General features: G+C 40.2%; 6 protein-coding genes across 6 annotated transcripts; 5 read left to right on the top strand and 1 right to left on the bottom strand.

The window, feature by feature from the left end:
* The first annotated feature begins 3182 nt into the window (after positions 1–3182).
* LOC118912170 (olfactory receptor 51I2-like) lies at positions 3183–31857 on the top strand. The gene is made up of 2 exons (XM_036884965.2): positions 3183–3270; positions 26637–31857. Exons 1-2 carry the CDS (start codon positions 3262–3264, stop codon positions 27642–27644), a joined length of 1017 nt encoding a protein of 338 aa, XP_036740860.2. The 5' UTR covers positions 3183–3261; the 3' UTR covers positions 27645–31857.
* Positions 7210–8572, top strand: LOC118912172 (olfactory receptor 51F2-like). Its single transcript, XM_036884967.2, has one exon. The coding sequence runs from the start codon at positions 7287–7289 to the stop codon at positions 8229–8231; it is 945 nt and encodes a 314-aa protein (XP_036740862.2). The 5' UTR covers positions 7210–7286; the 3' UTR covers positions 8232–8572.
* Positions 15044–16680, top strand: LOC118912171 (olfactory receptor 51E2). The gene has a single exon (XM_057507274.1). The coding sequence runs from the start codon at positions 15095–15097 to the stop codon at positions 16055–16057; it is 963 nt and encodes a 320-aa protein (XP_057363257.1). The 5' UTR covers positions 15044–15094; the 3' UTR covers positions 16058–16680.
* Positions 31858–38481: 6624 nt separating the features above from the next.
* On the top strand, positions 38482–40211 carry LOC118912139 (olfactory receptor 51I2-like). The gene has a single exon (XM_036884940.2). The coding sequence runs from the start codon at positions 38501–38503 to the stop codon at positions 39461–39463; it is 963 nt and encodes a 320-aa protein (XP_036740835.2). The 5' UTR covers positions 38482–38500; the 3' UTR covers positions 39464–40211.
* A 10188-nt stretch (positions 40212–50399) lies between these two features.
* LOC118912150 (olfactory receptor 51I2-like) lies at positions 50400–51397 on the top strand. The gene has a single exon (XM_036884948.2). It carries the CDS (start codon positions 50435–50437, stop codon positions 51395–51397), a length of 963 nt encoding a protein of 320 aa, XP_036740843.1. The 5' UTR covers positions 50400–50434.
* A 5672-nt stretch (positions 51398–57069) lies between these two features.
* On the bottom strand, positions 57070–58102 carry LOC118912168 (olfactory receptor 51E1). Its single transcript, XM_036884963.2, has one exon. It carries the CDS (start codon positions 58100–58102, stop codon positions 57149–57151), a length of 954 nt encoding a protein of 317 aa, XP_036740858.2. The 3' UTR covers positions 57070–57148.
* Between the last annotated feature and the right edge of the window lie 13987 nt (positions 58103–72089).

Raw genomic sequence — 72089 nt, 5'->3', positions numbered from 1 at the left:
TTTCTGTGGTCTAGTATATGATCTATTCTTGAAAATGTTCCATGTGCACTTGAGAATAATGTGTATTCTGCTGCTTTTGGGTGGAGCGTTCAGTAGATGTCAGTTAGGGCCAACTGTCCTAATGTGTTGTTCACTACCTTTGTCTCCTTACTTATTTTCTGTCTGGTTGATCTGTCTTTTGGAGTGAATGGTGTGTTGAAGTCTACTGGAATGAAAGCATTGCATTCTATTTCCCCCTTTAAATATGTTAATAATTGTTTCAATCAGTAGGTGCTCCTGTATTGGGGGCATAGATATTGATAAATGTTATATCCTTTCGTTGAACTGATCCCTTTATCATTATGTAATGTCCTTCTTTGTCTCTTGTGACATTCTTTGTTTTGAAGTCTATTTTGTCTGATACAAGTACTGCAATGCCTGTTTTTTTTTCCCTATTAGTTGCATGAAATATCTTTTTCCATCCCTTCACTTTTAGTCTGTGTATGTCTTTGGATTTGAAGTGAGTCTCTTGTAGGCAGCATATAGCAGGGTCTTATATTTTTATCCATTCAGTGACTCTATGTCTTTTGACTGGTGCATTCAGACCATTTACATTTATGGTGGTAATCAATAGGTATGTACTTATTGCCATTGCAGGCTTTGAATTCGTGGTAAGCAAAGGTTCAAGGGTAACTTCCTTACTAACAGTCTAATTTAACTCACTTACTATGCTATTACAAACACAACCTAAAGGTTCTTTTTTTTCTAACTCCTTTCTTTCTCCTCCATTCTTTATATATTAGCTATCATATTTTGTACTCTTTGTTTATCCGTTGACTAACTTTGTGGGTAGTTGATTTGATTTTGCATCTGCTTAGTAATTAATTGTTCTACTTTCTTTACTTTGGTTTTATTTCCTCTGGTGACAGCTAATTAGTCTTAGGAACACTTCTATCTATAGCAGTACCTCAAAAATATACTGTAGAGGTGGTTTGTGGGAGGTAAATTCTCTCAGCTTTTGCTTATCTGGAAATTGTTTAATCCCTCCTTCAAATTTAAATGATAATCTTGCCAAGTAGAGGATTCTTGGTTTGAGGCCCTTCTGTTTCATTGCATTAAATATATCATGCCACTCCCTTATGGCCTGTAAGGTTTCTGTTGAGAAGTCTGTTGATAGCCTGATGGGTTTTCCTTTGTATGTGATCTTTTTTCTCTCTCTGGATGCTTTTAATATTCTGTCCTTATCCTTGGTCTTTGCCATTTTAATTATTATATGTCTTGGTATTGTCTTCCTTGGTTCCCTTGTGTTGGGAGACCTGTGCACCTCCATGGCCTGAGAGACTATCTCCTTCCCCAGAGTAGGGAAATTGTCAGCAATTACCTCCTCAAAAACATTTTCTATCCCTTTTTCTCTCTTCTTCTTCTTCTGGTACCCCTATAAAGCGAATATTGTTCCATTTGGTTTGGCCACACAGTTCTCTCAATATTCTTTCATTCTTAGAAATCCTTTTATCTCTCTCTGCCTCAGCTTCTTTGTACTCCTCTTCTCTAATTTCTATTCCATTTACCATCTCTTCTACTACATCTAATCTGCTTTTAAATCCCTCTGTTGTATGATTCAGTTCAGATATTGCACTCCTTACTGATTGAATCTCAGTCCTGAATTCAACCCTGAGTTTTTGAATATTTTTTGTACCTCCATGCTGATGCCTTGGGTAAGAAAGAGCTGTTTCATGCTTCCTGGCTGCTTTGCCTGTCTCCACTGCATAACTAGTGGTCCGAGGGCACAGGTGTAAGCCTCTGTGCTTTGATTTTGTAGCTGCCCTAGGTAGGGCCTCCCTCTGGCTGGCCTCATGCCAAGGCAGGGACTGCCAGTTTGCGAGCCAGTGCCGGAAGGCCTGAAGGAAGGCATGGCAGGCTTCATATCATGGTGGGGGGCCTCAGAGCTGCATAGCCAGCCAGGGTGATGGAGTACCTGAACCTTCTAAAAGTTCCCAACCTGCTGGGCAGAGTGCACCCAGACTATTTTGTCCACCTGCCCTTTCTCCTGAGCAACAAGGTCTGTGTAATCCTTGCCCCTTTAGCAGCCCTCTCACTGTTAGGAAGTATCTAAGACTGTCTGCCTTTCTTTTGTCCCAGAGCAGCCAGATGTGGATCCCCGTTTTCCACAAGTGGCTGGAATCTCAGTCTCTCCAAGTATTCCACCTGTCTTAGCTTTCCAAACCCACTATTCTCCAGAGCACCATGCAATGTATGTTCGTGCTCCCAGAGCAGATCTCCAGGACTGGGTGCTCAGCAGTCCTAGGCTTCCACCCTCTCCCTGCTCTGCTTCTCTTCCTCTCACCTGTGGGATGGGGGAAGGGCTTGGGTCCCACCAAATAATGGCTTTGGTAGTTACCCTGTTCCATGAGGTCTGTTCTTTTCTCCAGGTGTATGCAGTTTGGTGCAGCTTCTTTCCTGTTGCTGTTTTAGGATTAGTTGTATTAACTATATTTTCATATTATGTGTGGTTTTAGGAGGAGGCCTCTTTCTCACCTCTCATGCCGCCATCTTTAATAGGTCCTGATTCTGGAATATAGGACATTCTTATGAAATATTTAGTGGGTATATGTATGAATGAATAAACTATATGTTTTCCTAGTTGTAAGATAGAGGTTGCTAAGATGCACAGGACTATTGACACAGGACTGTTGTGAATAATAATAGATGCTAAAGAATTATTGGGCACAGTATGATTTCCAATCCCCAAAGGATATTGCTTTTAATAATATGGCACAATTTTTTTTTTTAATCTTCTTCAGAGTAACTGCTCATGGTGTAGAGTTTCATTTTGGGGTGATGTAAATTTTCTAAAATTAGACTGTGATGATGATTTTTGCCCAACTCTGTGAATGTACTAAAAACTATTGAATTGTACACTTTAAATGAGTGAATTTTATAGTATGTTAGTTATATCTCAGAACTGTTTTTACAAAAGCCCTTCAATAAAAGGACACAAAAACAAAAAATAATTATATTATCCTGTAAAGCACACAGACACAATAAGTAATTGCATAATAGAACAGATGTAAAAAGACTACATATGACTGAAAAAGTCTTCTGGGAACCAATGTACCCTGGAGACACAGCGAGTGAGTGACACCACAACCAGAACTGGCCTTTCAGCTCTGTGCTGTCTCCAACCAGGCTATAATAAGTTTCCTCCTAAGCTCAGTCCTCCTCTGGAATCTAAAGCCTCCTAAGCATTCAGAATCAGCCTGAGAGGGACAAGTAGACCGCTGTATGGGCTCTGTAAGTAAAATTGTTTTTGTGAAAATGGTCAACTCTAGAAAAACTGAGCTTTCTTATCCATGGGGAAGAATTTCCTTGAAACGTGCAGAGCTAGGTTAGTTAATGGGATGGTGTGCTGTGGTGAGTGGTAGAATTTCTAGAATTATTTATTCTCAGGAATCCTATAGGGAATGGGCATTTTTGTTCTGCCTGGTGTGAGTTGAAGAGCCTGTGGTTTGTCAATCAAATGGCTTAATCACTGTGCTAATATATTGATATATTAATAATAATATAGTTAGTGGTTTGCTGCTTAAGAAAACCAAACAGATTGCCAGGGAATTAAAACTCCACTTCTAAGCCCAATTATTATTACTAAAAATGAAAAAAACTGTCTATTGTGAACACTTACTTGATGCTAGGTACTGTAAGAGGCATGTGCATACTCTACCTTTCAGATGAGGAAACCAGATGAAAGTTTACATTACTTATAGGTAAAATACTTAAGAACATTAGCACTAGAACTAGAAAGAACCGTGTTCAGAAACCCAGGTCTGATATTCAATAGTTATGTGTGATTCTGAATACGTTTCATAACCTCCCTGATACTCAGTTTATCAGAAAAAGGGAATCTAAAGTAACTTTAATATTTGACAAATGGTGTTGTAGTAAGAAAAAATAGAATGTTTCCAAAGTTCTTAGCACAGTAATCTTCACAAAACAAATTCCAATAAATGATAGCTGTTATTAGGAGTAATATTTTTTTATTATTGTTGCTGTACAAAATCTCAAAACTAGTTAGTGTTTGAGCAAGGATCTGAACCTAGATCAGTCACAATTAGCCATGCCATTGGCAATGGTCTAAACAATACTAATATTGCTAAATGTTGTATTTCAGCAGTTAAAGACATAACTATGAGCTATAGCTTCTAACAGTGCAGTGGAAGAAGAGCATCACTATGATTATGGGACAGGAAAACAAGTTAAAAATGATAGTTTATATCTCACAAAAAAATGAAGGCACATGGATTGGAGTGGATGGACTGAACAGAGTCCAGGGTGATGGCAGCAAAACAGAGTAACTTGGAGGAGTTTGACTATCTTCCCCTAATAATATCCATTAGTTCCCTCTATTTTTTGATATTAACAATTTTTCAATTCAGGAAACTACAATGAAATACAACTTCAAGTACCCACTACAAACCAGATTGCTATTACTTAGCCTTCATACCCAGACCTCCTGTCACTCCAGTTTTCAGTATTTTAGAAGTGAAATCAATAAACATTTAATGAATATTTGTATGGATGGATGAGAGAGAGGGAGACAAGTGTGTGTACTGTGTGTACATGGGGGTGGTAATTCTAATAAGATGATTTGGGGGAGTTTGATGTCATTGACTGATAAATGAAGTATAGGAGAGAGAGCCAGGTCTGGAATTGGGGAAGGAATAAGTTCTGTTTAGCTCCTACTGAGGTTGGGGTGTCTAAGGGGTTATAGGTGGGGATGTCCCTCTGAGTAGATAAAATACCTTATTCACCTTTTATTCATTGACAATAAGCAGAGAGCTTTTATTTGTTCTCCAAACTGTTGCCAGTTATTTTTCTAAATTGCCTGTTTGACGGCCTCACTCTAATTACCCTGATACATTATTGCCTTCAAGTTTAATCCCAGAAACCTTGCCACAGCTTTAAAAATCCTGTTAACATTTGAAACATAGAACTCTAGAGAGTCCATAATTAGATTTCAGATTTGCAAGTCATCTGAACATAAATGCTATTTAAAGCTGTGGGAAAAACCAAGATATCCCAAGGAGAGTGTATGGAGATCAAGAAAAGAAGAGGGGCTTCTCAGAAGAAAAAGACTTCCAAAGAACACAGTTGAAAAGACAAAACAAAAACACTGACAAACAGATAACAATAGCACAGAATAACTATCATTGAAGTTAATGAAGGAGAAAGTTTCAAAGAGAAAGTGGTCAACATTGAGAAGATTTGAAATGGAGAGAAAAACAAATCTGAAAATAAACTTTTGGATTTGGTATTAGGAAGTCATTGGTGACATCAGTTGGAGAATTTTCTGAGAGCTATTAGAGAAAGAATCAAGATTGTCACTGAGGTAAAGGAATAATAAACACAAGCAGACTGCCCTTGAAAGGACTTTTTTGTCAGTATAAAAGATATGACAGGAAATTTAAGGAGAAACGGAGTTTATGTCTTATTTCCCCCACTAGGTAAATACAGTGGTCAGTTATGATATCATTTTCCTCAATTTCCTTCCATATCTTTTATAATTACTATATATATATATGTGAATTGAATGTGTTGAAAATATATTAAAAGTGTGAGAAACTTTCATCAGTGGGTTGGAATAAAACTTGAGCATTGTAGACTGCAAAAAGAGAGCCAATGGTACTAAATAAGATACTAAAGAAGGAAAGGAATTTTGTTGGAGTTAAATGAGAAGAATGATTTGTTTACTTATTCATAAAATATTTGGAAATGACTAGCTCTTAATGCTCTGTATCTAAAATCTAAGCTCCTCACTCTTTCTATGGAATGTTAGACAGTCGTGTGCTGGCCCCCACTGATAACTCTAGCTTCACCTCCCAGAGCACCCAGCCTTATATTTAAGTCTCCAGCATACCAATTTTCTTGTAGTTATGCAACAAACTGTCTTGTGTCATTATTTCATTCACTCTCTGCTCATGTTGTTATCTATGTCAAGAATACCCTTTTCCTGCTTTTAAAGCTTGTGAACTCATACCTACCCACCAAAACTTTACAGTTATTATTCATCTACTCTGTTAAGACTTCTTAGATCTAATTCCTCCTGACACACACACAGACACATTCATGTACATTATACATACACTCAGAGTCTGTCATTTATTGGGCCACTTAATGTAACTTCACAATTTTTTCTCTAGTTTTCCATTAATTTCAATTAAAATTTCTCAATATTTCAAACTTGCCTAATCCCAAAGATTTCTTTAGGGAATCCTTGAGGTAGCACTTTATCTAGGTGAACTCACATGGTCTGGAAACACTTCACTTCCTCCGAGGGGCAGTTAACATTGGCAACTTCCTACTGACTGACCCCTCTCCAGCGATAGCCCTAATCTCTGTCTTCACCAGAACCCCCCTCTTTCATCTCTCATATATCCATCTGGCAAGCCTTCAATTCTCTACTCAGTGAAAATAGAAATGTGATTTTTTTACAATAAAGTTGTATCTTTCCTCCAAAGCAAACTGTAGCAGTAACATTCTACTAGGTATCTCCTGAGAAGTATGTGTTAAGAAAATGGAGAAAATCTATCCTGGAGAACCGCTAGTCTTCAGGTAGACTGAAGACAGAAATATATTTCAGAATGGCACCATGTTACAGTATGTGAGGGCAAGGGCCTCTGTCCCTAACTCTCTCAAATGTGAAGCCACCTGATGCGTTGTAGCTATCACTTTAAAGGTTAGATTCCATAGACACCTGAACATGACTACACTGGTGCCTAAACCATTTATTATAACTTCACTCATGTTAATTGTATATCTCTTTGTTGACATTTTCCAGCTTTCCAGATTGTCTGTAAACTTCTCTGCTTTCTACACTTACAATGATATAATATTGCTTCTCCACAGTCTCAATTTATTTTTCTCTAATGCCAAGTACACAGAAAAACTAATTTCTACTTTTTTATCATAATTTAAAAATGCATAAAGGATGAAATATGACTGGCCAACCTTGAGTAAAGTGACTTTACTTAAAAGTCACCTTTGGTTATAGAAGTAGGAGGAAAGATCACATAATATAAACATAGCTACCAGCAAAGGGCCCTAGTATGTACTATAGCAGGTGAAATCTTACAACTCTTTCATCAATTTAAATGAACCATTCATATTTACATAGTATACATAATTACATAGATATTCATTGTTGGTTAGTTTTCAGTTGAATAAAGTTATTTGTAATTGGATTAATACAAAAAATATAGTTTTGTTATTCTTGTTCCAGAGTTTCATTTTGAACTCTGTTCTTTTAATCCAGCATGTCACAATTCCAGAACATCACAACTTCTTCCATTATTTTCCTGCTAACTGGTGTTCCTGGGCTGGAAGACTTCCACACCTGGATCTCCATCCCCTTCTGCCTTCTCTACATAACTGCTCTCTCAGGAAACAGCATGATTCTCTTTGCCATTGTCACTCGGCCCAGCCTCCACAAACCCATGTATTATTTTCTCTCCATGCTGTCCACCACTGACCTTGGCCTGTCCATATCCACCCTGATCACCATGTTGGGTGTATTCTGGTTCAATGCCAGGGAGATCAGCTTTAACGCCTGCTCATCACAGATGTTTTTCATTCAACTCTTCACTGTCATGGAATCCTCAGTGCTGTTGGCCATGGCCTTCGATCGTTTTGTGGCCATCTCTAATCCTCTTCGGTATGCCTCCATTTTAACTGACCTTAAAATAGCACAGATTGGAGTAGCGATCATCACCAGGGGGACACTAATACTGACTCCTATGGTGGCACTTCTGAAACGACTGTCCTACTGCCGCAGCCACGTGCTCCACCACTCCTACTGCTTCCACCCTGATGTGATGAAGCTGTCGTGCACAGACACCAGGGTCAATAGTGCAATTGGGTTGACTGCCCTGATCACAACTGCTGGGGTGGACTTGATCTTCATTGTCCTTTCTTATCTTTTGATCATTAAGACTGTCCTCAGCATTGCATCCCCAGAAGAGAGGAAGAAAGCCTTCAGCACATGTATCTCCCATATTGGGGCTGTTGCTGTATTCTATATTCCATTGATCAGTCTGTCCTTTGTTCACAGATTTGGGAAACGAGCCCCAGCCTACATACATACTATGATTGCTAACACCTACCTCCTGATCCCTCCTGTAATGAATCCTATCATCTACAGTGTGAAGACCAAACAGATACGTAGAGCCGTAATAAAAATTCTCCATTCCAAAATCACATAGAATAATAGAATTCTAGAGATAGTCTATGTTAGGTCATGTTATCAATTTAAAAACAAAACTGGTGATCATTGAAACTAGGTGTACAAAAATTTTAAATTAAAGCTGGAATATATTTAGAATATCAGCTAGTTTGACACCTTTATTTTGCAGATACGAAGACAGACACATAAGAATGGGAAAGATGAACAGCCAAATACCCTAAGCCTAGAATTTCTCCTGTCCATTGGTGTTTGTTCTAAACAATTGTTTATCCTGCCAACAGCTTTTCTCTTATTTGTCCGCTTTATAGAATTTAGAATGATACACTATGAAAATGTCACCTTTATAAGAAATAGGTTGTATTTTCTAGTTATAATAATAATTATAACAAGCATTTATTATTTCCTTCAACCAGTTATCGTTTTTAGTGTTTTTTTATATATAAATACATTATATATCCTAAACAACATGATAAGGCAGTTACTTCTATTATTAGTAAGCAAATTGAGGCACAAAAATGTTATGTCACTTGCTTAAACAGCTAGTAAATAATAAAGCTATATTTTACATCCATGTAAACAAACCTCAGCATGCCCCATACTCTTAACTTTAATGCTGTATCACTGCCTATAATACACACACACACACACACACACACACACACATGTAATTTGTACTGGGAGACATAAAGAAGCAAAACTAAAAACACAACTCTGTCTTCTAGAAATTTTCAACCAAATTATAGAGAAAAAGCCCAAAATAAAATTTTCAAAATTTATAAGTGTATTTCTACCTGATGTTCTTTCCAAATCAAGCATATTCCAAAATTCCTGCCTGCCTTCTTTCATCTTTCTGCCCAGGACCAACTGAAAAGTGACCAAAGATGGCAAATGAATATCAATTTGTGCCATTCACTTAGAAATGTTTAATTTGTGGTGTATGTTTCACATAACAGCTTAATTTGGGAAGTTAATTTTTTCCAACCTCAGTATATCCATTAATTCTCAAATTTTTAAAGCACATATTTCAATGACACATTAGTATCAATCAGTAAAGGTGAGCCCTGCAACTGGAATCAGATCCAACAAGGAATTAGTAGTCATTCATATCTATAGGGAATTTACGAAGTGATTATAGTTCTATTTAATAATAAAGATGATGTAAAATCCTCAGCCACTTTGCCACTAATATTTCCAGTCTCAGTTATTGTTAGTCTTCATCAGCCTGAAGTATGTATGTTGGAATGTCCTAGAACTTTGTTCTCAGACCTGATTTTTTCTTTGTTATATTCCCATTTTTGGTCATGTCATCTAGTATCAAGGCTTTAGATACCATCTATATATGACAAATCCCAAACAATATTTATAGTCCAAGTTCATATGTTATGTATCAATACCCCTACTTGAATTTCTAATAATCATCTTAGACTCATCATGTCCCAAACCATATCCTAATATTTCCATCAAGGGAAAAATATGCTCAACCAAGTTTTCCCTAACTCAGAAATTCTAGCTTTCAAGTTGAGATGGAACTCTTGGATTTATGGTTGACACCTGTCTGTCTCTCTCATTCCATGTCCAAGCAAGTGCTGATGGCTCTTTCTTCAGATATTCCAGATGTTGATATCTGGAATCCAACGACTTCTCACCAGTTCTGCTTCTACCACCACGTTAGAAGCCATCATCGTCTAGGACTGAAATATAATAATGTCTTGGTGGATCTTCGTTTATCCACTTTTGCTTTACAGTCCGTTTTCCCCATAGTAGTTAGAGTGATTATTTTACTACACAAAACAGATCGTATCACTTCCTCTGTTCAGCATGTCCCAGTGGCCTTCTGTCTTACCCAGGGAAAATTCAGCATCATTATATCTCATAAGGATCTATACAGTCTGACTCCCCTCCAGAGACTCAACTTCATCTCCCACTACTCTCCCCTTTATTTGCTCTATTACAACCACACTAGGCTTCAAATATTTCCTTATATTCACCACGCATGTTTCAACATCAAACTTCACACTTGCTGTCCTCCCTTATTGTAATGTTCTCCCAGATACTCACACAGCTTACTGCCTCACTTCATGCAGGTCTGTGCTTAAGTGTTTTTATTACAGGGCCCTTGACATATTTTTTTAATTTTAATAATAACAATAGTAATAATAATAATAACAACACCTCTTCCTCAGTTCCTGTCTGCATTCACTCTCTTCCTTACCTACTTTGTTTTTAATTCCTATCACTACCTGCCCCACACAAAATAGTACATAACTGTTTTTTTCTTTTCTAGTTTCCCCATTACAAGGTAAGCACTTAGACAGTAAGGACTTTGTTTCATTCATGCTGTCTTCCAGACCCCAAAACAGAGCCTGACACATAGTAGAAATAACAGAACCTCTAAAAGACCTGGCTCTATGTACCTCTCAAGCCTCATTGCTTCTCCTCCATGTGGTGCTCCAAGCACAGTAGATGAACACATTTCCTTAGCCCTGATTGCTCTATGTCTCTTCCAAGCCTCTGTACAAGCTGTTACCTCTACCCTTACTACAGCACCCTCACCAGCTCCCTCCTCCTGACTTAGAATACAAGAGACTTTCTTTCAGAGACTCCTTCCTAACTTCTCACATCTGTCCAGTGTCCTTTTCAAGAGCTTCTGCAGCACCCTGTGCTTCTTTCTCTGGACATCCCTTACAGGCTCTACTGTGACCACTCTCCCCACAAGACCCAGGACTGTGTCTTATTCACTGCTGGAAATAAGTGGAAAAGTTCAGATGATGTGGACTTACAGACTGGATTATTTGTTTGCCTATTTGTTTCCACATGTTACGTAAGATGGAAAATGGAGAGAAAAGAATGAGAAAAGTGACTTAGAGAAGAAGGATGGGGACACTCAGGGTCCTATAAGTGGGAAGAAGGAACTTCAGTCTCCAGACCCAGACAGTCCAGATGTTCATGCTACTTCTACAGTTGTTTCTGTCCTACCTCACACCCCCACACATATGCGCACTAACCCATGGACAGCCCCACTGTCCAATATTCCTGGAAACTTGTAAGCTCCCATCCCTAGGGAGCGGGTAACTCAGACACTGTGGGAACAGGTGGTCCACAGAGCAAATGTCCTCTCTGACCAAGGCAGACAAAGGACTGGAGACTTTCCTGGAAGGCAGATCAGAAGTAGACACTTGGCTGCTGTTGCAGCTACTTGTATTGAGAATCCAATGGAAAACCTTTAAATGTCCTATAAAAAGTCCTATGAGGTGCTATATGATCCAATTTCCTATTATCTTTCTGATTCTCCCTAGTATTCTCTCCTTTGTTTTCACTTCTGAGGCACACTAGCCTCCTTATTCTAAGCCACCAGATAAATTCCCTTCTCAAGAACTCTATCTGCAATTTCTGCTCCTTCATCCTTGAATGGTCTTTCCATTGATACAGTTCTCATTCCTTTCAGGCTTCTCCTCAAATGTCTCCACTATGTGAGGCCTCCCCCTGGCAACTTCATTTAAAATCTCAACAGCTCCCCGCCCTGATAATTATCTGTTCTCTTCTTTCCTTTGTTTTTCCTCCTTATGACTCCTTAACATCCTATTTCATTTTTCATATCTATTCTATTTACTGTCTGTCTCCCTCACCAGAATTTATACTCCATGAGGGTGAATTTTTTTAAATATCTTATTACATCATAAGACCTTGATAAATATTATTGAATGTGAATAAATAAGGAGTCAGAACACCAGTTCTCCAATATTATTGCTAATTAACTGTGTGACCTAAGGCAAAGAGCCCCTATCACATCTGTTCTTTATCTGTAACAAAGGTGCAATAAATAAAGAGTGGCTTCCCTACCACAAGGTCTGTTTCATCAACTGACAGAAAAGCTGGGAATGGTGAAACTGAAGAAATGTATGCTCTTTATTTTGAATTGCGGGAGTTTTTGGTTTTGTGTACCCATCTTGGTTTTTAAACAAGATGTATACCCCTAGAGTCAAAGGATACAGCTATACACCCATTACACCCATGTTGCCTGTTGTGTCTAGCAACATGGCTAATGAGGAAAAGCAGTAAGTGCTGTAGCTAACTGAGGGGGGTTTGAGCTCTTTGGAAGAGTGAGGAAGGACTGTTGAGACGCCTATGTGTGCAAGTGTGGGAGTGATGGCAGAGACAGCGGACACTTAACAATTGTCTCCACACATACACACCAGACACAAACAGTGGAAAGTTTGTGGAAGTGACCCACAAATGGACACGGAGATATTTTTCCCCTCTGCCAAGCTCCTGGTACCTCAGTCCACGTTCCCACAGCCGGTTCCCATGGCCCTCCTGGGCAGCATTATAAATAGGCCTATGCCTGAAGGGGGAGCCAGCTCCAGCTGCTCTCTCTCAGTTGGACTGCACCCTTTTCCACGTGAGTACATCCTCACCTGGGGCCGGGCACCCTAAACTCCTGCCATCCTAAGGAACCTTGAAGACCTCACAACTGCCTCTTGGCAGGGCAGGAAGAAGCCCTTATGTCTTACCCACATCTTCATGGGCTGAGAAGAAATGTCCCAGAGCACTAGCTGACAGTCCAGAAAGGCAAGTAAGAATGAATGCAACAGCCACATTCAGACCCAAAGAGAGGGTGAAATTGGGTCTACCTAGGGGTCCCTTTAGGAAGGCCATACAGCATGGGAGGGGGACAAGAGGTCTTCTGGGATAGGGTAACTGGCCCAAAGTCTTAGGCTGCTACTAGCAAAACCGAAAAGATTTTCTGCAGAAAGAGGAGTCAGGAAAGTATCCAATTCTCTGGACAACAGAGACCCTGACATCTGTCAGTACTGCATGCAGCACCATGAGCAAGAGGCCTTGAAAAAGGGGAAACACATCACTCTCTCCCCTCACTGCCCCTCCTGCCTGCCCTTATCTTCACTGTGGACCCTATTTCTCTTAGACACAGGGGTCTAATGATCTGGCCTCCCTCCTGGGAAGTTTCTTTAACCCTATCCCACACTTTTCAGCCTGATTTGTCTGGATTTCTGAACTTCTCCCCCCCAAACTACATAGGAGAGATACAAGTTGAGTGGATACAAGATAAAGTTCTTTTATCTTAGTGAAGGATGCAATTAATCTGCCTCTGAAAAAGGCTTTTCATTCTCTGACTGTAGTTGGGGGCCAAGTTTGGAATCTGACATTTGTCAAGAAGGATATTTGCTTTATCTGCACAAAGTCTGAGGATAGAAAAAGAGCAAATAGTGGTCAAAGACGTGATTTTGTGATCTTTGAACCCTGGATCTGTTCTTCCTTGCATATCCATGATGGAAAATGAAAGTTAAGTCTTCTAGTTCTTATTTTATCATTTTATATTTTAAGACTGTTGGCCTTCAAACCCACTCTATTAAGGCTAAATGTAAGAGCATCTCCTGGTTGCAGTATGGACCCAGATTAGGAGTGAAGAAGAATCCTGGGTAGATAAAACAGGTTAACTGCAATACCACTGATGAAGACACCTGCAGAGTTATTCCAAAGATTCAGAAGTTTATGAAGCCAAGTGCTTCCATTTTTAGAGACAATTAGCTCTAAAAACCAGGGCACCTAGGGAGCCTTGCAGGGAAAGCATTTGATGAGGTCAGAGCCCCAGTGTTTAGGTGAGGGGGTGGGGGTGTAGCAACACTGGTTCCTTTCCAAAAAGGAAATGTCTCCTTTAATAGGACTGATTTGTTGTCCAAGGTTCCAGGAAAGACAAAGCTCTAGGAGTATCAGACTCAACCTAAGTTCTCCTTGGGGCAGAACTTAGAGTGGCCTTAGGGGCATCTTTCAGCTGCAGCGGAACCCATCAGCCAGAAACAGAGAGGAGCCTTCACTGGGACCATTCCAGGCAGTCAGGATCTGCTGAAGGCCACACAGCCAGCAGTACCTTCATCTCTGGAGTCACTGGAGGAAGCTGCCTTCCACATGATGACCCTGGATGAGTTCCCTCTTTCTCCTTAATGGATTGACTTTTGTTTGGCCCTTTTTTCTCTTTGTTTTTTAAAAAGTTGTATTTCTCTCCCCCCATGCTGGCCTTATACCTGGGTACCTGGAATCATGAAAATTTGCAACAATAAGAACAACAAAACTCCCTATCCTCACTGGTCTGGTATGTTCTTTATTCACTTATCTGTCTAATTTCTACTCATGTTTCAAGACTGAACAGAAGGATCATCTTTTTCAAGAAGGTTCCTCTGTTTATGCCTTTCCCCTTCCTGTGCATTAAATGTACACCTTATGCTAACACTTATCCCAAACCTCTGATAATTTGGTTACTTGTCTTTATCTTCCACCTAGGCAGGGCATCTGAAGGGCAAGAGATATATCTCTCACCTCTGTATTATCAGCAACTCGCAAATAACCTTGTACATAATATAAGTATTTAGGAGGTCATATAAGTAGATGCTTATGGAATGAATAAATAATTGAAGGAAAAGAGAGGAGAGGAGAACAAAGACGACACAGCCCTATCTGGAAGGGGTTATCAATAGGGTATCTCTAAACACCTATCTGAGAAAAGGACCACTCAGTATCCAGACAATGAAGGGCCAGGAGAAGGAATAGAGGGAACTCGGAAAGGACCATTTTGGGATAAGCACTTTTCTCCCCAGATTGACTTTTAAAAATTTACATGGACCTTAAGAGTAGTGATTGATAAATGAATTTGAGCTGTCACTTTCCTGTTGGAAGAGGCCTTCAGAACTTATGAGAGAGCCGAAACAGCTTGGAAGAGTGGGAAGAGAAAGTAGGGGAGGGAGAGCTAGGTGCATTCAATTCCCAGGTTTCCAGGACCAGCCTCTCTGACTGTGCTCCATGTCCTAGCAGGCTAGCAGACTGCCAGTGTGACCTCACCCTCTCCAGTGTCCATTCTTGGTGCCAGCTATGAGTTCCTGCAACTTCACCCATGCCACCTTTGTGCTTATTGGTATCCCCGGACTAGAAGAAGCCCATTTCTGGATCGGCTTTCCCCTGCTTTCAATGTATGCCGTGGCAGTATTTGGAAACTGCATCGTGGTCTTCATCATAAGAACAGAGCGCAGCCTGCACGCTCCCATGTACCTCTTTCTCTGCATGCTGGCAGCCATTGACCTGGCCTTGTCCACATCCACCATGCCCAAGATCCTCGCCCTCTTCTGGTTTGATTCCCGAGAGATTACCTTTGATGCCTGCATTGCCCAGATGTTCTTTATTCATGCTCTCTCAGCTATTGAGTCCACCATCCTGCTGGCCATGGCCTTTGACCGTTACATAGCCATCTGCCACCCACTGCGCCATGCTGCAGTGCTCAACAATACAGTGACAGCCCAGATTGGCATGGTGGCTGTGGTCCGTGGATCCCTCTTCTTTATCCCACTGCCTCTGCTCATCAAGCGGCTGGCCTTCTGCCACTCCAATGTTCTCTCACACTCCTATTGTGTGCACCAGGATGTGATGAAGTTGGCCCATGCAGATACATTGCCCAATGTGGTCTATGGTCTTACTGCCATTCTGCTGGTCATGGGTGTGGATGTACTATTCATCTCCCTGTCCTATTGTCTGATTATACGAACAGTTCTACAACTGCCTTCCAAGTCAGAGCGGGCCAAGGCCTTTGGAACCTGTGTGTCACACATTGGTGTGGTACTGGCCTTCTATGTACCTCTTATTGGTCTCTCAGTGGTGCACCGTTTTGGAAACAGCCTTGATCCCATTGTGCATGTTCTCATGGGTGATGTCTATCTACTTCTGCCTCCTGTAATCAATCCCATCATCTATGGTGCCAAGACCAAACAGATCAGAACTCGGGTGCTAGCTATGTTCAAGATCAGCTGTGACAAAGACCTTCAGGATGTGGGAGGCAAGTGACCCTTACCACTCCACTTTCCCTTATCCTTAATGACTTGATATAATAATTTCCTAATGCTATTTTAATTTTATTTGCCAATAAGCATATCAGTGCTTTTCTCTACTTTGGCTCCCAAGTTCTGCTCTACTCAGAGTGAAATTTTGGGGGCTACCAAAATTCCCTTCCATACATCAAAAGGTTATTGATATCATTATTCCATAAAAAATTTCAGATTAGAAAATCCAACAATGCCCCTAATAAGTAGTAAGAGAACATAAAAAAGAGTGACAAAAAAATATAATTGTCTGTTGTCTTTGAAGCAAGGGAAAAATTATTCTTTCTAGTAATCCAAGCAACCTATATTAAAACAATAGTTAGGCAGCATTTTTGCCGATCAAATTAGCAGGGGTTTTTAATGAAAATTCACAATGAAAAAGGAGACTGTTGAAACATATGTTCTTGAGCATCACAGTTGATGGTGTAATTGGCAGTATGTAGCAAGAACTTTTAAAAAATTGTGTGCTTTAATGCTGTAATCTCACTTTTGAAAAACTACCTTAACAAAAGATCTCTAAATGCAGAAAACAGGCTTTTTATAAAATGTATTAGTTACAGCATTATTTAAAGTAATCATATATTATAAATCCTAGGGCATCTAATCTAAAGAATTAGAATTCCTTAGAGTAAGGAGCATATACATATATTTATATATATATATATACACACACACACATATATATATATATACACACACACACACACGCATATATATATATCGAATTACTTTATATATATGTGTGTGTGTGTGTAAGGAATAGTAAACACAAGCATGGTACATTTACTTAAAGGAATATTATGTGGAATAATCCACATTAAAGGAATATTATCTGGCCTCTAAAGAGTGCTATAAAATGAAACGTTTATAATGTTAAGAGAAACAATAAGGACACTTGATTAGAGCTAACTTATGAAACAACTTATGCCTTTAAGGAGATGTGCTTCAATTACTAGTGACTTGTTTTTGTTCCTACTTTCTAAACTTCTTTATTGTGGAGGTCTTGTCTAACTGATGTGTACAACTTTTAAAATGAAGGAAATGAAACTGATAATTTACATAAATCAGGACTTGTCACAGAGCTCAGTACTGGTTTGCTATGCATTACCTGGGAATTTATCTAAGCCCTAAATAACAATGCCAGTGAACATATTTTGAGTGCTTAGAATGTTCCAGGCACTAGGGTACATGCTTTACAGGTTTATCGGATCTTCACAATTTTATGGGGTAGGTATTATTTTTGTCCCCCATTACAAGTGAGAGAAATAAGAGAAAAATAACAAGAAACTTAAGTCACACAGTTTGTGGGTGCTGTGCCAAAATTTGAAATTAAATTTGATATCCAAATACATTTACCAATTTCCATGTTATATTACTTCCTGTTTAACATCTGTTATTTATTTCCTCAGCCCGTGCAAATTCTGTTTTCTCTCTGCTGTGTGTCTTATAAGATGAATGACTATATTTGTGCTGAGTGATCCCCTTGCCCTATTGTGTGCAACAAATCCCAGATCGCTCTTCATGGTTCATAGCCACCTTTTATGTTCTATAGTCTGCTTCTTTCCAGATTGAGGAAGGATAGTTTTGTCTATTTATATCTTACATCTTCTCAAGGATGTCTTCCTTTTTTTAGTGTATTCTGTATCTGTCAAACATTTCCAATATCTGAGTTTTAACTTAGGTATAAGATATAACAAAATTTTTAAATTTTGCCAAGTGGAATGCCTATTGCTTTTATATGTATAGAATCCTATAAACTCAGATTTGGAGACGTGAGAGTTTCCCTCATCTTCTTTCCCACCAATGCAGCAATCCTGACAGATATCATTTGTACAACTGTAAAGATGCTAAATGCATCTTTTTCTCAATTCTGATATATTGGACAGAATGGATGAACAGAACCTTATGCTAAATGAAACAAGCTAGACACAAAAGAACAAATATTGAATGATTCCACTTACATAAAGTACCAAAAATAGGCAAATTCATAGAAAAGGACAGTATAGGTTACCAAGGGCTGGAGGGAATGAGGAGGATGAAGAGTTACTGTTTAACACATACAGTTTCAGTTTGGAATGTTCTGGAAATGGTTATGGTGATGGCTGCCTAACAATGTGAACATACTGAATGCTATGAAATTGTACATTTAAAAAACTATTAAAATGGGAAATTTTATGTTGTGTATGTTTTAACACAATAAATTACCCCCAAAGAAACAATGTAAAATATCTCATTATCAATTTTATATCAAGAACTTCTTGAAATGATTGTATTTGGGATATACTGAGTTGAAGAAAATATATTATTAAGCATTTTTTAAAGTAACCCAAAGAAGATGATATTTGATCCCCTCATTAAAGGGAGGGCAGAGCCCTAGGACAGGATTTAGGACCTCCGAGCTATAGTTCTGTTGTGCCACTAAATGGGTGACCTTGTCTAAATCACACGATCTCTTCTAACTAACTCTGTAAAACATGGTGATAGGTAGGCTCCAAATCCCATCCCCATTCTAAATATCATGTGCTCTGAACACTAAGAGCCATGAACAATTCCAAAGGGCCTGTGAGGTTGAAAATCTCCAGGGCCTCCATGGGATTTGCTTTCTGACCCACATAAGAAAGCCAGCCTCGATCCCTGAGGCCGCACCTGCTGTTCACCCAAACATGGTTCTCTGCAAGTTCACCCAAACTTGATCTCTACCCGCTGATTCTACCAATCATGGTTCTTCCAAAAACCAAAACTGCTCTCAAAGACTGAGGGATTTTCACCCTAGGAGATCGTCACACGCACAGGCTTTCTAAAAGAAGCCCAGTCCAATAGGAAGAGCAAAGGGACCTGGGACTCCCCAAGTCAGTTTGCCCTCTGTGAGCTGTTTCCTCCTCTGTTTACTAGGATAATCGTATCTACTCTTCGGTGTTTTTGTAAGAATTACATGCAATAGTCCATTTCCAACACTTAGCACAGTACTTAGTACATGGTGTGAACTTAATACTCATTATTATTATTACCACAGAACAGGCGGATAATAAACCTTGCCTCACAGTAATATCGAGGGGATAAATGTGGGTTTCTGCCTGTGACAAGCAAGCCACACAGATTTTTTTTTTTTAAACACTCAGGCAGTCACATAGCCTGGGAGCTTGGAGTTTAAGAACTGAACTTTTTCCCCTTACACCCATACTAGGACTAAGGTTGGGGGATGGCGAAAAGGAAGGGATCGTGGTGGATGGGGGAAGTGGGATTTAAATGGGATTAAAATGGGATTGAAATGGCTAATCTTATGCACTAAAGGAGGAAGACCAACAGAAGCGCCACATTTTCAAGGTTGGCCCAGGAAAATGTGATTGCCTGCTGGAAGGTGGCAAACTAAAGGGGAGTTAGACCATTGCTTATTCCTTGTTTACCCAGGCCAGGGTCCTGGGAGAGCATCTGCCTTCTGGTTCCCAGTGATCTAGAAGGGCTTCCAGTAGGAGGCCCTCTGGATGCTTGGGGAGCTGAGTCAACTTGTAGAGGTGGTCCCAGGCAGCCCCTGCCATGAGAGGCCTCTGGGTCTCAGGCAAGTGCTCACAGCAGTGAGAAAATATTTTCCAGTGAAAAAGGGTCTCCAGGGACAGAGGACCATATAAATACTGCTCTGTTCCCAGCCTTGTTTATGTTGGCTTGGTCAGTGGAGGGCACCAATTTAGGTAGCCAACTCCCCCTGAGAGCCAAAAAGTCTGAGGTTGCCCCAGAACTAGGATAGCTCCCATCCCCAGTAATTTCATTTAGCCCCATGTCTAATCAGTCCATCATTTATATTTATCCCAGGCCGGATTAACAAAAAACAAGGACAGGATGTAAGTTTATTTGTTTTGAAGGGACAGGGATTTCCCCAAGCTTTTTTTATTTTTGGGAGAAAGATTTACTCTCAATACATATTTATGTCTAGAGATTACCAGCATTACATATTTGAGATTCTCTCTGAGATGATCACCACCAGTTCTCCCAGCTGGTGCCAATACACACCCAATGTCCATTTCTTTGATACCATTCAACGTTAAACATTCAAGAACCATTTACTGTGTTCTAGGCCTTGTAACAGGTAGAGGGAATACAAAAGTAAAAAATAATGAATATTATAGAGGGCGTCAGGTACTACCCAAAAGAAAAGAAATAAAGTGTTGGCAACAATGTGGAAAAAAGGGAGCACTTGTGCACTGTATTTGGGAATGTAAATTGGTACAGTCACTATGCAAAACAGTACAGAGGTTACTCAAGAAATTAAAAATAGAACTACTATATGACTCAGCAATCCCATATCTGTCTGGTTATATATCCAAAGGAAATAAAATCATTATCTCAAAGAGATATTATTATTCACAATACCAAGTTATGGAAACAACTTATGTGTCTGTCAGTGGATAAATGGATAAAGTAAATGTGATATATATTATATATAAATATTTGGAATAATATTTATCCTTAAAAAAGGAGGAAATCCTGTCATTTGCTACAAGATGGATGAAACTGGAGGGCATTATGCTGAGTGAAATATGTCACATAGAGAAAAACAAATACTTCATGGTATCACATGTGGAATCAAAAAGAAAAAAAAAGTTAAATTCATAGAAACCAAGTAGAATGGCAGTTGACAGAGGCTGTGTAGGAAGCAAACAGGAAAGGCTGGTAAAAGAATACAGATCTGCAGTTATGAGATGAGTAAATTCTGAGAATCTAAGTATAACATGATGGCTGTAGTTGATAATACTGCATTGTATAACTGAAATTTGCTAAGAGAATAAAACTTAAATGTTCCAGAAAAAAAAGTAAATATGTAAGGTGATGGATATATTAACTTACTGGGAGAAAACTTTCACAATGTATGTGTATATCAAATCATCACCATGTAGACTTCATCTTCATTGCAATTTTATTTCTTAATTATACTTTAATATATACATAAACTAACTCAAAATTGATCACTGACTTAAATATAAAAATTAAATTAAAAATGTAAGCATAAACCTAAAACTTTTAGAAAAACAGTAGAAAATCTTCAAGGCCTAGAGCAAAGGTTTCTTAGTCTTAACACCAGAAGCATGATTCACTTAAGGAAAAACTGATAAATTTGACCTCATTAAAATTAAAACTGCTGCTGTGTCAAATAGTTAAGAGGATGAAAAGACACCCCACAGAGTGGGAGAATATATTTGCAAATTACATATCCGAAGGCCTACTATCTAGAATATATAAAGAACTTGGAAAATTCAACTAGAAAAAACAATCTAATTAGAAATGGGCAAAAGACATGAAGAGACATTTCATGGAAAAAGATATACAGATAGCAAATAAATGCATGAGAAGATGTTCAAAATTATTAGCCAGTAGAAAATGACAATTAAAACAACAGTGACAGTGACGTATCTTTTAGAATGGTTAATTTTTTTTCAAAAAGGGTGAAAACTTCAAACACTGGCAAGAATGTGGGGAAACTGGATCACTCATACATAGCTAGTTGAAATGTAAGGTGATACAGCCAGACACTCTGGAAAACAATTCCTAAAACACTAAACATGCAACAAACAAATGACCTGAGCATTTACACTCCTGGATATTTATCCCAGAGAAATGAAGAGTTAGTTCATCAAAGACATGCACACAAATGTTTATAGCAGCTTTATTCATAATAGCCCCAAACTGGAAACAGCACAGATGTTCTTCGACAGGTAAACAAACTGTGGTATAGCTATGCCCTGAAATATCATTCAGAATGTGAAAGGAATGAACTCTTAATACAAGGACAAAGTGGGCTAAATCTCCACAAAATTATGCTGGGCTGGGGGTGGGAGGAGCAATCCCAAAAGATCACATACTATATGAATTCATTTATGTAACATTCTTGAATTGACAAAATTATACAGCTCTAGAACACATTAGTGACTGCCAGGGATTAAAAAGCAGATGAAGAGGGAGGAAAATAGGAGTAGCTACAAAAGGATAACATGAGGGATCCTTGTGGTGATGGAAATGTTCTGTATCTGTAGCAATGTCAGCATCTTTATTTTGATAGTGCACTATTTTTGCAAGATGTTCCCACTGGAGGAATTAGGTAAAATATTCATGGGATCTCTCTATTAAGTCTTAACAACTGCATGTGAATCTACAACCATCTTGAAAGCAAAAGCTTTTTTTTAAACAAAATCTTAAAGGGTCTTAGGTTTTATGCTATGGCATTCAAAATGTTTCATTTGTTTTGTTTTTTGTTTTTCTGTAAGTAATGGGCAGCCAACAAAGCAGTGATTAAAAGGGTTAAGAAGGGTTGAGATGAAGCCCCACATGCCTTACAGTGGTCTCTCTCACAGGGTATGAATGGAGGAGTGGAAGTGGGTAGGAAAGTAGATGAGTTGGGCAACAATCTAGAAAAAAACACCCTAGATGGCCTCCACTTCTTGTGTGAAATTAAGAGCAATACCAAATTAGTGACTGAGAGCAAAGATGGTGGACTGGATAAAGAGCCTGGGAAGAATGGTGACAATTTAAAAACTCAAAAGAAATAATTAAATTACAGAGTGATCTAAATTCTCAGCTCAGATTAAGGACCATGAATTTGTTGTGATATAAGACTTCAAACTTGTGTAATTTCTCCCTCAACTTACTTATCAGCTCAGGAGGAAAAAGGTAGACAGAGACTGGGTCCAGTTTAGCTGGGAGTGTGCAGCCAAAATCAAGTAGGAGATGTCAAATGTGTCCATAGAAAACAGCTTTTTAGTGAATGACCATAGTCCAAATATTAAGGAAAGAGCTGAGACCACAGCTATTTTGTGGTAGAGAGCTCCAGAAAGTAAAAATGGAGATGGACTTATATGTGGTGAGAAATAGAGTCAGACTTTGAACCCAGGTCCAACTGGCTGAGCGGTTCATGTCCCTTCCACTGTCCAAGTTCCCTTCTTTTTGAACCTGGTTGATATAGCAGGTCAGTCCTCAGCTAGGAGTGTGGGCAGAATCTGTGCCAGCCCCAGTCTAGAGCTGAAGTCCTGATGTCTGTTGTAGCATGAGAGCTGAGAGGTTAGAAGAGGGTCTGTGGGCAGATCTGCTCCTTCTTACAGGAATCTGCTCTCTCTCTACCTCTAGGAAGCCCTCCCTGACTCCCTCAGGCTGGGTTAGGCCAACACTTCTAAGCTCCCAACACATCACTCCATATCTCCACATACTGCAGAGACTGGGCTCTGCAGGATGCATTCTGGGACTTGGCCAAGAGGAGGTTTCAGGAATATTGTCTTGGCAGGATTTCAAATGCAGGTGGACTGTTGAAGCTGATAGTCTCTGAATATAATCATTTCAGCTTGGTGGGATATTGCAGAATCTGATTCTGTCTCCCTTTCTCCTTTTTTTGTTTAGTTATTCCAAACTCCTTCTCCTGACTCCAAAGCTACCCCTAATCTTTCTATTCCCCTGAGACCTGAGTGGAGTGATTCCCCTGGGGCCCAAGCGTGGCCTTCCCTGGAGATAAGCACTGCTGACAGGGCATCCCTGTGCAGTGCGATAAAACTCAGTCCCTCTGACACAAAGACATCCTGGGCTCCTGAAGGATGTGGAGTGGCAGAGCAGCCTAGGATAACAGCCAGGGTGAGTAACCTAGGGCTCCAGCACACCCCCTTCTCCACTTCCCAGATGAGTGACACCCAGCACCTTAGCCTCTAATGGGGATATCACTGGGAGGGGTCTGGAAATAATGCAGAAGGAGAAATAATCCAGTGAGAGACAGTAGTCCCATCCCCTGCTTGAAGAAAAGGGCCTAAAGAAGACTTGTCTTCCTGTAACTCTGGGAGCTTACAGTTCAGAGATGAACTAGAATCCCGGAATCACATCTCCAGGGAGGGATGTCTCTCATAGTCTCTTAGGAGAGTGAGTGGATGACAGGATGTGTCAAGCTACCTTCCCATCTGAGTCATCTGAGGTCATCTGAGCATCAGCTCAGCATCTCAGCTGTCATTATCTGTGTCTGGGCTGGCATTTCTCCACAGGCATTCTTTGTCACAATCAAGTTTTTATTTTTTAACTTAGATTTTTCTCACTGCATCTCCTGCTATCTTTTAACAATGCTATCTCCTACATTCTCTATAAGTTGATAGTCAGAGATGAGTCAGGCTTGTTATTTTTTTAAAATACCTAGTTTTCTCTCATTTGTGATGCTATCACAAAATAATTGTTTTTTGCCATTATGTCATTGATTTTTTTTTAAGTAACACTTTAATTCTATTATTTCTTAGTAAGAATGGATTGCTGCTATAGAAACTTTCTTCATTAATATTTTCTTTACACCATTTGACAATATATAACTAAAAAGCAGGTTATTTACCAGTTTTCAAAATCTGAGTACCTAGCCTTGCTGACCTCATTCTTATACACGAACACACACATTTGATGTGTTTCAATCTATTGCAGTTCTTACTCTCATTGATGCTCCATTGGTCATATTTGACAAGGGGAAGCCTCTTTGAGTAGACTTGTCTTTTTCAAATTATCCCAATTGTTTTGGTTTAGTTCCTTATTCTCCAGTATTAAAAGATATCCAAGCTCATTTGGTCTATTTCCAGCCCAAACTTGAAGTCAGCCATTTATCAAAGAATGCCTCACTCTTTTGAGGGGAAAATGGTATTTAGAAATCATACCTAATCATTAGGTGTGTTCTTTGCTACTACTCTGAATAAAACTGAGAAATACATATTATTTAAAAGAAATATTTATTGAGCTTACTCTGATATTCCTAACTCAGCTTTATGTTTATAGCATTTTAATACATTTGTTTGATTTTAGAGATGTACCCTTAATTCTTACCCTGAAAGTTTTGGTTCCAAAGGCATTAATTAATCAAATGTTTATCCTACAACAGCCCATATTACAAATAATAATAAAAACATTGATTTGATGTATTTGTTTTCTCTTTCCACCTGAATAACACCCTGAATGTCATAGAATGCTTAGAATACATAATTATTTTTCCACATATCTCTCTACACATTGATACTTTCTTTGTGGCTATCTAGTGCCTTAAGATATTTCTGGGATTAATCTGATATTTTTCCATTTTGAGAGTTGTTGCTTCTACCAGCATACTTGTAGTATTTTTATTTATCTTTGCAATACAATAACTATACCTAAATACAACTAGAGGTTTGCTTATTCACTAGTATTTATTTCATGGTACATGATAAGCACTTGGGCATAAAGTTTTAGGTTTTTTTTTTTTCATTTTTCAAAAAATATTTTATGATGTGTTTGAATATTTTTTGTTTCTTATTTTTATTTTACTCCTCTTCAGTAATATGTATTATACTTGGAATTTCACTATTTATTCAGCATATCTATTATATTCTCTCTACTTACTTTTATCATTGTCATAATTTAATTTTGATTATTCTCAGTCCTATTCTGTGTATCTGAGTATTTTAAGCAGTATGTTTTTTTGTAACAATATTTTCTGTTTCATAAGAGCCTTTATTATTTCCTCTCATTATTTTCTTTGCTTTATCATTTTGACATTCATTTTCTTTTTTATTTTCAACTCATTTTTATATTCTAATGTCAGAAATTTTAATTTGGTTCATGATTGCTTTCATTTCTTTATTGAGAAAAGTTTATATAGATTTTTCTTTTCTTTCTTGAATAATTCTCTTATCCCAAAGAATTATTTTTACGTAACTTAAACCTTTTGGGTCCCTTTTTAATTTTACAAAACATGTCTGCACAAATTCTATGTTGGAAATTGTTTGTTACTCATTTTTGGATGGGCTGAGTTCCACCAGGGATTATATTCAAAAAAGAGCCTGGGAGAGGAGTGGAGGACAACAGAACTGACACTGTCAGCAACTGTATTTCACTATATTTTCTTTTAAAATCTTCTACCAGAATATGAACAATCTTCACTCCAGAGGCACAATGCCTGTCACTCCCCATCCGACACAAGCAAAAAACATGATTGTAACCTTCAGAGTGAGTTGATACACTGACAAGATACGGTACACCTGCAGTCCCTACGGTTCATAGCTCAGAGATCTATTTTGGTGGGTTTAAGAATCTCCACTAAAAGACATTTGAGTAGCTGTTCCCCTTAATGTTCTTTTATTGAGCTACCTTTAGAGTATTTTGTTTGCTTATTTACTTACTTGTTTGTGCTTTTCAGGATTTAGAGGTGAATCCAAGAAAAGAAAGGTAACAAGCCCATGCTGTCAACCCTTCGGGATTCCACCATATGTTTGGAATTTACTTCCATGAAGACACTGTTTCTTGATTAAAATGGATTGCTTTTGATGGGACTCTTTGGGATCATCTCACATATTTCTAAAGAAAGTACTGCTTTCCTCACTATATAAAAAGATCAGTGTTTCACCCTATGAAATGATACTTTCATTGTCAAATAAGTTTAAATTCTACTTATTCTCTAGTTTGCTTGTAGATGGAGGACATTGTAAATCCATTTTTCTATTGTGTGTAAAGCCATGTAAACTAATATCAGAAATGGTATTTTTTCCAATACTTTTGTCTTATCTTATTTTCCTTCCCAGACTGAAGAGATCAAGTCTTTCTGGAACCTCAACTGCCTCCCAAGGATGCTCCATGCCCAGTCCTATGTCAACACCTCCTCCTTCCAGCCACCTGCTTTCCTGATGATTGGCATCCCAGGGCTGGAGGCCCTCCATGCCTGGATCTCCATCCCCTTCTCCTCCATGTACACTGTGGCCCTCACTGGCAACTGCCTGATCCTCTTGGCCGTGAGGAGGACTCCCAGCCTGCACCAGCCCATGTACTACTTCCTGTCCATGCTGGCCCTCACAGACGTGGGCCTCACCTTGTCCACACTGCCCACCACGCTGGCCGTGCTCTGGTTCGACCGTCGGCTCATCGGCTTCAATGCCTGCCTGGTGCAGATGTTCTTCCTCCACTCCTTCTCTGTGGTGGAGTCCTCGGTGCTGCTGGCCATGTCGTTTGACCGCTTCGTGGCCATCTCCAACCCCCTGCGCTATGCAGCTGTCCTCACAAACAATGTCATCATCAGGATTGGGGTGGCCATTGTGGCTCGAGCTACTGTGTCCCTCTTCCCAGTGCCCTTCTTACTGAAGCGGCTAAACTTTTGCCCTGGCAAGATCCTCTTGTCCCACTCATTCTGTTTCCATGCAGATGTCATGAAACGTGCCTGCGCTGACATTACTGTCAACATTGTCTATGGGCTCTATGTGGTCCTATCTACAGTGGGTGTAGACTCCTTGCTAATTGTCCTCTCCTATACCCTTATTCTTCACACTGTGATGGGTCTGGCTTCTCCCAGGGAACGCGTCCGGGCCCTCAACACTTGTGTTTCTCATATCTTAGCTGTTCTGGTTTTCTACATCCCAGTCATAGGTGTGTCCATGATCCACCGTTTTGGGAGGCAACTGCCCCACACTATACATGCTCTTGTTGCCTATGTGTACCTGGTGGTGCCCCCTGTGCTCAACCCCATCATCTACAGTGTCAAATCCAAGCCCATCAGGGAGGCCATGCTCAGGGTGCTGAGGGGAAAAGGCCAAGGTTGACAAAAACAAGAAAACAACCACAGAATCTCAGGGAAACATGACCAAACTGTCACATATCACATGCCTTTACTCAGAGCCCCGAAACAGACACATTATCAAGAGTATGATAAGCGTATGGATACTCTCGGACTGGTGGGTGAAGAACATCTTAATTCTTTTCTGCACTTGTTAACTTAAGCTTTGTTACTCAGTATTTACTTGTGCAAATATCTGTGCTCATCACTAGAGATATTAAATTGAATCATATAAATCATATATGGTTTCTTCCCTCCATTGCACAACAGAAGCTTTTAAGTACACAACTATGATAAAGTGTAACCCTATTGCTATAGGAACCTAAATGAGGTTTTACTACTTGTCAAGAGGAAAGAAGACAGAAGGCAGGTAAGAAGGAGGCTGGAAAGTGAAAGGAGGTTTGTCAGGAAGAAAAGTCAGAAAGAGGACATACCTAATAAAAGGAAAAACATAAGAAACAAAAGCACTGACGTGTGGAATGGCTTGGTGTGCATGGCAGAAAGGTGAGCAGTGAGACGAGCTTGGCATAATCTATGTGTGTGCTAGAGAGAGCAGGACAGGAGATGAGCTAGAAATAATGGGCAGTGGTGAGATTTCCTGAGGCCTTTGCAGACCCGATTGAAACATGTTCACTTCATGCTTTGTTTACACATCAGTCATGGAAAAGCTGCTCTATTTGGTAAAAGGCTGCACAGGCTTAACTGTGAAGTATAGACTGGGAAGATGAAAGAGGAGAAAAAGAATGCAAGGTGAGCATTTAAGATGTGGTTATAACCGTCTAGGAAAGAGACAGGGGAAACTAAAATTAAATCAATAATAGAAAAAGGTAGATGTATTTTTGTTTTAACTTATGTCTATACTTTTCTTTGTCATCTTAAAATGCCTAGAAGCAATGACACCAATAGCAGTGAGCAAAACTAGCACCCAGCTATTGGTTCCTAATTATCTTTACCCACTACAAATAATAACCTGGGATCCCTGCAGCAGTGGCTAATTCCATGGAGGAAACAGAAAACCTAAGCTGCAATAGCTTGTGCCCAAAGCATTAAAGAACACAAAGACAATAGGGTCAGGTAAAAAAAAAAAAAATACACAGATGCTCATTTAAAGAGTCTATCAGTGGCTAAAGTGACCATTAGAACATTAAAAAGAATTTTGACAGCATTTGATTATAACACATTGAAGCTTTAGGTATAGACTAAATACACAGTGATAGACAAAATAAAGAGGGAGAAAAGAAAAAAGAAAGCATTTTTTGTAGAAGAATGTCATTTAACAAATGCAAAAGTATTGACTGATTTTGAAAATACCTTTTGCAGTTTTTAATGCTATTTAAAGCTAATCAACAAATGTTTAAAGGATGTCGGGAAATGGAATAGTCACACCATCTCCAAGTACTGCTGCACAGCTTACTAACTCCACAGAAAAGGGTGACTGTGCCTTAGCAATAAAGAGATTGACAATTACTACATCAAGCAAGTAATCAAATTTAGCCTAACCAATAATGGGATAATCTGACCTTATGTACATTCTGATATGAACAATAAGGACACAAAACCACATATGTAAAGGGCCTACCAAAAGTGTTCAATCTGAATGAAACTATGAGTAAATAATCAGAAAAATCTCAAATATGGGAAGCACACCCAGACACAAACACATCTGGAATCCTTAAAAATAAAATGCAGTGTGCTACAAAAACTACATCAAGGGAATTAACCTAAATTAAAGAAGTTTAAAGGGATGTAACCAATACTAGCATTAACTAGTCATTATTAGGACAATTGTAAAATTTGAATATGTATTGTATATTGATGATGTTATTAGGTTAGTATAATTTGCTAAGGTTTGAAAATGGTTTGTGGTTATGTAGGAGAATCTATTTTTAGGAGGTATATGCTTAATATTTATTGAGAAGGGTTGCAATGTCTACAGTTTACTTTCAATTAACTCCACAGAAAAAGTGTGTGTGGGGAGAGAGAAGCTGTAGGAGAGAAATAAAGAGATCCTCATGCCCAGATTTCTAGATTTCAAGAAATACAGGACAGTCTCTCAGATAATTACTGTATGCTGGGAGAAGTCCTAAGATTGAGCCTGGGTAAACTGATCCATTGGTGTTAAGAATGCAGAATTCAAATGCAGAGGAAGAAAAATAATTCTATTTCTTCACTAGAATGTGATATCCATTAAGACTTTCATTGAAACTTTGCTCAAATCTCACCCTAAGCCAAGTCAGGGGTTTCAGCAATGATCCCTGAGCATCCTGTGCTTCCTCCAGTTTCACTAAACACACTGTATTGTAATTATAAGTAATTGTATATGAGAGGATAAATTCTTGAGGTAGGGATGGGGGACTGTTTTAATTATCTCTCTGACCTCAATGCTTAACTTGGGTCTGGCACATAAAACCTTACCAGTCAATAAATAATGTTTTAGTAAATGAATGAATGAATGAATGAAGACAGTGGAAGAATATAGCATGGGACCTGTGGGTATAGTCAGATGTGAAGATCTCTGAGCATAGTCTAGCATTATTTCCCCAGTTTACCTCCAAATGTAGGCAACAAAGGGATGAACCACATAGCACAGCCCTGGGGAGTGGGTCTCCAACCTTTCTTTTTACTGCTATAGGACTCCCCTACTACATGTTCCATTTAACTGCAAGACTTTTGTTCTTTGAGGAGGAGATAAAATGTTCAGTCCACAAGGTCCTGGTCCTCGATCTTCTCTCTTCTGCTCCCTTTGCAGCTTGTGTACATTCACCTCTCTCAGAGTACTTACCACTCGCTATTGAAATCATCCCTTGCACTCATCTGTTCTAGTCCCTGGAAGGCAGCACTGAAACCCGATTCATATCAAATGCCTTCATTAACCAGAAAAAGAGTTGGTCCACAAGTGGCTTCAAGAGCATTACTTGAATAAACTACTTATGAATCGTACTTCCTGATGAAATACTCTGAAATGTATTCCTTCATTAATTCAACAACTAGTTACTAAGTTCACACCACATTCCAAGCAATGGAAGCTGCAGATACAGCTCTTCACTGCTATGGAGATCATGTGCATCCCATCCCATGCTCCAAAAGGGCACCTCCCTTGCTTAACACAGCCTTCCTCTGCATTTCCTCTACTGTCTGAGACTAAAGTATTAGAGACTCTAGACTTGACTTACACATCACTCTCTTTGGTCTCGTCTCCTTAACTCAGTGTCCCTGGGATGGGGACACCTTCATTTCAAAGTCATCCTAAAAGGACCACTCAGGCAGACACTTTCTTCACTGCCAGAAAATTGGGGAGTGGGTAAGTTGAACCAAGATTTGGGGGCCAATGTTTGCAAACATAAATGTTCTCTCAAGATGCTTCTTCTCTTCAAGACCCTGATATCAATTATTTTGGATATATATCCAGATGTGGGGTTGCTGGATGATATGGTAGTTCTATTTTTAATTTTTTTTAAGAACTCCATACTGTTTTAAATAGTAGCTGCACTAGTTTGTTATCACCAAGAGCATAGGAGGGTTCCAATTTCTCCATGTCCTTATGAATACTTTCTATCTTCTGGGTATTTTTTGTTTGTTTGGTTGGTTGGTTTGGGATGATAGCTGTCCTAATAGTTCTGAGGTAATAGCTCATTGTGGTTTTGATATGCTTTTTCTATAATTAGTGATATCAGGCATATTTTCATATACCTGTGGACATTTGTATATTCTCTTTGGAGAAATGTCTAATCAGCTCCTTAACCCATTTTTTAATCAGGGCATTTGTTTTATCCTATCATGTTGTGGGAGTTCCTTATATATTTTTATATTAATCCCTTATTAATATGTGGTTTGCAAATATTTCCCCCCATTCCATAGTTTGCCTTTCCAGTCAGTTGTTTGCTTTGTTGTGCATTAATTTTAGTTTGATGTAGCTTCACATGTCCAGTTGGCTTTTGTTGCTGAGATTTTGGTGTCATAACCAATAAACCATTGCCAACTCCAAAGTTATGATAATTTTCCCCTATGTTTTCTTCTAGGATTCTTATAGTTCCAAGTCTTACCTTTAAATCTTTAATCTATTTTTTTGGTTGATTTTTTTCCCTTTTTTATTGAAGTATAGTTGATTTACAATATTATATTGGTTTCAAATATCCAACACAGTAATTTAACAGTTATACACATTATGAAATCCTCACTCAACTAGTGCAGTTACTATCTGCCAACACAGAAAGATGTTACAGAACCACTGACTATATTCTTCACACTACACTTCCATCCCTGTGACCAAGTTACTTTATGATTGAGATTTTTGTGCCTCTTTATCTTTTTCATCCACCCCAACCCTCCCCCATGATAAAAACCAGGCACTTCTCGGTGTCTATGAATCTACTGCTGTTTTGTTCATCTTATTTTGTTTTGTTTTGTTTTTAGATTCCACTTCTGGGCCTTTTGGCTAAGATCGAGCATAGTCAATTTTTCTATATGGTGTGAGATAAGGGTCCAACTTCGTTCATTTGCATGGGGATACCTAGTTTTCCCAACACCATTTGTTAAACAGATTGTCCTTTCCCCATTGCATATTCTTGGAACCCTTGTCAAAAATTAGTTGACTCTATATTTGAGTTTATTCCTGGGCTCTCTATTTTATTTGTCAGTTTTTATGCCACCATCACACTGTTTTAAATTGCTATAAATTTGTAATATATTTTGAAATCAGTAAGTCTCATACCTCAAGCTTTGTTCTTCTATCTCAAGATTTCACTGACTATTTAAGTCTCTTGTGGTTCCTTATGAATTTGAGGATTTTTTTATCCTTCTTTTCTTAATAATGTGATTGAGATTTTCAAAGAAATTGTGATGCTGGGGTTCTTGTTCACGAAGCCGAAGAATGAGCTTCACAAACACTCAAGGTAGGAGAGCAAGGTACAGGCTTTTATTTAGAGATAAAGTGAGAGGACAGAGCTCCTGGCTCACACCAGGAGGGGCAAGAGTTGGTTGTTGGCTCATTGTCTATGGGTTTTATTATGTGCAGTTGAGGATTTTCAGAAATGAGGGTAAATGGTTAGGGGTGCAGACTTGTTGAGTGGTCTCAGAATGCTCATTCTTGATGAGTAACAGAGGAGATTTTCAGCTCTGATTCTTTCTCAAGATAGCAGTTTCTCTCTGGGAGAATGTCAGTTAAGACTGCCTACCCTGCACCCAAGGTGGGCTGGGTTGTTGCCTATTCGCAGAAGTAAATTAAGAATCTTACTTCTTAACTTCTTGGGCTATTTATAGTTGGGCTTGCTTCCTAAATTAGGCTTTTTCCTAGGTTGCAGATTACTTGGTTAGGATCAGAGAAGGAAATATAGCACATGGGTACAGTTAAAATAAACTGAGCCTTTTAGCAGGCTAAGGTAAATTTTACAGTGAAGTCACGGGTTATGCTGAGACACTTTTCTTTATCTGCAGAACACTCAAACATTCCAGGCTAAGTTGCTGCTGGCCTTTTGAGTTTTAACTGATCTCACTGAAGATGTCTATATTCCTGGTCTGGTATCTTTACCCTAGAGAATTAGTGTGACTCTGACTTTGCGTAATGCTTATCACAGAGTTTCAATAGGGACTTCTTTGCACATTGCTACATTGTTCTGATGGTAATTATCTTGCTCTGCTTTTTCTCTGGAGGCCCTCACCCTACTCTGCCTAATCCCAGGTCCCTGTCTCATTTGCACTGAATTGGTAGATCACTTTAGGTAATACAGACATTTTGACAATATTGAGTCTTCCAGTCCATGAACATGCAATATCTTTCCACTTATTTGTGTCTCTTTAATTCCATTCCTCAATAATTTGTGGTTTTTCAGAGTATAAATTTTTCACCTCCCTGGTTAAGTTTATCCCTAAGTATTTTATGCTTTGATGGATATAAGTGCTATTTGTTAATATCCTTCTTGAATAGTTAATGTTCTAATATAGAAATACAACTGATTTTTGTATATTGATGTTGTAGCCTTCAACGTTACTGAATTTGTTTATTAATTCTGATTTGATTAACTTTTTGGATATCTATTCATACAATCATATTTTCTGCAGAGATAACTTTTCTTCTTCCTTTCCATTTTGGATGTCTATGACTCTAGCTAAGACATTCCGTACTATGTTGAATAGAAGTGGAAAGGACAGACATCATTGCCTTCTTCCTGATCTTAGAGGAAAGTCCTTCAGTTTTTCACCATTAAGTATGCTGTTAGATGTGAGCTTGTCATATACATCTTTCATTATGTTCAGATGCATTCTTTGCATATCTAGCACTCCCATATTCATTGTAGCATTATTCACAGTACCCAAAATATTAAAACAATCCAAATGTCCATCAACAGATGAATGTATAAAGAAAATACAGTATTTGTAGAGTAGATTATTTTTAAGCATTGAAAAAGAAGGAAATCCTGACATTTGCAATAAGAAAACTTTTGGAGGTGATCAAAGTCTATTATCTCGATTGTGGTGAGATGATTTCATGAGTGTGCACATGTTCAAATTTGTCATATTGCATTCATTAAGTGCAATATTTTGGTATATGAAATATACATCAATAAAGATATGCACAGATGCATGCAAGCAAACACACACACAAATACACAAAGATCTTTCTGTGTTTCAGCCCTTGGATATATTCATGTCTACAATTTATTCACTCTAGATAGAAAGGAAGCCCCTGGGGATGGAACCAGATAGCAAGGAAAATATCTTAGGGTGTAGGACACTATGCATCACTAAGGACATAAACAGAGATATGGAAGAGCTCCCAGTAAACATGCCAGCCGCTATTCATCTCTGTCTTAATGTCCTTCATTCTCCACCTATCTCCTCAGGCTACCCAATGCACATCTGCTGTGGAACAGAATAGGGCTTTAACAGTGTCATGTGAGGAACAGTCACAGGAAGTGGGGGTGCCTAACCTGCATGAACACCCCTGGGGGCCAAGGAGAGAGTGTTGAAAAATAAACAGCTACATCTGGAGGGGCCAGAAAGTGTTCTGTGTGGCTTCAAATGGCTGATCTGATATCATTGAAGAGCACAATAAAGGAAAGGTTTGAAGTGCCCATTATAATTCCCTGCAGATGTGGTAGCATGGATGAACTTGGACATGATGATGAATCTAGCCTTTTCCTCCACAACTCACTTGTTTGAATATTTCATTTGTCTTTTAACTAACTCTCCATCCCAACACGAATCCCACCATGCTCCATTGCATAAGAAAAACTAAGCAGAGAACATCCTCTGGGCCACTGGCCTGAACATCCCTGGGGAGCAACAATACACTAAGGCCTCCAGACAGTGGTATAAAGGTAGTATCTTAACTGCACACTTTTCTTGGGCTCCTTCAGGATGTGGAGAGGCAGAAAAGGCTGCGAAAACAAGCAGGGTGAGTAACTTGGGGCCCAAATACAATCCTTTCTACACTACTTAGAAGGATAGGGGCCTGGATGGTGAGTCTGAAATCCCCCCTGTGCCAGCTGCTGCCAGGTGGAGGATTCTGGGGTGGGGAATGAGCAGATGTCAGAAGAGGAAGAAAAGTAAAAAGGCCTAGATTTCCACAGACGGCATGTCTATGCCCCTACATGAGGGACCGGAAGTGGTGCAGGAGGCTACTTTCCTAAGCACAGAGGCTTCTCAATGCAGATAATTATACAGGAACTCAGACTCAGTGATCAAGCAGATTCGTACACTTTTGTTTCTCTACATAGGGCAACAGTATAAAGGTATCTTAAAATCCCATCGCAGAGAGCATCCTGTGGATGCTCTAGTGCTTGCTTGGTGTCTTAGCTCTCATTATGAGATTGCCCTCCCCATTCGTCTGAGGAAGCAGAGCTTTTTAGAAACACATTATATGTATTATAAAGTGATTATAATATAACACATCTGTCACGTCACATAATTACCATTTCTTCTTTTTGCAGAGATAAAAAGGAAAGCAGAGCAAAGCAATTGGCCTTGAGGTAAAGTAAAGAAAGTATGGTGAATTCAGCCTTTTGTTTCTAGGCAATCTGACTTTACCAGACACACCCAATAACAACAGAATCTTAGCATGCTAAAATGGAAAGAATTTGAATTTAAATAAGAACCATATTCATAATATCTTTGACACTTTTGTGATCTGGGGATAGTAAGAGAAGACCAAACCTGGTCTGATTGACAGGTTTAAGTGTTTAATATAATGCTTTTGCACTTCATGGGAACCACGAAACATGTCAATCCAATTTGGCTACTAAAATGCTCCTTTTAGTAAAAGAACAGGGGAAAAAAAAAACTGTCCTTACACCACACAGAATCCCTTCACAGTGTCTCAGCCCTCGTAACATGTAATACTCACAAAGCATGAAAAGGGATAGAAAGGCCAGTATCTGGATACAAGGGAGAAGTTGGCTTGTTTGTGTAAGAGTTGTCCCTAATTTTTGGCAATTTGTCTTGAATGGTGCCCTATAATTTTACCCTTGCGAGCTCTATGCTTCTTGTAATATTCAGCTTAATTTAACATTTGGATCCTTCCACCACAGTCAAGAGCAATAGATCAGACAAAATACCTTGAGTTGCAGAGGACCTACATATCAACTAGAGGACAAAGGTAAATTCTAAGAAAAGGACAGATTTGTGAATTACCCAATAATAGAGAAACCAACGCAGGATGAAAGAAAGAGAACTGTGACATTAATCCTAGGTAAAATTAACCCTCAGAGTCCTGCAAGTTAAATGGAGTGTGTGAAATTCACCCTCTATTCTGATTTAAGCTACCCATGGCAAAGAGTAGTTCAGGAGTTGATCCTAAGTAAACCCAAGTAAGATTGCATAAAAATACATATTAATTGTATTAATCTGAAGAAGCCACTGGTCTTTATACATACGATCCATGAAGTCTAAGTTATGACCCAATGCACCTAAGATGTGTTGTATTAAAAGGGTAAGGAGGAGGGGAACTGGATTGTAAAATTAGGTAGTCTGTACTCAATTTTTCATTTTCTTGTTCATTCATTGATTGTCCCTGAAAAGAAAGAAGGGGAACAGAAATTTTAAAGTCATCAAAGTCAGAATAATGAGATTGGATTAAATCTGAAGAAATGTGACTTGGATTAGTAAGAAGAAAGGCAAGAACAGGAAGGAAATTAGGGCAATTAGGGCAAATGGCTTTACAAGAAGGACCCAAAGGGTTACAAGGATAAGTGAAAAAAAAGATTTTTGGAGAAATAGGAAGGGGATTCATTTGCAGAGCCCCAAATCATGTCACCATGGAACATCAGAAGACAAGCTCCTCACATAATCTGATCCAGCCAGCCCCACACATTACAAATCTCCCAATACCTAGTATAGTCCATGGCCAATACAGGCAGTGTAAGACTGCTGACAGTGTTTAAGCCAAACAGACCTGAGTTCGAATTTAAACTCATCTCCAGCATGGCCTAGGGGAACTCACTAAGCCTCTCCCCACCAGTTTTATTGTTTTAACATTATTAGTACAATGATTTGTTTAAAAAATACGATAAAACTTAGCCAACATGGTTCTTTTTGAGACCAAGAGATAGTATTTATAAGCAAACAAAAAGATAAGGAGTGTGATATCTGGAACATAAGAAATATTCAATAATTGATAAATTAGTAAATTTATATGCCGGGCATCAGACATTAAACATAGTGGCATTACTAAGTCAGATCCCACTGAACACCGAAGAAGGATAAATTTATCACTTTGAGTCATATTTACAGGTGGTGTCAGTGAACATTCTAACTTTGGGAAGAGAATTCCAGGGTCTGTGAGCCCTGTAGCTGTACCCCCTCCCCTGCCTCCTGCTAGGACATGTCAGTGCAGAGGGACTTACAGGGAGACACGCTCAAGGGCAAGTCAAGCCCTCAAGATGGCTGCACTAAGGGCTGAACAAAATATTTGGCTGGTATTCTAAAGGTTGTAGGTAATGCTGAATGAATGGAGTGAGGATGTGATGCCTGAAAAGCAATGTGTAGCCTGCATTACAAGGGCATCTGATGACCCAGGCTGAATTCTTGGGCAAGGCATACATGGACCTCAGATATTTAAGTGTTCTCAGTGACTTGATGAGAATCACTTGTCTCTTCTGCATCTACCAAAACTTTCCTAGTACTCAATTTGATTTTCAGCCCGAGGCCCCTCCATTACTGGGGCTTAATTAAAACAGAATGCCCTAGGATTGGTCCTCAAACCCTCCAAGCACAAAAAGGTTTTGAATTCTATTAACTGATTCAGGAGAATGCTGTGGTTTTCTGTTCATTTAATGGACTTAAAATTTTTTCTCCTTTCACTTTAATGAAACCATTTCCCTTCTATCCATTAGCAAAGTAATTGTGAGTCAATAATGAGATAATTATGTAAAATCATTTAGAATACTGGAAAATACATTATCAATAGAATATCAGTAATGACCAGAAGAAAAACTATGAGGATGAGGAGGAATAAGAGGAGGATCTAGAGACTGAATTGCATATGAAAGAATATTAACAAACATCACTTCATTTATTGAAGACCCTGATGCTAGTGCAGAAACTGTACACAATCTGTATTTAGAAACAACTAAATTCTAGTACATTTCACTCATTTATATCCTCAGTTCAGTCATTTAATCATGGAGAAGGTAAACATTACCCTACATTCTGCATTTGTTTTGAGGACATATTAACTAGTGTATGTACACACCTGGAACACTTAACAATACAAAGAGCTGAGAAAATGGGAAATACTTGATGAAAAATCCTATACAAAATAAATGTCTTTGAAACGACAGGAGTCCTGTCAGTGTCTTTCTGTCTGCACAGATTGAAGAGGTCAAGTCTTTCTGGAACCTCCCAAGGATGCTCCCTGCCCAGTCCTATGTCAACACCTCCTCCTTCCAGCCACCTGCTTTCCTGATGATTGGCATCCCAGGGCTGGAGGCCCTCCATGCCTGGATCTCCATCCCCTTCTCCTCCATGTACACTGTGGCCCTCACTGGCAACTGCCTGATCCTCTTGGCCGTGAGGAGGACTCCCAGCCTGCACCAGCCCATGTACTACTTCCTGTCCATGCTGGCCCTCACAGACGTGGGCCTCACCTTGTCCACACTGCCCACCACGCTGGCCGTGCTCTGGTTCGACCGTCGGCTCATCGGCTTCAATGCCTGCCTGGTGCAGATGTTCTTCCTCCACTCCTTCTCTGTGGTGGAGTCCTCGGTGCTGCTGGCCATGTCGTTTGACCGCTTCGTGGCCATCTCCAACCCCCTGCGCTATGCGGCTGTCCTCACAAACAATGTCATCATCAGGATTGGGATGGCTATAGTGACCCGTGCCACCTTGTGTCTCTTTCCTGTGCCATTTTTGATTAAGCGTCTAAACTTCTGCACTGGAAATAACTTCCTGTCCCACTCATTTTGTTTCCACCCTGATGTGATGAGAAGAGCCTGTGATGACATCACCATCAATATCCGCTATGGGCTTTATGTAGTACTGTCCACGGGGGGCATAGACTCCCTGCTCATCATCCTATCCTACACTCTCATCCTGCACACAGTGCTGGGGCTGGCCTCTCCCAGAGAGCGCATCCGGGCCCTCAACACCTGTGTCTCCCACATCCTGGCTGTCTTTGTCTTCTTTGTTCCTGTCATTACCATGTCCATGATCCACCGTTTTGGGAGGCACCTGCCCCACGTTGTATATGCTCTTGTTGCTTATGTGTACCTGGTGGTACCCCCTGTGCTCAACCCCATCATCTACAGTGTCAAATCCAAGCCCATCAGGGAGGCCATGCTCAGGGTGCTGAGGTGGAAAGGCCAAGGCTGATGATGCAGGATGCTTGCAGGACTGAGGGCACTGAAAAGAGGTTGGTAAACCAAAATTCAACTCCTGGATAGATCAAGTCTTACCCACTGCTTTGTTTTGAGCATCTGGAAGAGAGGTGATAGATATTCATGAGAATCTTATTTACTCTCTCATTTATTTCACATGTATTTTTCTCAATGCTAATTTTTTCTTTTTTTTAAACTGCATTGAGGTATATTTTACATACCATAGAATTCACCCATGTTAAGTGTACTTATTCAATGATTTTTAGTAATTTTACCAATTAGTGTTACATTTCCATAAAACAGTTTTAGAGTATTTTCTTCCCCTCTAATCAAGTTCCCTCATGGCTACTATAGTTAATTCTTGTTCTGACTTCCAGCCCCGGGCAGCCCCTAATCCACTCTTTACTCTTCACCAGTTGATAGACACAGGTTGTTTCTAATATTTGGTTATTGGAAATAATGTTGCTATGGATTTTTGTGTAAGTCTTTGTGCAGATACACATTTTTATTTCTCTTGGGCTTAGGAGTGGAATTGCTGGGTGATACAGTAGTTTAATATTTAACACCTTGAGAGATAACTGAACTGTTTTCCAAAATGGCTGCCCTACTTTACATTCCCACCAGCAATGTAGGAGGGTTCCTGTTTGTCCACACCTTTGCTAACATTTTTTGCTGCCTATGTGATTTATTATAATCATTCTGGTGAGTGTGGAATTGTATCTCATTTTTATTTTAATTTGCATTTCCAGAAGACTAATATTATTGAGCATCTTTTCATGTGCCATTTTTTTGATTAACCCCTCATACACCTTCTTTCATGAATGTTCACATTTGCCCATTTTTGATGGATTATCTTATTGAGTTGTAAGCATTTTCTTATGGAGTTGTAAGCATTCTTTGTAAATTCTGGGTATAAGTCAAGTCCTTTATTGGGTATGTGTTTTGAAAATATTTGTTTCCTATCCATTGCATGTCTTTTCATTTTCTTAATGGTGCTTTTTGAAATGAAAGTGCTTTAAACTTTGCAAAGGCAACAAAAGTAAAAATAAAATACTGGGAGTACATCAGACTACAAAGCTTCTTCACAGTGAAGAATACCCAGAAATACAATTAATGAGTCATATGGTATTTCTATTTTTGATTTTTACTGTTTTCCATAACAACTAAACCAATTTACATTCCCACCAAAAGTGCATGAGTTTCCAGTGGTTTTTCAGGAGAATGCTGCTTAATCTCCACATACTTGTAGGAATTTTTTTTTTAGTTTTCTTATTATAATTGATTTCTAGTTTCATAACATTGTAACTGGCAAAGATGCTTGATATGACTTCAATCTTCTTGAGTTTATTGAGACATTTTATGGCTTAACGTGATCTAGCCACAAAGTTTACATATAACATCCTAAGTATATTTATTTAACAGTCTATTTTAGGTTGAGAGCAACTTAACTTTGAACACATCCCAAAACTCTATTCTCTCCCCATTTAATGTTTTTGATTCACATTTAACTCTTTGTATTTTATGTATCCCCTAATTAATTATTGTAGTTTTAGTTAACTTTACTACTTTTGTCTTTTAACCTTCATACTAGCTTTGTGATTAATCTACTACCTTTACTATATATTTACCTTTTCCACATTTATTTTTTACTTTCACATGCTTTCTTGTTGTTAATCAATGCCTTTTTTTTTCAGCTTAAGACATACTTTTAACATTTCTTATAAGGCACTTTAGCAGTTATGAGTCCTTTTAACTTTTATTTATCTAGAAAAATTCTCTCTCTCCTTCAATTCAGAATGATAATCTTCCCAGGTAAACTAGTCTTGGTTGGAAGCTTTTGTTCCTTTCAACATTTTGAAGACATACCCCTCCCTTCTGACCTGCAAAGTTTCTGTTGAAAATCTGCTGATAGCCCTATGGGGTTTCTCTTGTATGTAACAAGTTGCTTTTCTCTTGCTGCTCTTAAGAGTCTCTCTTTACCTTAACTTTGGACATCTTAATTATAGTATGTCTTGGTGTGGACCACCTTGGGTTCATTTTATTTGGAACTCTCTGGGACTTCTTAAACCTGGATGTCTACTTCTTTCCCCAAGCCAGGGAAGTTTTCGGTTGCTATTTCTTCAGGTAAGTTTTCTGCCTTTTTCTTCTCCTACTGGAACTCCTGTAATGTGAATGTTATTCTGCTTGATGCTGTCCCATAGGTCTCTTAAATTATCTTCATTATTTTAATATTTTTTTCTTTTTGCTTCTCTGTCTGGGTGCCCCACTGCTTCACCTTCCAGCTAGCTGATCCACTCCTCTGCTTCATCAAGTCCAAGATTGAACCCCTCTAGTATTTTTCAGTTCAGTTATTGTATCCTTCATTAGTTGTATTCTTCAGTTATATGACTTCTTTTTGGTATTTACTTTCATTTCTCTTTGTAAAAGTTTTACCTGTCTTCATGCATTCTTCTCCTGAGTTCAGTGTACACCTTTGTAACCATTACTTTGAATTCTTCATCAAATAGATTACTTAACTCCTTATCATTAAGATCTTTTGCTGAGATTTTGTCTTGTTCTCTTTTTTGGAACATAATACTCTGTTTCTACATTTTGCTTGACTATCTGTGTCTGTTCCTATGTATTACATAAAACAGCTACCTACCTGTTTCAGTCTTGAAGAAGTTGACTTGTGCAGGTTATGAATCTTCTTGTTCAACTCTTGCCCTGGCTCTGGGTTCTTTCCCCAACTTTTGTGATTGCCTAAACAGCCTTATTTATTCTTGATATGTCCACATTGTTGAGGCTGTGCCAAGACCTGTCAGTGTTCTAAAGGGAGGAATCTCATTTAGCACCTAGTTTCAGGCTGATTGAAAGCCAGACCCTCAGGCAGCAGTTTTTAAAGTATGCAAATATATACAGTCCTAGGGGGCCTCAATTGTAAACCCTGCTATCCTCCAGATCAAGAGATCTGGAGGTATCCCCTGAGTGGCAGTTGTAAAATTTGGGACTCCAGACAAGCAAGCAAGTTCCTCTCTGGGAGGTCTGGCCAAGCTCTAGGAAGACCAAGGTGGTGCATAAGGATGATGTCTTTATGCTTTCTTTCTGAATATAGCCTCTAGATATATGAGAAACCTGAAGTCTATGACTCAAGCTGAAGCTCCAGGTTAAGCAAATAGGCCTTTTTCATAGAAAGAGTGGGAGTGTGTTTCAGTTCACTGTTTGTGAAGTGTCCTGCATGTGGTGGCCTGTCAAGAACTGTCCTTCTGACTGTGACAGTCCCTTGGAGCTCAGGAATGCCAGCCCCCTTGGCCACCAGGGCCAGGCAAACAAGGGGCATCTACTATATGGTTTGCATTTGCCTGCCTGCTTTAGTAAATCAGTTGGAAAATGTAGGAGGTGGTGTGTGCTCACCAGCGTCAGAAAGGCAGTGAGATAGTGCCATGACTGTTCACCACTTCCTGGCTTAGTGAGACAGTTAAAGGTTGCCATGCCCAAGCTTGCCTGCCAATACTAGCAGGGTAGATGGACAATGCAAAAATGGCATCCACAGGCTCCATCTCCAGAGAGGGTTTTAGCTGTCTGCTGTTACTCCAATAGATGCTTTTAGATTAGCAGATGATTTCCTTCACATATAATCCAGGCATTTTCTAAAATGGTGTTTTTGTGATAGATCCTAGGGCAAGTGAGACCATGTATGAGCTCTTTAAAAGGACAATCCCATTTTTTTGTGGGGGGCCCTTGGATGTCAGACTCATTGGTTTCCTAAGCCAGAAATTTTGGAGGGCTTATGTCTCTGGTACAGATTCAAGGGTTGAGGTGACTGATGTGGGGCACCAACTCCTTGTTCACCCGGGAGAAACACTAGACTTGTGAGATCCTCGTTATTGTGTTTTTGGTAACACTGTGTCTCTGCCTATCTACCCATCTTGATGTGATCCTTCTATGCTGTTGCAGAGAGCAGTTCATCTAGTTTTCATATCTTTTCAGAGGAAAATGATTCACAAGTAGCTGTACCATTGGTGTGGACATGGGAGGAGAAGAGTTCAGGATCTTCCCATGCCATCTTATACTCCCTCTCAATGCTAACATTTTTCAGGAGCTCTACTAGGTACCAGGAATACAGAAATGATATATAAATGATCTTGCCCTTCAATAGCTCACATTTGAGTATATATGAAAACCACTTAAATAAGGAAATGTTTAATTCAGTATAATAAGGGCATTATTAAAGGCTTGTGCAGAGTTCTAGGTAAGTTCAAATTACTTAGTTCAGTATACTTTGATTTCCTCTAAAATTAAATGGGAGTGTTATAGCATCTAGCTTATAATGTTGTGAGGCTTAGTATATGTGAAGTGATATATGATATATGGTAAACACCAATGAAGTTTTTTCTATTCTTGTTATTATATTCATCATTCATTTATTCATTAGGAAAAATATTTGATCTGTGCCTAAGTTCTGAGACCTCAGACATTAATGAGACTCAAATTTTTGCCTTTGAGAGCCTCACAGCATATTTGAGAGATATGGCCAACATGTCCTAGCTGACCCAGCCCACAGCTATTTGAATCTTCTTAGTTAAGGTGCTAGACACGTGAATGAATGAGTTCTCAGATGATTCGAGGCCCAGCAACTATCTGCAAAGGTGCGAGAGAGAACTGCTTAGCTAAGGGCAGTTACCTCACAGAAGCATAAGACATAAAGGAGTGTTGCTATATAAGCCACTAAGTTTGGGGATGGGTTGTTAAACAGAAATAGATAATAGTAACTGGTTGTAATGGTGAGAGGAACCTCCTTACTTTCATTCCTTAGTTTCTGGGCTCATATTTTCTAACTATCCAGGACACATAATCATTAAATGGCTATTAATTCCAACACTGCATCTTGAAGACAGCACCCTAAGCCCACAAGGTGTTACCCTCAAGATAGCACCTCAGCTACACATTTAGAAGACCAGCCAAATGTTGAGAATGGCCAAGCATTTCTAAATGATACGGTATATGGTAGGACGAGTGGGTCCAGTGATCATGCTTTCCTTAGAAGCCACTGGCTCATTGTCACCTCCTCACCATAACTGAATCCCCTGTACAGGATCCTCGGCAATAAATCAGCCACTCTGTGAACTTTCAGCTAGCACTGCTGGCTGAGGCACTGAGGTAAGACAAACCCATGCCCAGCATATAAATCAACCTCAGTAAGGAAAGTACTGCTTTCTTCATGGTATAAAAGATCAGGTAGAATCAACCAAGTGGCTGTTTTCCTTAAGGAAGGTGCCACTCTATATGCAACTTTCTTGTGTTGGTCTCTAATATTAACAAGTCAGACATTCAGCAGTGGCAGCAACTAGATTAGCCTTGGTGAAAGGGAGTTTTTCCACCTAATTGTTGCTTACTTTCATCCCTGACACCACTGGTCACTCAATTCCAGGGCCCACTGTGCAAGCACTGCGGTGAGCAAGGTCAGAAACTTACTGAGAACTAGATGTGCCATCTGGTTTACCTGGTTGTTCAGTGCTTCTTTACTATTGAGACTAGCTGGGAATTAATGTGAGATGTGTAGATTTTCACTAAGTTACATTCTCACATAGCCATTCACATGTCTGCCCTAGACTTATTTGTCCTCAGTTTTCCAATATTTCTTCTTGTCTGCCTCTAACAAACTCAAGCTATTTGCCAAAGTTCAGGAGTCCACATGTGACCTTACCTAACACTACTTCCCTCTGTGCACCAAGTTGATAAGCCAGGTATATTATTCAGATCTCTGCCCATTGGGAATAGTTCCCCTCATCACTGTTTTTCAGGGATGTTCTGAATAAGATAGCATTGAGGCAGCATTATTTATTTAACTTCCCCCTACATACGCAGCCACAAATCTATCTCAAATTATTTGCTCCTCCATCAGCTAGTTACAGGGAAATCCCCATGAGACTACTGGTGCAAAATAAGAGGAAAAAGAGATACATAACAGAAATCTGGGCCACCTGTTTATGTGACTCAACTGGTACTCTAAATGCATACCAATATAATTGATTGTTACTGTCTGTACCCACCCTTATGACATGGATGGGCCTGACATTAGCCATATAAAATAGGTAATCTTAGTCACATAGTCATCTGCTGCTTCATAATCAGGTAGTTAATCTCTACTAGGGTCCAGTGATATTCTAATACCTGTGTTTTGCACAGACAGGACCCTCTGCTAGAAAGAGCATGGTTTTGCTCCAAAATATTAGAAGCCTGTGCCATAGCACTCCCAGTAGGACTTGATAGAGACTTCACACTACTTTTTTACCACAGATACAATGGGCACCATGATTTTACCAAGTTACATAGATTATTGTATCACAGACTAAACCTGCTGCTTAGCCCTCTCTTGTTTCAGGTCCTCTGAAAATTGACAGCCTGCTACATGCTTGATAAATGGATCAAAAGACTATTCCCAAGTGTGTATGTGTTATCTCTAATGTCCAGGGGAGACTAACAGGTGCTGTGACTCTTTGCTGACAATAGCAAATGCAAGGTGCAATAATCTGCCCCTTATCTTGGAGAGGGCATACTGACGGGACACAGAGCACTGATCTTGTAAGGTCTTCACTGATGTGCCAGGCTGCTTCATATTTAAGGAGTTTATCTCCCTACTCTGCAGTATGCATGTTGTCTTGCCAGGGCATTCAGAGTGCTTACCACTTCCTGATCTCCAAAACCTTATCAAAAATTTCAGTATCCATATCGAAACATCATGTTCCTTCAGTTCTTGAAGCTCTTTTGGCAAAAACCACCTTTCCTTCTGTGACATAGGCACTACCTCTTTTCTCATAACCGACTAAGTATTCAATCTAGTTATTAGTCCCAAGTAGACTCACCCCAGTGTTGCCTAACTCTGCCTTTTTCCTGTAAATAGAAAGATACTCTTTCTAAAAATGAGATGAACAATACAGATGGGCCACCGAAACATCAAAACCCATTGAAAGCATGTCTTGGAGAGGTCTGGGCTAGATAACCAGTCTCACTCCAGAGAGCTCTGATCATTCTCTCTCTCACGTCTGGGCTTTCCTTTCTCCTCACAGCTCCCTCCAGCCTCTATTCTCCCTACACTTTCATCACATGTTCCCATCCTAGGGGTGGAGCTCAACAGAGTGTTTCTCTGTGAACCCAAGCCTGATTTCTCTGGAGACTGCCTACACTGCCCTGCATCTGCATAAAAGGGAACTATCTTGGCTGCAGGGGCTTCCCGGGGCATGGTACAACACAGCAGCCTGTGAGGAGCCAGGGTGAGTATCCAGGGCCAGCCCCAGAGCCTCCTCTATTTCCAGAGTCCTGGAGGTCACCTCTGTCACCTCCTTGTGTCCATCTCTTGACAAAGAATCAAAGAGAGAAATGACAGAGGTAGCAGAGAAATAAGGAGAATTGGGTATTGAGTATCCCACGCTGGCAGGTTCATACCTGCATAAGGGAGAAGAGATCAAGGAGGATCTCTTCCTGTGGCTCATGGATTAAGTAGCTCAGAAAAGAGCTAAGAATCCCATATTCTATTTCTAAGAATGGAACATTACCTAATTGGTCATCCAAAGCGGCTGTGGTTAAGGGGACCAAAATCACTTCTGGGCTGGCATTTTATAAAAAATATAAATGTTCATGCTTGACAACCATGATCCACAGATTTCTCCAGTGACTTTTCATTCATTCATTCATCAAAACAACTGAATTCCTAAGATGTACCCATACCTAGTTCTGCGTGTAGCCTTATGAATATAAATCAAAATTACTGTTCGTAGGAAGCTCAAGCTAGTTGAAAGGAGAAATTGAAAATTACCATGTAAATGACTGAATTATTGAATGGTGTTTTCAAAAGACATGAATGAACAAATAGAAAGGAGGGAAAAAATGTTTGGGGATGTGGTGATTGGTGTAGCAAAAACAAAAAATTAGGAGCAAGTAATGCTTAAGAGAAGGAGATTTGGAGGGGGAAAAAAACAGCAAAGTGAAGAGGTAGGAAAGTAAAAAAATAACTGTTTTAGGAACACTGGATCTCGAATCATAGAATGCCACAGTTAGAAAGATAGGTAATGTGATCCAATTCCCTGATTTTATAAATGAGAAAATTGAAAACCATAAAGAGATACTGACATGTTTTTAGTAAGCCTGGAACCAAGTATAATGTGTGACAAACAGTGCAGCTTATTTGAAAGAACAAGGTATTTGTTGCTGAACAGAACCAAGATTAAATAATTCTATGATGTCTCCTGGCTAGACACTTGACTCCTCAAAGCCTCAATGTTTTCATCTGCACACATGGAGAGAGTTAGATCTACCTCACGATGTTTCAGAGCTGAGGAAATTTTCACTGTTCATTAAAACTTGACTAATTCCTATATGTGCCATTTATAACCAGCATATTCAATAACACAGTGGCATACTGGATCCAGAAATATTTTTCTAATTCTCTGCATTAAAATAAGTTGGCATACATCATATCTGCTTCATGATGTGTTACTGTTACTCCAACAATTACAAGGAATAAAGAGAGAATCTGAACATGTCTGGAGATGCAATTATCCCAGAAATTCTGGTTCTAGAGCCTGGAAGAGATGTACACCCAAATGAGAGTACAGAGCTCCAGCTGAGTGCATGATGGAACAGACTAGAAAATGATTATGAAATTCAATGGAGTAGGTATATGCCAATTTCCATATGGTGCCTTAGAATAATGAGCTGATTAAAACAGTTTGAGAAAAGCTGTAAGAGGAGGAGGTGGTGGTGTATGTTGAGGGCGATAATACCAGCCAAGCAGATGCCCTAAGAAACTATAAGGGAAATAATGACACTACGAGCAGTTGAATTAGGGATTGAACAATGATTGGAAGGAAAACAAAGATGTAAGGCATATTGTGTAGATAGGATAAGTTGATGAGAAAACATCTACCCACCAGCTTTAATCCTATGCAGCTCATCCAATAGAAAGGCTGTAAGTATACATGTTTCTTCAGGAGTCCCACCACACTTCTCAAGGCAGAGTATGGATAAATCCAACTACTAGAGATTCACTGTGGACACTGTTCAGAAATTTAACCAAATCTTTCATTGTAAATTAGTTTTTTATCCAGCCATCCATAAATCAAACTTTTCCAGTTCTATAATACATGATTGCCTGCAACAGGATCTCAACCACCCTACTCTTCAAATTCAGCCACTGATCCTCGTATCTGGAAGATAAGGGACTAGAACTTTTCTTTTATATCCTTTTCTTTCATGAGTTTATAGACTTGATTATTCATTCTGTTTTTTATTTACTCAGGCAAGCAAATATTGACTGAGAATCTACTCTGTTTCAGGCACTGCCTGAGGCAAGAGCTATGTGTCAGCAAATAAAACCATATGGCTACTGAATCCATGGATCTTACAGTCTAGGGAGAGAGAACCAAAAAACTTCAAGGAAAGAAGCAATCATACAATTTTTAAATGTGTTGAATAGTATAAAGGAAACTAAGAATGTGTGGCATAAGGATAATGAACGGGGTATGTGGCACAGGGCACCTACTTAGTGAGGGTCATCTCAAATGGCTCTCTGAGAAAATGATATTTAAGACTTAAAGAATAAGAAACCAGACATATGAAAAGCAAAGAGGGGAGTATAGATGAACATGAAAGCCCCAGAGTAAAGTAATTTGGCTGTTTAAGAAAACAAAATAAGGTTAGTATAGCTAAACAACACTGAGCAAAAGGAAGTCCATTATGTGACAAGGGTGGAGAGTTAGGCAGGTGCTAGACGATAGGGGTCTGTAGGCCATATCACAACCATTTTATTAGAGTCTGTTGGGGAATGACTGAAGGGTTTAAGCAGGTGAGTAACATAACCTGTCACTTCCCTGAACCTCAGTTACATCTTCCCTAAAGGAAGATTAGCAGTCCCTTCAGGGTCTACATCACAGGATAACTATGAAGATTAGATGGATAATATATAATGAAAGATTTACAGAGATACAATGTGTTAGGCGATACAGTAATAATAATAATAATGATAATCCTATCTGTGGTACTTTGCATTTGACAACTTTTTACATACTTTGTCTCATTAAAGAAGAGGCCACAGGAAAGAGTATTGGATTTGGAATCAGACAGACCTGGATTCAATGTCTAGGACTCCAATATATGAACTGTTCATTCAGAGGTCAGCCACTACAGTTTCTGAGTCTCAATTTCCTCATCTGTATAATGGGAAAGATGGTTTGTCCGAAGTCTCTATTGATTCTGAGTATGGGAAAATTCACTCAAAAATACTGAAGCAAAATCAAGCAATTTATTATACATTAAAAGTGTATCATACAAAAGTCAAGAACAAGAAAAACATGTGACCTTAGTGAGATGCAGTTTCAGGAAGTGCAAAGCTGTCTCCATGGGGGAAAAAGTAATTTCTCACTCTGACTCTCCCTCTACGGAACTGTACGGACTCTCACCCTTGCTTCTGTCTGCATATCTGATTCAGTTACCGTTATCTCTTTCCAAACAGGTATTCTCTTTTCTCCCTCTGCCCAAAGAAATAACACAGCCTTAACTGGGTAACAAGTAGACAGTGCCTAAGCTCTGAACTGCAATTACTATTTCCTGGCACAGAAATCTCATTCCATCAACTTTATGGATGATGAACGTTCACAGGATAGGTAAGATTACATAGTAATGATGTGACTCTTAGGGCCCAATTCTGTGGTTAAGGGAAACCAGGCCTTAAAAAAGATATTTATGATTTCTATAATCAAATGAGAAAGTCTAAACAAATGCACTAGTATAGTTACTGGAATATAACATAATGAGAGTCAGTGAAATTTTGATTTTTATCATATTTGAAACACATTACTAGTTATGAAACTGGATTTTTTACTGTTTGGATTCTTTACTAGGCTGCTCCTTTTTATCTTCCTGGATCCTGTCAGTGTCTACCCAGTCTGAAGAGGTCAAGTCTTTCTGGAACCTCAGCTGCCTCCCAAGGATGCTCCCTGCCCAGTCCTATGTCAACACCTCCTCCTTCCAGCCACCTGCTTTCCTGATGATTGGCATCCCAGGGCTGGAGGCCCTCCATGCCTGGATCTCCATCCCCTTCTCCTCCATGTACACTGTGGCCCTCACTGGCAACTGCCTGATCCTCTTGGCCGTGAGGAGGACTCCCAGCCTGCACCAGCCCATGTACTACTTCCTGTCCATGCTGGCCCTCACAGACGTGGGCCTCACCTTGTCCACACTGCCCACCACGCTGGCCGTGCTCTGGTTCGACCGTCGGCTCATCGGCTTCAATGCCTGCCTGGTGCAGATGTTCTTCCTCCACTCCTTCTCTGTGGTGGAGTCCTCGGTGCTGCTGGCCATGTCGTTTGACCGCTTCGTGGCCATCTCCAACCCCCTGCGCTATGCGGCTGTCCTCACAAACAATGTCATCATCAGGATTGGGATGGCTATAGTGACCCGTGCCACCTTGTGTCTCTTTCCTGTGCCATTTTTGATTAAGCGTCTAAACTTCTGCACTGGAAATAACTTCCTGTCCCACTCATTTTGTTTCCACCCTGATGTGATGAGAAGAGCCTGTGATGACATCACCATCAATATCCGCTATGGGCTTTATGTAGTACTGTCCACGGGGGGCATAGACTCCCTGCTCATCATCCTATCCTACACTCTCATCCTGCACACAGTGCTGGGGCTGGCCTCTCCCAGAGAGCGCATCCGGGCCCTCAACACCTGTGTCTCCCACATCCTGGCTGTCTTTGTCTTCTTTGTTCCAGGTATCACCATGTCCATGATCCATCGTTTTGGGGGGCACCTGCCCCACATTGTACATGCTCTTGTTGCTTATGTGTACCTGGTGGTACCCCCTGTGCTCAACCCCATCATCTACAGTGTCAAATCCAAGCCCATCAGGGAGGCCGTGCTCAGGGTGCTGAGGGGGAATGGCCAAGGTTGATGAAACTATGAACAGCATATGGGTACCATAAAAAAGAATTGCTGTACCTCACAGGAAACTGCTGTCCTCAGAAAACACTGAAAATTCCTAGTCTATAATAATATGGAGGGAAGACTATCAGGTCTATTTATGTTCACCTTTTACTTTTTACAGGATGCAGTGCTGAAAATAAATGACTGGAAATATACTAAACTTGGTCTTTTATCTCTAGTAACTCACCATCTTGTGCTAGGAGGCACAAGGTATGTAAATAAACAAGCAGAGTTATAAGTACAATAATAAAGTTCTGTGCAAGAAATTACTTAGGCACTACAAATTGGTAGTTGCCAGAACTTACCTAGGAAGATTGGACAAACTTCTACAAAGGAGAAAATGCTTTTAATTTCATCTTGGAGAACCTGCAGGGTTTTTCCAGGCAAAGAGGAATTGAATAATAAAGAGAAAATTCTAGGGAAACAAAAGAGCAACATGAAAAAAAGTCTCCACATTTTGAAGAAGCAAATATGCTTGTGGAAAGATGAACATTCCTGTGCTTCTTCATGTCTCTACCACTTGTTATATCTTTACAGTTATGACTGGCATAATATTTGACTGCAGCTCATCGTCCTATTCTAGGATGGAGTGGTAGGAGATGAAGCCAGAAAGGTAGTGGCCAAACTGTACAGGACTGCACAAACTATGTAAGTACTTTGGTTTGTATCACATACAAATCACTTATTAAGTTGTTTTGCTATGAAATAAATAAGGAGTATGAACTACAGATTAGAAGTATGTTCAAGAGATGAGCAAGACTGAACCCAAAAAGACTATCAGTTTAAGCTCTTACTTGATCTCAGGATCTTCAAAGACACCATTTACTCTGCCCACAACATTCACATCCCCTCATCGACCTAGGTCTCATTTCTAGCTACCCTAGAAGAAAATGTATCAAGAAAGAGTTAAACTGTTGTTGAGAAGTCAGGGATGATAAGGACTGAAAACCTCAGGCACACAGATCCTTGATGATGATAGGAAAAGCTCTTTTGACAATTTGAGGCCAAAAGATGCATAAGTGGAGATAAGTTAAAAAAGTTTTCTAAGAGATTTGGCTATGAAAGAGACAAAAGAGAAATATAGGATCTAAGCAGGTTGGTACTCATTGTCAATGTTGTTTTTAATATGAGGGAAATTTGAACTTAATAAATGCTAGAATGACTGAGATGGTGAGTTTGAATATCTGAGAGGGAGAAGGAACATGGCATGAGTTTCCTAAGAAGGTAGAAGGATACTGACCCAAAGCGAATTAATAAAAACGTACATGGGACCCAGTTTGGTGTCATCTTGATTAATAAACACTTTGTGATAATTATGCTAATGAAAGAAAATATTTCCTCCTTTGATAAATTTATACCTTCAGCAGTTTCTTTGGAAAGATAAAGAGCAATTTATTTTGAGCCCCTCACTTTCCAGTTTTTTTTCCTTTAGATTTTACTCAACAATTATTTAGTGCTGCATTTATAAGGCTAGACTACTTTAAGAATATCAAAAATACATTCAGAGGTTTGACACACTAGTAGTTTATTCTTCATTTATTCAACTGCCTGGTGCAAACACAAGTTAGTGGAGAGTTGCAAGTGGGATAGGTTTGGCTCTACATAAGTTTTAAGGAACGCAGGCTGCTGGTGGTTTACCATATGCAACACATGGCTTCCTACATCACATCTGATGTCAACATGGAAGATTGCACATGGGAGGGTTTTTTGAGCCAGACCTAGAAGTAGCCCATGTCACTTTCACTCACATTGAAAGTAATGGCTAGAATTTAATGACACCAACTCAAAGGAGACTGCAAAATGCCTATCTGTGTGTCCAGGATGGGGAGGAATTAGGTTTGGTGAATAGTAGTCAATGTCTGCCATAAGCACCTACTATGCTTCAGGCATATTACCAAATGCCAAAGATTCAATGATGAATAGATTCAGTGAAACAATGCTTATATACAACCCAGCAGCAAATACAAGTACTAAAAGCATTTCCAAATACAATGAGTATTAAAAAGGAAGAAAAAAGTGTGTTGTGGGGAAACATATCAGAGAACTGAAGATTGAAAAAGGAAATGAATCTTAATCATATGTAAGATCACATGTTTCAGAGTTTGTTACTTGAGTAACTTGGTGAAGACAGTTTTCACATCATATGAAGACAAGACCTGTCTAGCCTTGGAAACAGACCCCACAGAAGCAGTGCTGCCTAATTCCTATCCATCTAAAGCAAAATTGTCTTCTTGTTTCATACCACACAAGATCCCAAATAAAGCATAGCCCTGAAGGACTCCCTCACTTGCCTCCTACCAGTCACCCTCAAATGGCCAATGTTATCTACCCTGTCATCTCACACTTCCCATCTTAACTAGTGGCTCCCAAATCTTGCTATCAGAATCACCCATGGAGTGTTTAAAACTTTGTGGCTTGTTGAGCCCTATGCCAGGCCTCCTGAATTAGAATCTCCAGTAGGAGCAGACCTGAAAATCTGCACTACCAAAGAGTTCTCTGGGTGGGTCTCATGTGCAGTCAGAGAACATTTGTCCATGAATCAGCAGCATGTGAGAAACATTAATCCGAATGTCTCCTGCCATAAAACCATTCTCAATAAATTTTAAAAGATTCAAATCATGTAAAGTATGTTCTCTAATCAAAAGGAAATTAAGTTAGAAAGCAATAACATATATGTATATGCTTTCAAAGTGCATGAAATCATTGAGAGACAACAAGTATGAAGTAGCTGAATAACAGGATATGTGGGAAAATCAGAAATATCATACCATAAAAATAAAATGGGGACAGATAGAGAACAGAAGAGTGGCCTGCTTCTACTCTAAGAAGTTTGAACTCTATACAGAAGGAAGCAAAAGACATCTGAAGGACTTTAAGTAGGGAAGTTAGGTAATCAGAGTTGTGCTTGGAAAAACTCCTACAAGCTACCTGGGATTTAGGACTGCTGCAAAAGATGTTCAAGGCAAAGAGACCAATGCAGAGGTTATCACCAAACAAAAGGTGAGTATGTGGACAAGAGTGCTGGCAGTCAGAATGAAGAACACAGGACATATTTTTGAAACATTTCTAGATAAAACCTAAAAATATAATCAACTGCTTTATAGACTGGGACATAATAGTATCCAGACTTCTTCAGGACACAACAAAGGTCCACATGGCACTGATAGGAGGGCCAGAGACAGGAATGTCCAAACAAAGGGACTAGGGAAGGTATAAGGATGCCCACATAAAAGGTATATGATGAAAGTCTTTGTGCAGGACATACCCTAATTTCCAGCAACATTTCCTAAAAGAAGCAGCTTCTCTCTCTCATTCTAGTTCTTAACTCCTGGCTCTTCTAATTGACATAGTGAGTATTCATGAAATAAGTGACCAGAAAACTGATCTAGAAGTTGGGAGATTCCTTCAGTAGTTCTGTCCCTGCTTCTGGTATTCAGTACTTATCAAGAAACATAAGGAAGTTGGTGGTAGGAAGAGTGGTGGTGGTGGCAGTGGTGTGTACCTACACATGTGTACATGCATATTTACACTCACAAAACAGTTAAGTCCTTTGGGGTCCAAGCCATGAAACTTAATCCTGAGCATATTAACTATCATAGACTTGGAATCCATTCTAAAATATAGTATAATTTTGCATCTCTAGAAAAAATTCAAAATCCATCTGTCTAATTTATCTATTTTCTATTTGTGCCTCCAATAGGATTTCAAATATAAAACAGATACACACATTCATCATATGCCCATGCAGACGCACGCACACACTTACTAAAAATCTGGAAATATAAACACCAAAATGCTAACAATCATTTTTCTCTTATGGTTACAGGTTTGCTGGAATTTTTCATGTATTTATATTTCTCTTATATTTTTAGAGAGTCTGAGAGCTTTTCTGCAGTGATCATATGTTGCTTTCCTAATAAGAAAAAAGATCTATCTCTTTCTCTCAATCTCAATGTCAGGGCACTACTGGGAAGTAGGCTGATCTTCCATTCAGTCCAAAATGACCAAAGCCTTCATGGACTCTATGCTCTCCATTCTGCTGGCCACCACTCACCTTGGTATATCATATTCCATACTGCCCACAATTCTCATCTTCTGGATTCCAGTCTAAGAAATCAGATATGTTTTTCCTATGCCCTCTCTACCAAGTAGTCCTGAGCTATGAGTTTTGGCCAGAAAATTCTGGCTGGCCCTGTGTCATACCCTCCACTACCACCTACTTCTTACACTCATCTACCTCTCTTCTGATCTGACTAGCACTCCTCCCTCTGTGAGTAGTGGTCTTATTTCTGTCCTCTCCATTCCTATTGCACTCCTGTAGTGCCCAAAACCCCTTCTTCCCATTCTGCTCCTTTCTGGAAGTGTTGTTCCTGGCTTGTGAGGCTCTGGGTGGACCTCTGGGGCCATATTCATGCTAAGTACAGCTAGCAGGGATTGTTTATCAGCCTCTTCTATGGTCTTGTTCTCCAAGCACTAAATGTGGGCTTCCCCACAGGGCAGCTCAGAGCCCTGGGGATATACAGTGTCCACTTGTATGTTCTTCTCAGTGTCTGTGGAACAGTGCTTGTGTTAGCCTTGCTTCCTGATTAGTCACATAGGCTACTGGCCTTGCTCAGTCTCATGATGCTTCTGCTCCTGACTCCATCTGCCATGGCCCTGTCTTTTCTTCCATGAACTTCTAGGTGTTCTCAGCTGCATCTCTCCATAAAGTGTCTCTCCAGATATCCAGTGAATGTCTCCACTGCTAATCATACTAGACACTTTTCGGGAATTATGAAACATTCCTGATATGATACTACTACACAAGTACAGTGGCAAATAGACCAGGAACAAGTGGAATTAAAGCCATCAACAACATTAATAGGAAATTCCTAAATACAACAGTGGATGAGCGAGAAAGGAAATTAAACACCTCTCCCAGAAAATGCAAGACTCTGGAAACACCTAACTTATTACCACCCTGGCCTCTGTAACAGTTCCTGTGCACAATATGGGATTGGGCATCAAAAGACTTAAATCTTTGTAATCTCATTTAATTCATTGATCCCCATTAAACATCAACTATACCAATGAGGTTACTAATCATAGTCCTGCCTTAATCAAAACATTGATAAGAAAGTTAAAGTGTCCTTTGGCTATGAAAACCCTCAAAACAGAGCGTACCATCTTTCATTAACTTGGTAACCAGTCTTTCCATGGTTTTACTTTCAATCCCTTCTTAAGAGCAGGTGCCCAGAAGGCAAGAAAGTATATATTCTCTGTGGAGGTCACTTTTATTCTCTGTGGAAATCCAATATGGCTGGGGATTCTGAAAAGGAAATCAGAGTTTTAAGACAGATTATCTGATTATATTTTATTTTCTGTTTTTTTACTTTTGCCATGCTTATCTCTGAATCCTGTGGACCATCAGTGCAAACAATTTATTGTGGACTGAATGGTTAAATGGGAAGTAATAACCCCTCAACCACAGCTGCCTCAAGGCTTTAGTAATTATATAGAGAGAAGAGCTAAGGGGAAAACATATTGAAAAATGGGGAGGGGTGGGGTGGGAGTATATTGTTCTGCTGCCCCTGTCCAGTGGAGCTTCTCCAACCAGCTTCATCTTTGAAGGATCAGTTGTGTTTTCATTACGGAGATTTTTTTCCTAATACTACCTTCCAAAATGTTGATATTAAAATCTGAATTGAAGGACTTTGAATGAAAAAGTTTTTACAGACACCTAGGGATCTGCAGTGTGGGTGAGCACATGCAAAAGATGAAGGATGCGCTTCCGGATCTCCCTTGTCTTCACTCCATAGACAATAGGGTTGAGCACAGGAGGAACAAGCAGGTAGGTATTGGCCATGATGACAGGCAGGAGGGTGTCATGCTGCTTGCCAAAGCGGTGCACCATGGACAATCCGATGAAAGGCACATAGAATATGAAAACAGCACACACATGAGAGACACAAGTGCTGAATGCCTTTGCCTGGGCATCACGCGTAAAGCCCAACACGGTCTTGAGAATAAGCAGATAAGACAAGGAGATGAGAAGTGAGTCCAGGCCTATGGCAGAGATGATGACAATGAGGCCATAGATAATATTAACACGGATGTCAGCACAGGCCAGCTTCATGACATCTTGGTGCAGGCAGTAGGAATGGGAGAGGATATTGGAGTGGCAGAATGGCAGCCATTTGATGAAGACAGGCAGGGGAGCCATAAGAGCAGCACCCCGCACCACAGCAGCCATGCCAATCTTGATGACACGAGGCATTGTCAGCACAGTGGCATATCGAAGTGGGTAGCAGATGGCCACATAGCGGTCAAAGGCCATGGCCAGCAGTACTGTGGACTCCATGCCAGATAAGGAGTGGATGACAAACATTTGTAGCAGACAAGCATCAAACTGGATGGTAGTGGAATTGAACCAGAAGATGGCCATCATTTTGGGCATGGATGAAGTGGAGATGAGGATATCAAGGCTGGAAAGCATGCAAAGAAAGATATACATGGGCTCATGCAGGCTGTGCTCAGCCCGCACAATGTAGATGATTGTCAGGTTACCTAGCACAGCAATAAAGTAGAGGGAGCACAGTGGGAAGGCCAACCAGAACTGAGCTTCTTCCAAGCCTGGGAGGCCTACTAGAATGAAATATGTGGCACTGGATTCATTGCCATTGAGACCCACCATAGTGAAGAAGCTGAGCTGCAACCGGTGCCAGGCAGGTAGCGGCTGGAATGCAAAGATAAGCCACTGTCAGAATCTCCAGAATCCCAATGCCATGTTTCTTTCCCTTCACCCTGAAGTCCTATTCCCTGACCCAAACTCCAACTTCATTGTCTATCCAAACTCTGATTCTATCCTGAATTCAATCAAGTCATCTATCATAACTCAAGGTCCAACCCTACTTACTAACCACACCTTTAAAGTCAATCTTGAAAACTAGTGAAATACTATGGAAAAATTTCTAAGCATATTTTAAATCATTCAGTTCACCACCGGTAGGCTATTGACTGAGTATGCATCAGACTTAGGTGACAAAAAATCCCATCACTTCCTGCCTCCTATCCTACTCTTATGTTCCCCTGTGCTTAATATCAACTGTAATTCTATCATTAGACAATCTTTAAAACTAATTCCAGTCCAATGTAGCAATACTACCAGTAACACAGATTAACACTGAAACCTAACCTTATCACTAATCCCAATGATCTCTCTCCAATTATAATTTAACCCTAACTTTAACACTAACCTAAGACTTAACTCTAGAAGCCATCTCAAGCTTAACTGAAAATTTAGTAACACCTATTTCATTATAATAATCCACTAAAAAAACCTGACACACTAACTTTTTCCTGAACTCTGCAGTTCACTCTTGCCCAAACATCCACATAAACTCTTCTGCTGGTCCAGGCTACCCAGTTGCTGTCATAAAAAGGAACAGTGGCTGCAGTGGATGTCAGTGGTATTCCACTCAGACCCCCTCCACCAGCCCAACGCACCGATATCCCATCTGCAGTGGGTGTTGAAAACTAAGGCTCCCTTTCTCCAGAAAATTATCCTTACCAAATGAGAGGCACCTCACCCTGGAAGTTATGCTATCCCACCCAAGGCACACCCAGAGGTCCGTCAATTGCCTGCCTGACATAAAGGTACAAAAAGCTGACCTCCTTGTCTCCAGCTGGGATCAGAGCCGTTGTGCAATGTGTGCTTCAGCACTTCCTGAGGAGCCCGACCTTCCTGAAACCACCTTACTTGGCTTTCTGCCCCTGTTCTATTCTGGTTCCCTTGCTCCTCTTCTGAGGACAGCAGTCCCTCAATGTATCATTTAAACAAGAATCCCCATCTCACGCTCTGTTTCTAGGGGACCCATCAGGCTTAAAAGAGCGGGAATGACACAAAAGACTAAGCCTGAGAGATGACCACATTAGAAGCACTGGAGGAATATCCAATCCTATAGCAAGGTTCTGGTAGCCCCAAATATGGCTACAAAAGTGATGAATATAAATAGAGATTGCTGAGATGTGAAATGTCAGACTTGAGTTTTCTCACATCACCTCTCTCTGAAGCAATTAGAGAGTTAACTAACTTCCTTCCTCCTTTCCTTTCTTCCATCTCATGTGTTCCTATGATTTACTGGATTATGTAGATCTGTGTAGATTTCTACACATTATGTATATGAAAATATGCTCAGCTATAATTTGGGAGCTATCTACCTCCTCTTCCTATTATGGAAATAGTGCCGCTTATTGCTAGGATATATTCAAGATAATTTTATCTTGGGAAGGAAAAAGAAAGGTTAGATTCTTGAGATCTGGCCCTGACAACTGCAGTAGGGGCTTCCTGCATGGGTTACCAAAGAGTAGCTGAGTGTGAAGACAAGCTCATGGCCAGCACCAGGAGGGGCTTAACCCATTCACTGGGCTCAGGACATGTTAATAATCTTTGTTCTGCCAATTAGCTGTCACAAAGAGGTTTCCTTGGGCCTGCTGGAGGGAGAACGTTATAAGGTATATTTAACCTAGAACTTCAGGCAAAGAAGCCAAAATCATCAGTGTCCCTTAAATCTTCCATATGACCTCTCTGTAACATGCCACTATGAACAGATCCCTCCTTAAAGCTTCTCCTTCCTTCTTCTGCAGCGAGTCATCTCTCTGATCACTACTTCATGGTCTCCTTTCTAGATCTTCAGCCTCTTCTGCTTGACTCCTTTTGCTTGTCATCCCCTTCTGTAAATCCATTTGTTATGTATCAACTTGATTCCCAAGTCTATTGAGCAAGCCTTGAATTATTTTTTGTAATCTAGATTTGAAATTGATCCTGTATCCAAGTCCTAGTCCACAACTTTGTTACCTTTGTGATCTGGGGTAAATCATTTTTCCTAAGCCTCAGTTTCCTCATCTCTAAAATGAGGATCTAAATAGCCACTGCCTAATAGAGGCCAATGCGAATGAGGTGGTAAGTATAAAGCACTTACACAATGCCTGGCACATAGTACAAAATGTGCAAAAAATTTCTATCTGTTGTTAACTGTTTTCCTATAGCGTCCCCTTTTTTTTCTGTTTTGGTGACCTAAACAGTCACACAAAGGTAGGTACTCTGATTTTGGCTGCTGGGCCTCCAGTGTAACCTTCTTCATTTGCACAGTCCCAGTAATCTTCTAACCAAAATAATCCTAGAATAAAGACTAAACTATTAGGCTGTGGCACAAGGTCTACCTTTAAGCATCTGGCCCTAGGTTCTCTCCCACCACGGCCCACCATGCCCTTGTGCTCCAGCCACATTACAATGCATGCTGATGCATGAAAGTGGCATTGATTCCCAGCTTTCTGTCTTTGTCTTTTCTACTTTTCATCTCTTTGTCAAGATCCTTCCAAGTCTCCCTCCTTGGCTTTCCACTGAGCAAAATCTTACTCATCTTTCACATCCTGGTTTACTGTCTCTCTCCTATGCTATTATGATAAGCTTCTTTTCCCTGAGTATAATTAAATGTCTCCTGCTCTGTGCTCCCAAAGAACTTTGCTTAGGGCTCTTTTTATGCATTTATAGTCCTGAACTGTAACTACTGCTATATTTTTTTTCTCTGAATTATGGATTCCTTAGTGGCAGGGACCTTACCATATTTACTAATTAGTATTATCTAATGTTTATTGAAAAGAAAAGTGGGTTTATCAAAAGAAGAATCCCTCAGTGGATGTCTAATGAGGGCATGGCCAAGGATAGCCAATAATAGTAAGAACTGCCAGCTGTCTGAACTATAAAGACTTCTGAGAAGAATGAAAGAATGTTGGGAAGGTCACCAGAAGGTGATCTTAAGTTTAGAACAACAATCTTTAGGGTCAAACAGTAAAAGGCTTTCTTACTCAGGAAACCATACATGGAGAACAGGGAGGTATAAAGCCTTAGCCCTACATAAACACAAAGTGGACATGCACAACAGTTTGTGCCTGAGAGAAGGGGTGACCTAGGATCCCTCACCTGGAGACATCCCAAAAAAGGCTCTGCTACTCTGGGGGGCCAGATAAATACCATCCAGAAAGTTCACATGAACAGACACATAGGACAGAGCAATTCCCAGAACAAAAATGTGCCATCTTAGGAAACACTGGAAAAGAATCATGGTTTGGCATATTCAACCCTATTACCTCTGAGGGTAAAATGATGTGGTGAGCAAGTCTTGGGTTGGGAATACAAGTCTCAGCTCAAAATAAATGGAGACAACAATAATAATAGTTATAGTAATGCTGCAAAGTTATATGAAATACAATATGTCAAAGGGCATGATTAAAACTGCATCCCAGTGGACAAAGCACTTCTTTTCACATTTCCATAAAAACTGGCAACAGAGTCTCTGAAAATGTACAAACTTTCCAGAAATTTTTCATTTGGTCCCTGTCACTTGAACCACACCTCCACTTCAGGCACACACACATACAGATTAGCAGTCATTCTCTCACCATGGCAAAGACTAAGCACTAACACACAGGTATCAGAAACTGAGGACAGGAGGATACAGCTGGCTGGGAAGGGAGGTGCCTCGGCAGCAGAAAGCAGGCAGCTATCACTGGAGGAAAAGTATGAGACTGGCCCTCAGAAGACTGCAGCAGGAGGGAAATGAAGGAATGGGGCCAGGAGCCGACGGTAGGATCCAAGGATCACCCCTCCGGCTGTCCAGCCTTAGAGCATCCCAGTCTCCCACAGTCCTGCCAGGAGACAGGCAGAGGGACCAGATGACATCCACTCTGAGCAGCTGTTGGTAATTAGAACCATTTGCACGCACTCAAAGGATGTTTGGAGCTCAGGAGGAAACTGGAGATAAAGCCCTCTATTTTGAAAATAAAACTTAACTAAGGAAAATAAACAAAGAGAAGATTTTTTTCCCCTTTTCTTTCTTTTTTATTTTTAAGAAAGCCCACAGTGCCCTAACCCCCAAGGATGCTTAAGATTTTCTCTGAAAAAGTCATACTATCTTAGCAAGACCCAGGAATGTTTCTTGGAGAACTATGAAGGACGTCTTGGCCCCTTCTTGAGAATAAAGGGAGTAGAAGGCCCCAGCTACACAGAGTGGAAACCCATTTTGAGGCCTTCAGTCCTCCTCTTTCCTTCCCTCTGGCTGCTAGGACCGTCTTCCAGTGTCAGCTCAGCCTCCATGACCAGCCCAACCTCAACTCCTCCAAGAACTCTCTGAACTCCCTCCTTCTCAGAGACCCGTGGAAAAGCAATTAGGGAGGTAGAAAAAGGGGCTAGGAGCTCTATCTCTTCTGGCCCAAGAGAAAATACACTGAGGTCACTCCCAACACTGAAGTAATAACAGAAATCACTGAGTGGCAGCAAAATGCTGGACACGGCAAAAAGATTATTTCAAAACCAAAACAACTCTGCAAGGCCTATTCTAGGTTACCTTAAATTGTGCTTTACCTTCTGAAAGCTAATAAAATACACCCAAGAGGCACAGTAGAAGAACTTGGTAAGTAGGACACGTGCCCCAGGTAGAACTGTGGAAGGGAACCCGAGGGCACAAAGAGGACCCCCCTGGACTGGGGCTCAGGCAGTCTCCTCTTTTCAGCTCCACTCCTTGGGCTGTGACTTGGGCAGCCTCCACAGTGGAGATTAAAAAGCTTCATAATCTACCAAGTACTTCCTTCCCATGTGATTACAGACTCTCATCAACCTGTCAGGCAGGTGTTATTAATCCCATTTGACAGATAAGGATGTTAGGAACTAAAGCTCTCAGTGCCAAATCTATGTGCTTCCCAGGCTACTGCCCTGCTCCTCCCCCAGTCTCCTTATAATGGACCAGTGCTTTACAAGACTATTTTATTGTTATTCACCAAGGAATCTAAAATTTGAGGACCCATGAGTCCAGGGGGCTTCTCCAGAACTCAGGACACTGGACCAGCTCTCCCCACTCAGGTTCAGTGGTGAAGGGGAACGAAGAGGGAATGGAAAGGGGATTGGTGGTCACTGCCAATGTCTGAGCTAAACACACCTAATGTTCCATGTCTACAGCAGTGGGTTGAGGACCTCTGGTGCCACTGCCAGCCTGTGGGAACATCTGGAAAAGAATGTCTTTGGAAGGAAGCCCAGAATACCTGGGAGCCTCTGGCTCCTATTCCCAGACCCAGAGAGGAAAGGCAGACTTCAGGGGCAATGCTGTGGCCAACAAGGACTACAGAAGCTCTTCATTCAATTCATGGAGAGGGAGCCCTTTTACCTAATATTCTGTGAGAGTGGTAGCTCCAGAACTGTATCCATTCCAGATCATCTACACCCTCAGTTCCCCACAACTTGCTTGGATTACATAAAACAGATGAACCCTTGCCGGGCACTGGTTATTCATGTCAGAATGGCTACAATGATAATGAGACAGAGAGAGTGTAATTTCTAACTCCATAAAAACTGAGTGAAGCTCCCAGCCCCACTCTACTCCCTCGAGTCAGCCTGGCCCTCCAAAATCATCCCCAGCCAGAGCTCTAGGGGTTCAGGTCCCTGCCCCCCATTCCTCAAGTAGGACCAGAGCTAGTAAGTGTCCCACAAACATGTAAAGCTTGACTTTGTTATCAGTGCCTTTTGGCTGCCCTGTTGCCTGCAGGCAGGGAAATGGGGTACACTGGGGAAGCCTGACCTGGGATTTTGATCAACATAACTGATTTTTTCCAAAAGTTATTGATTGACTGACTACTGTGTGCCTGAATCTGTGCTAAACACTGTAGACACTAAGATACAGAGTCAACAAGGCACAGTTTAGCCCTCCAGTGATGGGGAGAATTTGAAACAAATATGTAGCCATCACAGCATGTCGTGATAAATCCTAGGACAGGGGTAAGTACAACAATCTTGCGAACAAACAGATGATAGATCACCAAAATGTCAGGCTCTGCAGACTTCCCTGAGGAGGTAACATCTGAGCTACAACTTGCAAGGCCAGTGACAGGTAACCAGCCATAAAGTGTACTGAGGGCCAAAAACTGGAGATAAAACAGTGGGCAAAACAGAAAAGATCACTGTTCCCAAGGAGCTCATGCTCCAGAAGAGCAGTAACAAAAAGTTAACAAATAAGCAAAAACACATAAAGATAAAGGTAAGTGCACTGAAATTAAGATAGAGTGATAGGATAGGAAAGGACAGGGGCAGTGAAAGCCTCACGGAGAGCTGTGTGATGAGAAAATGCCATTCTCAGATCTCGGGAAAGTGTTCCAGGCAGAGGAGGCAAGAGAAACAGATCTGTTCTTGGGACTCACAGAATAGAGAGAAGGCCCACGTGGCTGGAGTTATTGAGAGCACAGGAGAGTTGTAGAAGATGAGGTCGTGGACGAAGGCAGCAGCCAGATTGTGCGGTGGCTTGTAAGACATAGCAAGGGGCTTTGATTTAATTCTGAGTGACTTAGGAGAATTTAAGCAACAGACTCGATCTAATTTTGTTTAAAAGTATACTCTGGCTAATTCAAAGACCCAGAGAGAAAGAGAAATACCTTGTTTGGAAAACTGCAAGTGGTTCTCTGGCGCTGCAGTGAAGAGAGCAAGGCAGGGGGAATCCAGTGTAGACTCGAATCCACTTTTAAATGGGTTAAAGAATGAAACCTGATCCTAGACACAGACTGAGAATCAGAGTCCCAGGAAGACTGCTAAGTCCCATCTCAGCCACAGCCTGACTCCTGATGGTCAGACCCCATTCAAAGCCCTTACCCCAGAGCTATAGTCTGACCTCCAATCGCAAACTGAGCTCCAACCATACTAACAGCCTGGGACTGGCCCTGTCCACACCCTGAGCCCCAGGTCAACCTTAACCCAGTCCTAATTCAGCCTGTTCTGTGCTGCCATTCACCTTCATTTAGACCAACTCCTGCCAGGCTCTAGATAGCACATCAGTAAACTGGTCGCTGGAAAACTGCTTGAAAACTACCCACGCAGCTGGTATCTAACACCATCCAAGGTTCCCTTCACCATGCACACATGGAAATTGCTAAGGCTGTCTGTCCTGAGTCAGAGGCCTCCTTCTCATCCCCTGGCCCCAGCCCTGTCCTTCTGGTTCTTCATGGCCTGGTTTCTCATTCACTCAGCAGGTCTAATGGGAGATCCTAGCCACAAGCAGCCCGCACACCTAGACATGTTCCCCAGTCTCCTGCACTCACCTTTATTGCACTGAAGAAGCGTGTGCCCTCCTGTCCAGCACTCCTCCTCAAGAGGTCTAGCAGGATGCACTGAAGTACAGCCCTCTCTGTCTCCACCCCTTCCTCTGGGCATCTCTGCTTGGGGTTATTTATTAGCTGTCTTACCTCCCCCCTCTTCCTCCTCCTCCTCCCTGCTGTAGGGTAGGTGCTGCCCAGAGGGTCTATCAGCAGATACCCTTTAGTAGCCAACTTGGTTTTGGTGTCCTTCTTGGCTTCTGTGTCCTGGGAAGGTGTACCTGGCATGTGGGGAAGGAGGGGTAGTGGGGAGAGGGGTTTCCAGAGCCTTCCCCAGATGAGTCCTATGCCAGCTGGGATATTTATGCCAGCTCCCAATGTGAAGTTAGACAGGGGTAGTGATTAAGAAAAAGCTAGAAGAAACTTATTTGTGTGGTCATGGCCTTTGTGAGGGGCTTTTCTGCAAATTTCTTCCCCATGCTTGCCTATCTCAGTCAGAGGAGAAGCAGAATAAACTTTCAGGGAGGTCCAATGATAAAATACCAGCTCCTCTACTTCTGAAGCTTTCTCTGTCCTCCACTTTCTTTCTGATGGTGGCCCCTGATTGAGTCGCGGCTGAGCCTGGATCCCAATGGACTCATTTGCCTTTTCGCAAAGTTCTAAGGCTGTATCTTCTTTGTCTCCCAAGCTCTGAATCCTGTGTCTAGCCAACTCATAAGAGAGATCCTCAGGGGCCATGCTTCTATCTTCCACCCGCTGACCTTGGGCTTCTGAACTTCTGCCTGAGGAACGAGGATGTGGTTTCCTTAACCCTCTCCTACCTTCAGTACCAGCCATACTGACATCTGGTTTCTCTCTTAAGGGTAAAAATAGTGAAAATAAACATTTTGGGGAGCTACAGAACAATTTTAATGTGAAATTAAATACTTAACATACATAAATAACTAAAAAAAAAGTCTATAAATAAAGCAAAGTAATTTGTGTTGGTTTCTCCTTATTTTTTTACTAATCAGTTTTACAACTGTTAAGTTTTAAATTCACAACACAGGGCAAGCTAATTCAAGCTATGCAAAAATAAATGTCAAGCCAGGCCATTGTAAGACCCAACGGCCTTATTCTGGTCTGCGCTTCCCCCCAGTGAGGAGACGAAGGCCACGGCAGATCGATGCAACAAGCAAGAGGTTTATTATTCCAGCTAGCTGGGGTCCAAGTGTCTGCCTGGCACAGCGCGTTTCAACAAGGACCCCGAGCACTCAAAGCCAAGGGCTTATATAGCATTTTCAAGACACTTAACTCATACTAATTTTCCACAGCTGCACATTATTTTTGCAAGTCATACATCCTGGGGTTAAGCGAGAGCAAGATAAGACCACTCCTCAATTGTTAGGGAGGTTCTGCACAATAAGCTTGGTATGTAAGATTAGCTGACCAAGGTTAGCTGACCGAAGGCCACAGCTGCCCCCAACCCAGTGTTCATGATTAACTTGTTTTCCAAGGCCTTACCCAGTTCCAGTTTTTCTTTTTAAGTCACATACCCAGAAAATGGCTTCTAGGCCCTTAAGATGGCTACTCTTATGCTAACCTATTCCCATTCTTACACCATCTTACTCAGACCACAACAAACTGGTGATTCCAAGAGCTCCAGGTGCCGGCAAAGCCTGCTGCCTGACACTCCCTGCCATCACCCTCAAATGATTCTGTGGCCTCCCTCAACCTCCCGTACACTAAACTGCATGAAGACTTTTTTTTTTCTTTTTTTTTTTTTTAAATAATTATTTTTTATTGAAGGGTAGTTGACACACAGTATTACATGAGTTTCAAGTGTACAACACAGTGGTAGAACATTTATATACATAATTCTAGGTTCCAGCTATCACCCTACCAGGCTGTTACAATATCTTGACTATATTCCTTATGCTATACATTACATCCCGGTTACTAATTTATTTTACCATTGGAAGTCTGTCCTTTTTTTTTTTTTTTTTTTTGTGAGGGCATCTCTCATATTTATTGATCAAATGGTTGTTAACGACAATAAAATTCTGTATAGGGGAGTCAATGCTCAATGCACAATCATTAATCCACCCCAAGCCTAATTTTTGTCAGTCTCCAATCTTCTGAGGCATAACAAACAAGTTTTTACATGTAGAACAAATTCTTACATAATGAATAAGTTACATAGTGAACAGTACAAGGGCAGTCATCACAGAAACTTTCGGTTTTGCTCATGCATTATGAACTCTAAACAGTCAGTTCAAATATGAATACTCATTTGGTTTTTATACTTGATTTATATGTGGATACCACATTTCTCTCTTTATTATTATTATTTTTAATAAAATGCTGAAGTGGTAGGTAGATACAAGATAAAGGTAGAAAACATAGTTTAGTGTTGTAAGAGAGCAAATGTAGATGATCAGGTGTGTGCCTGTAGACTATGTGTTAATCCAAGCTAGACCAGGGCAATAAAACATCCACGTATGCAGAAGATTTCTCTCAGAACATGAGGGGGGAGGTTCTAAGCCTCACCTCTGTTGATCCCCAATTTCTCACCTGATGGCCCCCCTGCGACTGTGCCTGTCTTAGGTTGTTCCTCCCTTGAGGAATCTTACCCGTCTCTGGCTAACCAGTCATCTTCCGGGGCCATACAGGGAAATGTGAAGTTGGTAAGTGAGAAAGAAGCCTTATTGTTTGAAAAAGTTAGCTTTTTACTTCTTTGCATATTTATGCCCTGTGGCTTCTATGCCCAGCATTTGTCTTGAGGTATCTTTACCACTTGGAAGAATTATGATACTCGATAATTTTCGATATGAGGAACGAATTCTATATAAGGGTTGTAATTAGGAAGGAAGAAGAAAAGCTATAGAAGTAGCAGGCGGAAGAAAACATGGGAAGATTGATTATTTCTTTGACATATCTTCTTGTAGAGTAACTTCAGCATGTATAGGTTTTAAGCTACTACTTAAATTGCGCACACACATTAACATAATAGGAGTATAGTTACATAACCAAAGCATACCTGTAATTACCAGCCATCTCCAGTGAAACCAAGAAAACCAGTTAGGCACCTTAGGCATTTGTGAAAACTTATCTATAATATGGTGGATATTGTCCAACTGAACTTGAACAGTCTGAGAGAAATCAGACAAATTAAAACAACCCATTCCTGGGGACTGTTCACATGCCTTATGTTCTTTTAACAGTAAATAGTCTGTAGTTGTAAGACTTTGGAGCGCTACAATTTGCACTTCTCCAAATTCTTGGTTGAGTTCCAACAGTATAGATCCAGTCCAATTTTGTTGTTTTACTGTATGCACAGTCCAGCTTAGATATCTCCTTCCTCATTCCCATGGCAAGTCCAGGAACCTGTGGGATGAGTGCATCTACAGCTGTAGCAGTGCGTGGATCTTTGTTGGGGTTTTTTGATGATCATCTTCTGGCATGAGTCTTCCAGAGGGTGCAGATGTTGGAAGTTCTTTTTCATATCGTATCTTAGTTCATTTTCGGGGTAGCCCAATTAGGCTTTGATCCTCTGTATAAACACAAACAGACCCTTTGCCTACACTTTTATATGCCCTTTATACCCTTGTGTAGAACTCGTTGGAGGTTACCACACAGGAACTGCCCTTTTTTTTTTTTTTTTTGCTATCACTAATCTACACTTACATGACGAATATTATGTTTACTAGGCTCTCCCCTATACCAGGTCTCCCCTATAAACCCCTTTACAGTCACTGTCCATCAGCATAGCAAAATGGTGTAGAATCACTACTTGCCTTCTCTGTGTTGTACAGCCCTCCCTTTTCTCCTACCCCCCCATGCATTTTAATCTTAATACCCCCCTACTTCTCCCCCCCTTATCCCTCCCTACCCACCCATCCTCCCCAGTCCCTTTCCCTTTGGTACTTGTTAGTCCATTCTTGAGTTCTGTGATTCTGCTGCTGTTTTGTTCCTTCAGTTTTTCCTTTGTTCTTATATTCCACAGATAAGTGAAATCATTTGGTATTTCTCTTTCTCCGCTTGGCTTGTTTCACTGAGCATAATACTCTCCAGCTCCATCCATGTTGCTGCAAATGATTGGATTTGCCCTTTTCTTATGGCTGAGTAGTATTCCATTGTGTATATGTACCACATCTTCTTTATCCATTCATCTATTGATGGACATTTAGGTTGCTTCCAATTCTTGGCTATTGTAAATAGTGCTGCAATAAACATAGGGGTGCATCTGTCTTTCTCAAACTTGATTGCTGCGTTCTTAGGGTAAATTCCTAGGAGTGGAATTCCTGGGTCAAATGGTAAGTCTGTTTTGAGCATTTTGATGTACCTCCATACTGCTTTCCACAATGGTTGAACTAACTTACATTCCCACCAGCAGTGTAGGAGGGTTCCCCTTTCTCCACAGCCTCGCCAACATTTGTTGTTGTTTGTCTTTTGGATGGCAGCCATCCTTACTGGTGTGAGGTGATACCTCATTGTAGTTTTAATTTGCATTTCTCTGATAATTAGCGATGTGGAGCATCTTTTCATGTGTCTGTTGGCCATCTGTATTTCTTTTTTGGAGAACTGTCTGTTCAGTTCCTCTGCCCATTTTTTAATTGGGTTATTTGTTTTTTGTTTGTTGAGGCGTGTGAGCTCCTTATATATTCTGGACGTCAAGCCTTTATCGGATGTGTCATTTTCAAATATATTCTCCCATACTGTAGGGATCCTTCTTCTTCTATTGATGGTGTCTTTTGCTGTACAGAAGCTTTTCAGCTTAATATAGTCCCACTTACTCATTTTTGCTGTTGTTTTCCTTGCCCGGGGAGATATGTTCAAGAAGAGGTCACTCATGTTTATGTCTAAGAGGTTTGTGTCTATGTTTTCTTCCAAGAGTTTAATGGTTTCATGGCTTACATTCAGGTCTTTGATACATTTTGAGTTTACTTTTGTATATGGGGTTAGACAATGGTCCAGTTTCATTCTCCTACATGTAGCTGTCCAGTTTTGCCAGCACCACCTGTTGAAGAGACTGTCATTTCGCCATTGTATGTCCATGGCTCCTTTATCAAATATTAATTGACCATATATGTCTGGGTTAATGTCTGGATTCTCTAGTCTGTTCCATTGGTCTGTGGCTCTGCTCTTGTGCCAGTACCAAATTGTCTTGATTACTATGGCTTTATAATAGAGCTTGAAGTTGGGGAGTGAGATCCCCCCTACTTTATTCTTCTTTCTCAGGATTGCTTTGGCTATTCGGGGTCTTTTGTGTTTCCATATGAATTTTTGAATTATTTGTTCCAGTTCATTGAAGAATGTTGCTGGTAGTTTCATAGGGATTGCATCAAATCTGTATATTGCTTTGGGCAGGATGGCCATTTTGACGATATTAATTCTTCCTAGCCACGAGCATGGGATGAGTTTCCATCTGTTAGTGTCCCCTTTAATTTCTCTTAAGAGTGACTTGTAGTTTTCAGAGTATAAGTCTTTCACTTCTTTGGTTAGGTTTATTCCTAGGTATTTTATTTTTTTTGATGCAATTGTGAATGGAGTTGTTTTCCTGATTTCTCTTTCTGTTGGTTCATTGTTAGCATATAGGAAAGCCACAGATTTCTGTGTGTTGATTTTGTATCCTGCAACTTTGCTGTATTCTGATATCACTTCTAGTAGTTTTGGGGTGGAGTCTTTAGGGTTTTTTATGTACAGTATCATGTCATCTGCAAATAGTGACAGTTTAACTTCTTCTTTACCAATCTGGATTCCTTGTATTTCTTTATTTTGTCTGATTGCCGTGGCTAGGACCTCCAGTACTATGTTAAATAACAGTGGAGAGAGTGGGCATCCCTGTCTAGTTCCCGATCTCAGAGGAAATGCTTTCAGCTTCTCGCTGTTCAATATAATGTTGGCTGTGGGTTTATCATAGATGGCCTTTATTATGTTGAGGTACTTGCCCTCTATTCCCATTTTGCTGAGAGTTTTTAACATGAATGGATGTTGAACTTTGTCAAATGCTTTTTCAGCATCTATGGAGATGATCATGTGGTTTTTGTCTTTCTTTTTGTTGATGTGGTGGATGATGTTGATGGACTTTCGAATGTTGTACCATCCTTGCATCCCTGGGATGAATCCCACTTGGTCATGGTGTATGATCCTTTTGATGTATTTTTGAATTCGGTTTGCTAATATTTTGTTGAGTATTTTTGCATCTACGTTCATCAGGGATATTGGTCTGTAGTTTTCTTTTTTGGTGGGGTCTTTGCCTGGTTTTGGTATTAGGGTGATGTTAGCTTCATAGAATGAGTTTGGGAGTATCCCCTCCTCCTCTATTTTTTGGAAAACTTTAAGGAGAATGGGTATTATGTCTTCCCTGTATGTCTGATAAAATTCCGAGGTAAATCCATCCGGCCCGGGGGTTTTGTTCTTTGGTAGTTTTTTGATTACCTCTTCAATTTCGTTGCTGGTAATTGGTCTGTTTAGATTTTCTGTTTCTTCCTGGGTCAATCTTGGAAGGTTATATTTTTCTAGGAAGTTGTCCATTTCTCCTAGGTTTCCCAGCTTGTTAGCATATAGGT

Source organism: Manis pentadactyla, chromosome 9, assembly GCF_030020395.1.
Source record: "Manis pentadactyla isolate mManPen7 chromosome 9, mManPen7.hap1, whole genome shotgun sequence".
Lineage (NCBI taxonomy): Eukaryota > Metazoa > Chordata > Mammalia > Pholidota > Manidae > Manis > Manis pentadactyla.
The sequence above is the reverse complement of the archived record's forward strand: the minus strand, read 5'-3'. Positions and strand labels throughout refer to the sequence as shown.

What these genes read in the sequence shown, in the direction of transcription:
- LOC118912172 (XM_036884967.2), top strand. Translation starts at nt 7,287, where the DNA reads ATGTCACAATTCCAGAACATCACAACTTCTTCCATTATTTTCCTGCTA.
- LOC118912139 (XM_036884940.2), top strand. Translation starts at nt 38,501, where the DNA reads ATGCTCCCTGCCCAGTCCTATGTCAACACCTCCTCCTTCCAGCCACCT.
- LOC118912150 (XM_036884948.2), top strand. Translation starts at nt 50,435, where the DNA reads ATGCTCCCTGCCCAGTCCTATGTCAACACCTCCTCCTTCCAGCCACCT.
- LOC118912168 (XM_036884963.2), bottom strand. Translation starts at nt 58,102, where the DNA reads ATGGTGGGTCTCAATGGCAATGAATCCAGTGCCACATATTTCATTCTA.
- LOC118912171 (XM_057507274.1), top strand. Translation starts at nt 15,095, where the DNA reads ATGAGTTCCTGCAACTTCACCCATGCCACCTTTGTGCTTATTGGTATC.